The sequence below is a fragment of the Sorex araneus genome, chromosome X, assembly GCF_027595985.1.
Source record: "Sorex araneus isolate mSorAra2 chromosome X, mSorAra2.pri, whole genome shotgun sequence".
In the NCBI taxonomy this organism is placed as follows: Eukaryota; Metazoa; Chordata; class Mammalia; order Eulipotyphla; family Soricidae; genus Sorex; species Sorex araneus.
This window is the reverse complement of record NC_073313.1, coordinates 122,901,289-122,971,588: the sequence shown is the minus strand read 5'-3', so window position 1 is coordinate 122,971,588 and position 70,300 is coordinate 122,901,289. Positions and strand designations below refer to the sequence as shown.

The 70,300-nt window shown below is 40.6% G+C and overlaps 1 protein-coding gene across 1 annotated transcript; it reads left to right on the top strand.

Annotated features, from left to right (window-relative positions):
* Positions 1-14,391: 14,391 nt before the first annotated feature.
* Positions 14,392-32,850, top strand: ARL13A (ADP ribosylation factor like GTPase 13A). Its single transcript, XM_055119783.1, has 7 exons — positions 14,392-14,450; positions 15,147-15,217; positions 21,576-21,825; positions 22,659-22,764; positions 23,274-23,461; positions 24,037-24,127; positions 32,833-32,850. The coding sequence occupies exons 1-7, from the start codon at positions 14,392-14,394 to the stop codon at positions 32,848-32,850; spliced, it is 783 nt and encodes a 260-aa protein (XP_054975758.1).
* Positions 32,851-70,300: the final 37,450 nt, after the last annotated feature.

The following is a 70,300-nucleotide window of genomic DNA, read 5'->3' as shown; positions in this document are numbered from 1 at the left end:
TAATGCCATGCTCTGTACTTAGGAATTACTCTTGCTTGTGCTCAGGGGACCATGTGAGATGCCAGGGATGGAACCCAGGTCAGCAATGTCCTCACTCTGGCCCCAGCATCATCAGTTTTACCTGGAAGCTTGTTAGAAACTAAAACTGTAGGCCTTACCTCAAACATTTTGAATAAAAATTGGCTTTAAGTATGTGAAATGCTGCTCTACATCATTACTTTACTTCCCACCAGTTACAACAGTAGTTTCCAAATTTCAGTGCACCTAAATCTTAACAAAATAATGACTGTCCCCCACCCTACAGGTCCTGATTTGATGTATATGAAGAAAGAGTCCATTGGATGTTTTAAAAGCTTCCAGGAGATCACAGTCCACTAAAATGTGAGAACTACTAGGTTACAACTTTCTTTTCCTGATATTTTCCGGTCAAATTTCAAAATAAGATTTTTCTCTGTTTTATTTTTCTATGGAAAGGCTTGACATTTTATCAAACTTTAATCCAATCAGTGGTGGGAAGAAGAGTGACTACAGCATGAATGATCAAATATATAACCACTGCTGCTCAGAAAGACTGTGGGAAGTGTAATTTTCTTTTCTTGTTTTTGGTTTTTGGGTGGTCACACCCGGCGATGCACAGGAGTTACTCCTGGCTCTTCACTCAGGAATTACCCCTGGCGGTGCTCAGGGGACCATATGGGATGCTGGGATTAGAACCCAGGTCAGCCGCGTGCAAAGCAAACGCCCTACCCGCTGTGCTATCGCTCCAGGCACAAGGGAAGTGTAATTTTCTTATGTTCAATATTTTTCAATTTTATCTGCATATTAGAATAATCTGGAAAGCTTAAAAATCTCAAAACCTGTGTTAAAAATTGGTAACGGATATACATGATAGCCTTTCAGTGTTGCACAAAAGGAGAGACAGAGAGCAGAGAGAGAGAGAGAGAGAGCGAGAGCGAGAGCGAGAGCAGAAAAGTGCCTGCATAGAGGCAGGCTGGCGGGGGATGGGGGTGGGGGATGATGGAAGGGAGACTGGGGACTCTGGTGCTGGGAAATGTACACTGTGGAGGGATGAGTGTTGGAACAGTAAGTACATGAATGAAACCTAATCATGAACAGCTTCGTAAGGGTCTATCTCACAGTGATTCAATAAAAAGTCTATTAAAAATAAAAAAAATAAACTAAAAATCTCAAAACCTAAACATCATAGAACAGAAATAGGACAGGAAACTTAAAAAATGACAGGGACAGGGAGAAAACTAACAGGGCGGAAGAGCATGCTTTGCATATGGGAGTTCCCAGTTCCATCACCTGCACCACTTGGGCTATGTTCTCCCTAGCAGTTCTAGTAGTGACCCCCGAGCAATGAGCATGAAGAAGCGCTCCCCCAACAAAGCAGGGTGTGGCCCCCCAAACAAAAAGCAAGCAAAGAGAAATATCGTGGCATTTTTACTTGTGCCTCTTCCATTCCCTCTCCAACTCAGAACTGTAGACAATGGTGACCTGCTTTTATAGTATCAGACCCTAATACCTTAACCCAGGAAGACATAGCAGCTCTTCTTTATAAATTATTGCTTAGATATGTTCTAAGGTGTCCTGGTCTATCTAGAAAAAGAATTCTGAAAGTAGTCTTTGTTTCACCTAATTCAGGACTTATTTGGAGCACAAAGCTGATGGTCAGGGGCTGGAGCTGATACACAGTGGGTAGGGCGTTTGCCTTGCACGTGGCTGACCCGGGTTCGATTCCCAGTATCCCATATGGCCCCCTGAGCACTGCCAGGAGTTAATTCCTAAGTGCATGAGGAAGGAGTAACCCCTGTGCATTGCCAGGTGTGACCCAGAAAGCAAAAAATAAATAAATAAAGTTGATGGTCATTGCTTAAGGATATTTTGAGGTAAATAAAGTCCCATGGTGTCTGATATAAAAACAATGGCTGATTTTTATTTACTTTTTAATTTTTATTAGTGAATCAATGTGAGGTACAGTTACAAACTTATGAACTTTTATGTTTGCATTTCGTTCAATGGCTGATTTTAGATACACTACCTAAATGTATCCATGTCTAAAGCCAATTGGATTGGCACCTTTGACCCTACCCAGCAGGGGTTAGTCACAGAGAATGAGACAAACACATAAGGAGACAGAAAAACACACGTACAGGGACTGTCCAAGATTTAGGTGGCTTGGGCAGCCATCAGTGATCTCACAGGGCAGCCATCTATTCAATGCACTATAGGTCCCCAGGGCTCCTAACAGATGAGCAATTGTTGACAGAGACATTAAGGACAGTAATTAACCACATCAACACTCAATGGGTACAGGAAGCTAAGGGACTGGAGTATTTTACATAGCTGTCAGAAGGCAGCCTACAAATACAAAGTCTTGACAGTTTCCTATTCTATTTTTGCCCATGCTGTCCATCTAAAAGGACCCTAAACAGTCTTATATTACACTTGCCTAGTGCATTTTTGCAGCTGGCAGATATTAGTTATCTGTTCTATTCTTTCCTGCTATATAATTCTTTCCTGAGTGCAGTTTTGCAAACCCCTGGCATTCTAAGATCTATTTTACCTAAGGGCATATCCTACCCTTGGGCTTTTCTCCCCCTCCCATTTTTGGGGCACAAATTCCTACATCCATATAATATACTATCTAAATATAGCCATATAATAGATTACCTAAAGCCAGAGAAATATTTCTTTGGGAAATTAGAACATTTAAAAATTACTGTATTATGGAAAATTTAGAAAGTCCTACTCCGGGCATGCTCAGAAAAGACCAGAGAAGACATGAAGTTTTATTTATTTCTGGCTCATCTGAGTTCAAGGATGTTGATCTTTAGGCTGCTCTTTTTTTCCTTTTTTGACTTTTTGGGTCACACCTGTGATGCTCAGGGCTTATTTCTGATTCTGCACTCAGGAATCCCTCCTGGCAGTACCCATAACTGGGGTCAGCCTCTCACAAGGCAAATGCCTTACCCAACCTGCTGTACTCTCACTTCTGCTCTAGGCTGATTTTTAGTCTGATCATGGAGGAACTGAGACTGGGGCGGACTTGTAAAGAGCCTGGGTAAGGAATAAAGTACCCCCCTAACCCCAGCACAGAGAAAGAGAATTCTTTTTACTTATTTTTATTTTCTCATGTTCAAATAAATCTCTTTCAAAACACTAGCTGAACATAAGTTAAAAAATCAGATACTTCAGTGAAAACACACGACAAAGAATTCAGTGCTTTATATGTACTTTAGAAAAGTCACTAAACAGGTAACTATAGCTCTCAACAACCAAGAACCAAAAACTCGGGCACAGGGAGCAAATTTGATTTCTGGAGTTACCCCATTATATTTATAGTCCAGTTTTCAATTTAAAAATTCACAGTTTAGACAAAAAGAGACAGAAAATTATGGATCATTCATAGGAATAAAATAAACTGGCATACACGGTTCTTGAAGAAACCCCAGGTACAACAAAGACTAAATTAATGCACTTAATTATCAAAGAGATTTGAATGTTATAAATTGAATGCTCAGAGAACTAAAGGAATCCATAAACAATGAACAAAAGGAAGCCTAGAAAATAATATGTGACGAGAATAAGAATATCAATAAGGAGAATCATTTCTTAAAAAAAAACAAGTAGAAATTATGGAGCTGAAAAGTACAATGTCTAAAATTTAAAAAATTCACTAAGTGTTGGGCTGGAGCGATAGCACAGAGGGTAGGGCGTTTGCCTTGCACACAGCTGACTGGGATACGATTTCCAACATCCCATAGGGTCCCCCAAGCACCTCCAGGAGTAATTCCTGAGTGCAGAGCCAGGAGTAACCCCTGTGCAACTCTGGATGTGACCCAAAAATCAAAAAAGTTCACTAAGTGTTTTAGCAGGAGACAAATAGAGCAGCAGAACTGACACCTGTGGGTCCCATGGCTTATGTGAACCTCTGTCACCCCAGGACCTAGGCTTACCCGGTTATTGTCTAACCTCTCAGAAAATTTTTAGCAGACAAGCAGTGAAGTAAAACAGATTTTATTTGGAGTTTTTTGGGGAAGGGCAAGAGAAAGTGAGAGAGTAGAGTATCGTGCTGAAGACAGAATAGGGGCTTCTCCAAGGGTGGAGAGAGCCTCTATACACACCCCAGCACTAGGCATGAAAGCATGAAAGTACCTATCTCAAGAGGGGAGATGCAGGCGTCACATGTGCTCAGCCATTGTGGGCACAAGCAGCACAAGGCTCGGGCAGCATATGCACGCCCTTCCTTCGTTCAAGGTGATTTTTATAGGTATTTTTCCAACCTACCCCCAAGTGGAGCTTCTACCTAGGTAAACATCCGTTGCTATGGAGGTTACCAAAGGGGGTAGGGATGGTTGTGATGAGGGTCTTCTTTGAAATTCCTTTCCTGACCTTTTGTTCTTAGTGGAGTTTCTCTAAAAGAGGGGTCCAGCCTTCTCTGGGTCTGTTGCTGGCCAGGTGAAAGTCTTGTAAGGTCTTAGTTCCTGTTTTCTGCAAAGTTGGCTTTCTGCAACTTCAGAGCTACTGATACCATTTCCCAGGAAATTTATTTCCATTACTTTGAAGGAGGGGCCCTTCCCTATCTGCCTGCCCGCTTACATCAGAATCAATGAACTTATGATCACTGAAATAAAAAATGAAAAATAGTTAACGAAACCTATCATGGTCAAGCAGACAAACATACACATTATGGAAATACCAGACTCTGAAGAGAAAGTAAAAGGTCTAGAAAGAATATTTGAAAAAAAAAAAGTATTGCTGAAATTCTCCCAAATCTGATGACAAGACGTGACTATATACCTGGTAAGTGTGAGCTCCAAATAACGATGTTTCCATTTCCTGGTGTCAGCTTCTATTTTCCCCCAAAATGACATCATTTACAATGTATAAGTCTTTTACTTCCTTTGTCGATTCCGAAGTACTTTGTGTTATTGAACACTATTATAAATCGAGTTGCCTGTTTCATTTATTTCTCTTCTAGCTCATTGTTTGAATATAGACTCACAACAGATTTTTGTATGTTGATTTTGTAAGCTCCTACTTTGCTATATTGATATTGATTTATTTTTTTCTAAGAGACTTTTGTTGGAGACATTAGGATTTTCTATGTATATTATGTCACCCTCAAGTAGAGATAGTTTAACTTATTTTCCAATTTGAGTTTCTTTTATTCATTTTCTGTACCTGATTGCTGTGAGAAAGACTTCCAAAATTACAGAGTAAAGTGGAGAAAACAGATATCCTTGCTTTATGCATGATCTCAGAGAAAAGACTGAGTTTTTCTCCATACAGAAGGATGTTTGCTATGGATTTGTTGTATATGCTCATTATTAGCTTGAGGTATAATCCTTCTATCTCTATTTTATTGATAGGTTTGCTTATAGATGAACGTTGAATTTTGACAAAATCTTTTTTTCATATCTTTTCATGTAGTCATATCAATTGACATGACTATAATTTTTATCTTTCCTTTTTTTAATCTAGTGTTATTACTTGATTGATTTGAGTATATAAAATCATTCTACCCAAAGCAATATATAGATTCCAACAAGCACCATCAAAATATTGATGGGATTCTTCAAAGAAATAGAAAAAATGCTACTATAATCTGTATTTACATACATAAGACACTCTAAATAGGAAAGCAATTCTGAGTGAAAAAGAAGATGAGAGGCATCACATTTCCTATTTTTAAATCATACAACAGTAGTAATAAATTAATTTGTTGCTGGAAGACAGACTCCCAGACAAATGAAATAGAATTGAGAGCCCAGAGATAAATTCTCAAATATATGAGCATTATCTGTAATAATGGAGCTGGGTACATAAAGCAGAGCAAGAAAATTCTCTTCAATAAATGGTGCAGGTAAATATGGATAACCTTACAGAAATAAAGAAGAGGAAATAAAAGAAACTGGATTCATATTTCACATCATACACAAAAGTTAATTCTAAGCAAATTAAAGATCTTGAGATGGGGCCAAAATGATAGTAAAATGGATAAGTCTCTTGCCTTGCACATAGCCAACCTGGGTTTGATCCCCAAAACCACATATAGCCCCCCAAATGCCCACGGGGAGGGCTCCCTGCACAGAGAGCCAGGAGTTAACCCTGAGTACCATGGTGTGTGGCCCAAAAATTAAACCAAAAAGTATATTGAGATTACACCAGAACTTACAAAATACACCAAAGAAAATATAGCAGCTCTCCACGAGATATGGACCTCAAAGATGTCTTCAATGTTTGGGTATACTAGCAAAGACAATAAAAAACAAAAACAAAAAAATAAATAAGATAACATCAAATTTAAGAGCCTATGCATGGCAAAAGAAATGTGGGCTAAAATGAAAAAAATACACTAACGAATGGGTTTTAGAAAATTTCTAAACCAGTTTCTTTTGTTGGGCTATGTGAAAACTTTATAAAATGAATATATTAGTCTTTTATCTGATATTATATTATAGATAAAAGATTAATGTATTCATTTTATAAAGTTATCACATAGCCCAACAAAAGAAACTAATAACCTCATCACAAAGTGAGGAGAGGAGATGAACATAACATTTACCTAAAGAAGAGATATGAATGGCTAGTAGGTATATGGAAAAAGTGTTGGTCATTTGCTATTAGGAAAATGCAAACCAAAATGATAATGAGATATAATCTCATACAAATGAGAACGGCATTGATTTGAAACACTGAAAACTTGCAACCAGTATTTACAGGAATAGAGTGAAAAAGAAACCCTTTTTTTCTTTCTTTTTTTAAGGGGAATGACACTCAGCTCAGCCTCTAAGGAAAGCAGCATCGAGACTTCTTTAAAAATTAAGAATGGAGCAGTAAAAAGAAGCCAAATGGCTGAGTCATCCCAGGTAGATTGATCTTTGGGCTGAAAACTCTGAGCTGAGAACTCCAGGCTGAGGCCTTCATTTTTTATTTTTATTTTTATTTTTTTTGCTTTGTTGGGTCACACCTGGCGATGCACAGGGGTCACTCCTGGCTCTGCATTCAGGAATTACCCCTGTTAGTGCTCAGAGGACCATATGGGATGCTGGGAGTCAAACCTGGGTTGGCCGCGTGCAAGGCAAATGCCCTACCCGCTGTGCTATCACTCCAGCCCCAAGGCTGAGGCCTTCCTGGAATGGAAGCAGGCTGGCTCCCTTCCCTTCCTGAGAGGCGCAGCACACAAGACTTTATAAATGGCCCAGTTTCACAGATCCTGGAGTACATGGTCACATACGCCGCAGCATGATACATCACCCATATTTCACAGTATTAACAGCCCAATAGGAGCAAACTAAATGTAATAGGAACATTTGCATAGAAGCCCACCAAGCTCAACGAACAAAAACAATACCATGAAAGGCTCAACCAACTCAGGAAATCTTCAGACAACAACTTTAGGAACACCATTGTGAGATATGAAAATTACCACAAATTTATTTTTAGTGACCTATTTTATGATGATCCCATTTGCATTTTGTTGTAACAAGCAATATAAAAGCAAATTATTTTGTACCTGCCATAGGGGAAGTATTGGGGGGGGGGTAGGTGGTAAACTGCTGATATTGGTGGACAGAAAGTCCATCTAGTGATGGGATTGGTGTTGGGACATTGAAATGCCTGACTACCTGAAATAAGTGCATTATGAATAACTTGGCACAGCACAGTGTTTAAATAAAAGTAAATAAGTAAAATTTATAAAACAAAACTGAGAATAGAGCTTCCTTATGCCATTATGATGTCACTGGGCATCTATTACAAGAACATAAAAACATTATTTAAAAGATATGTGTGCACAGCTATATTCATTGCAGTACTTAGTACAATAATCAGGATATGAAAACAACTCAAATGTTCAACAAATGGTGACTGAAAAATAAGTTTTTGCATGGCATGTGACTGACCCCAGTTTTATCCCTGGCCCCCTCCCTGAGCACCACCAGGTGATTCCTCCTGAGCACAGGTATAGCCCTTGGAGTACTGTTATTGACCCCCAACCAAGAAAAACTGACATATATATACATATATATGTATATATATATATATAAATAATCTTGCAAATCTTGTTTGCTGCAACTAGGATGGAACCTGTTAAGCAAAATAAGTCAAAGAACAAATACCTAGATGATCTCACTCATCTGTGGTACATAAACAGAATAAGGGAATGAATAATACCTAATCATGACAACCTTTAAGCCTTTGAATAAAAAACTGAAATTACCAAGTAGAAGGGGGCAGATGAAGGGTGAAAAAGAAATAATGGTGGAAGTTCTTAGGCACACTGGTGTTTGTGATGGTGCAGTAACTCTGTTAATCAAAAATCACTAAAGTTAATGCTTTTGTAACCTTTTTGCCTAACTCATGATAATTAAAAAATTAAGTGCTGAAAACCAAAAATATGTACCAAGAATTTCATATCAACTCTCCTTCAAAATAAAGTGATTAAGACATTCCCAGATAAAGTTAGTAGAATACATTACCGGTAGTCCATTCCATAATAAATGCTAAAGAGCATCCTTCAGGTTGAAAGGAAAGGACACCAGAAAGTAACTCAAAAGTATATAGATAAATACAGATTTCTGGTAAAGAAACACTTATATAAACATAAAAGTCGATATAAATATATATGTTAACATAAAATACAATATCATTGTATTTATAATTTATAATTTTACTTCCTTTACATTATTTGAAAGACAAATGTGTAAAAAGTAATGTGAAGTATTATTATTGTGCACATCATTTATGAAAACCTAAGTTGTGACAAAAAAATGGGAGTGGAGCTATAAAAGAGCAGATTTTTGCTACTGCAGCTAAGTTAGTATCAACTTAAACTGAATTGTTAGTAATTTAGAATGCTCATTGTAGTTACCATAGCAACAACAGAGAATGCACATTAATAAGCTCTACCATCTAGGGATGCATACTTAGGAAGGAGAACCGCAAGAGATATAAGAAAGTGAGTACTAAAAAGTCATGATAGCTGTTACTTTTTCAGAGAGGAAGTGGGTTTAGGATGGTGATAAGGATGTGAGATTAGGATTGGTTACATAGAAGGACTTTTGTCGTTGTAGACAATATTGTTTCTTTACCTAAGTGGTAGATACATGGATGTTCATTGTAATTCTTTAAGCTAAGGTTTGTTTTATGTAGTGTTTTGTATCTGTGTTAATTTACCTTAAAGAAGTTATCAAAAATAAAATAACAGGATGAAAGAAGAACAGAAATAACCTGGGTGAGGTATAGCTTCTTTGAAAAGGTCACATTTAAATTGGGAACTGAGAGATGGTGATTCAGTTCTGTGGTAGAATGTATGAAGCCCTGGATTTATTACCCGAAAATCACCTTTCCAAGAAAAAAGATGAACTTATAATTGACAGATGAGAAGAGTAAAGGGAGTAGAGACTGAGACAGAATATGAGTCAAGGTAGACATAGGATAAAAGAAGGTCCTGATGCAATAAGTAGTTTTTTTTATACCCCAACAATGGAGTATGTATATGTTGTCTATATGTGAGGGTGTGAGCTCATGTGCTCTAGATTGTGTCCAAGAGGAATAAAGTTGGTCTATATTTGAAGGGCTGGAGCGATAGCACAGCGGTTGGGCATTTGCCTTTCACGCGGCCGACCCGAGTTCGATTCCTCGCCCCTCTCGAAGAGCCCGGCAAGCTACCGAGAGTATCAAGCCCGCACGGCAGAGCCTGGCAAGCTACCCGTGCGTATTGGATATGCCAAAAACAGTAACAGTAAGTCTCTCAATGAGAGACGTTACTGGTGCCCGCTCGAACAAATCGATGAGCAATGAGATGACAGTGACAGTGATTATATGAAATGAAAAGAGGAAGATGAAGTACATGGTTAAAATTATATGCTTTATGTTAAGAAACTTAAAGTATTGGCTATAATTGACCATTCTCTCTAAAAGATAAAAAGGGAAGTGCTTTATTCCATCCTCTGCTAAAATATATAGTAATCAATTCTAAATGATTTCTCAATAAGTTCCTTGACTATTTCTTGTAATAATTACACATCTGTGTGTGGCAAAAAATTCAGAATGATATCCTTGACTTTTCTAAAGTTGTAATAGGGATTAAAAGAGTTAACATGGACAAGTGCTTAAATGAGCATTTAATTTACACAGTAAATTCTATATAGATACTCTGAGGACAAACTCTTTTCAAGGTACAGAGGTGGAGGATTGAATGCTACCTACTAAGTAGTCTTTTCCATAGGTATGTTTGAGCCCTGAAAGTAGGCCAAAGGATTGGGATGTTGTCACACCCCTTATAAACAGGGAACTATGCAGTGTTAGTTTAGCAAGACAGAAATTTCTGTACATTTTTCTTTACTCTAGAGAGATTTTGTCCTTTACACACACAAAAAAGTAGCTTCTCTTCAGATAAATAATAACTTTCAGATAAGAAAAATAAATCATCTCCATTCGACAGATAAATCTGAAAATGTAGGTTTAATTTAGTTGACTTTATTAGGGTAACCACTATCTAGTGAATTTTGAATGCATTGTGAATTGTAGACTAGTCCCTACTCCAATCATTTTCCTCCTTAGTTACATATATTACATATCTTCTTTAAGAACTTGTAAGGTGGAGAATGGACACTGGTGGAGGGACGGGCTCTCGAACATTGCATGAGGGATAAACAAGCATGAAAAGGTGTGAATCTGTAACTGTACCCTCACTGTGACTCATAAAAAAATAAAATAAAAAAGAACCAGAAAAAAAAAGTAGATAATGGACCAAACATGATGACCCTCTCAGTGTCTGTGTTGCAAGCCATAATACCCAAAAGCAGAGAGAGAGTATGGGAATATTGTCTGCCATGGAGACAGGGGGAGAGTGGGAAAGGGGGGTATACCCAGGATATTGGTGGTGGGGAATGTGCACTGGTGGGGGGATGGGTGTTTGATCATTGTGAGATTGTAACCCAAACATGAAAGCTTGTAACTATCTCACGGTGACTCAATTAAAAATTTTTTTTTAATTAAAAAAAAAGAACTTGTATGGTGTTGGCTTCACATTCTTCTTTATTTTTTGCTTATTTTTGGGTCATACCCAGTGATTCTCAGGGATTACTCCTGGCCCTGCACTCAGGAATGAGTGCACATATGGTCCCTGGTGGTGCTTGAGGGACCATATGTGATGCTGGGGATCGAGCCAGAGTTGGTCACATACAAGGAAAACATCCTACCCTGTACTATACCTGTACTATCACTGCAGCCCTGACATTCTTTTTTCGGGGTAGTCATTTTTTATTGAATCACTATAAGATATACAGTTACAAAGTTGATCATAATCCAGTCTCAGTCACACAATGTCCCAATACCCAATGCCTTCACAGTGCCCAGTTTCCCTTATGCTTGCTTCCCCTTGCCCCACCACCACAGCCTGCCTCAGACACTTTTCTCTGTCTGTTTCTCTCTCCCTCTCTCCCCTCCTCTCTCTCCCTCTCCCTCTCTTACTTTCCTTTTAGGCACCATGGTTATGATTTGCAATACTGTTACTGAAAGGGTATCATGCATATCACTTTACCTCCTTTCAGCACTTGGTTTGTGTCCAGAGTAAGCTGAGTGATTATTTCCAACCATCATTGTCATAGTGGTCTCTTCTCTGTCCTAACTGTTCCTGCACTTGGTGGCAAGCTTCCTACCATGGACCAGTCCTCCGGACCCTTGTTTCTACTGTCTTTGGGTATTATTAGCATATTATTATTTTTTAAAAATCTTGCAAATGAGTGCAATCATTCTATGTTTGTCTCTCTCCCTCTGACTCAGACTCATTTTACTCAGCATGTTGCTCTATGCCCATCCATGTCATGACTTCATTTATCCCCTAACAGCTGCATAGTGCTCCATTGTGTAGATAGGCCATAGTTTCTTTATCCAGTCATCTGTTCTTGGGCACCTGGGTTGTTTCCAGATTCTGACTACTGTGAACAGTGCTGAAATGAACATAGGAATACAGATGGCTTTTCTGTGTTGTGTTTTTGGGCAACTAGGTTATATTCTCAGGAGCAGTATTGAATTGAACATATGAAAGTTCAATTTCTAGATTTTTTGAGAAATGTCCTTATTGTTTTTCAGAAAGGCTGGACCAATGACTTGACCTTCTTGATGACGCTAACAAAACACAGACCATTTGAGACAACCCTCAAAACCTCTGCCAATTATCAGAAAATAGACGTGAGTCTGCCTGTCTTGGGATAGATGGCTATCAGACAATCCAGACCATCAGGTTCTGGTGTTTCGGGTTTCAGATTTTATCAGATGGGCGCTTTTGATAATAGGCCATACATAAGGTTTTCCCTTTTGTCTATCATAAGTATAGCTATTCTTTAGGGGGCTCCTAAAAAATAGTTAAATTCTATTTGACTATGTGAAGTCAAACTATTTATCTATTTATTAAGGAATGAATTGCACACTAGAATATTTTAAAATCTAAGCCTTCACTGGTTATTGGAGGGGTGTTAAAATCATATTCATGAGAAACCATTATTAATAGTATTGTAAACAAAAAATAAAATTTAAAAATTATTAGAAAAACTTTTAATTAATAAAATGTGAGCCTCTAATTAGGAGTGAAGATATGTATATGTACATATAAATGTATACACAAGTATATACCCAATATAGTTGAACTATATATGTAATGAATTCATAGACATGTACCCAAGATCATCAAAAACTCATGGCCGTAGAGACAGGGCCAGGAATATTGCTCCATGGTTGGTAGCCTGTCTCATGTGCTGGTGGAGAAGGCAGCTGGAATAGAGAAGGGATCACTAAGTCAGTGATGGTTGGAGGGATAGTTCGGGATGGGAGATGTGTGCTGAAAGTAGATAAAGGATCAACGCGATAACCTCTCAATATCTGTATTGCAAACCACAATGCCCAAAAGTAAAGAGAGAGAGAGAGAGAGAGAGTATGGGGGAAATTGTCATAGAGGCAGGGGAAGGGTTGGGATGGGAGGGATACTGGGGTCATTGGTGGTGGAAAATGTACACTGGTGGAGAGATGGGTGTTTGAGCATTTTATGACTGAAACTGAAACACAAAAGCTTTATAACTGTACTCATGGTGATTGAATAAAAATATATATGTCCACATAGAAATATGAATATAAAAAACATGTATACAAATGCTTATATGGCAGCATTACTCATAAGCCTGTTATTCATAGAAACAATTTAAATGTCTATCAAGTGATGAATGAGTAAAAACATGCAGCTAAATCCATACAATGTAATGTTATTTAGCCCCCAAAAGTGATAAGGTACTGATATATACTACAACATATAAACCTTGAAGAGATTATGTAAAGTATGCTTTCTATTTTAATGTGTTTATTATTTTTAGTGCAGGGGACACACTTGGCAGTGGTCCCAGGTTACCTGTTTCTGAGCTCAGAGGACATTAAGTTGCTGAGAATCAAAAGGATAGAACTTGAACATCCTGCATACAAAGGACACACTCAGGCTGTCAAGCTTTCTGGATAGACCATACTTGTTTTTTTTTTGCCTTTTTGGTCACACCCAGCAATGCTCAGGGGCTACTCCTAGCTCTGCACTCAGGAATTACTCCTGGTGTTGCTCTGGGGATCATATGGGATGCCAGAGACTTAACCCAGATAAGCCATGTGCAATGCAAACACCATGCCCACTGCACTATTGCTCCAGCCCCAGCCCATACACTCTAAACCACTTGAGAAACTTATGAAGCCAGTTGGAAATGAGGGAGGCAGCTGGATGTGTCTTTGAAATCAATTGGACCAGATGATATCTAGAATCTCTTACAGCTTTAGGAACTGTATATAACCAATGGATCACCAGTGGATCACCAATACTTCTATTTTAAAAACAGGAACAGTAATAAAACCAAGCCCCCCAAATTGGTGTTACTTAGAACAGGTACTTCCTGCAATCTAATCTGGTCTTTCAATGCATCGACTTCCATCGAAGGTTAAATATATACATACACGTTGATTTTCAACGATGCACTCATAAAACCTACATAATGTTCTAAGTCAATGTTACTTCAGTTACAAAAAAAAGAACAACAAAAAATGTATTCCTAATAGGGATAAATTATGGCTAAAGAGGTAAATCGCATCTGATATCATTATGCCTGTGTAGGTTGCTTTAGCAAATAATGACCCTGTTTCTCAGGAACTGGCTGCTAGGGTTAAGGACAAACAGTGCCTCCCATGAAGAGAATAATAGACAAAGCTGTACATAATGAAATAATTTTGACAGTCCTGAGTTCTCTTTATCAGTACTTATGTAGTTATAAGCTGACTAAGGTTCATTGTTAATAATGAGGTAAATTTCTTATTTATTTGCTTTCTGTAACATTAAATAACAGGCAAATCATGTTCCGGCTACTGACTGCCTGCTGGCCTCGGCTTAGGACACCTGAAGGGACACGAAGGTAGTATTGCAATTATTCTTCTAAACCTATTTTACCATTTCCTGCAATATATTTGTCTGCAGTTTGTCAAGGGACAGATATTTATAATATGTACTATTGGATAAAGTGATTTAGCAGTATCTGCAACACAGGGGCACAGAGCTGGGGAAAGATGGTCAATTCAAGTGGAGAATGTATAGCGGTGAAGGGATGGGTGTTGGAACACTGTATGACTGAAGCCCAGATAACAACTTTGTAACTGTGTATCTCATGATTCAATAAAAAATATAGAAAGCCATAAGAAGAACGCTGGTCAATTCTACAAGGCAAGTGAATCTGTGAAGAAAAACACAATTCAAGACTTTTGGGAGGGGTTCCACACCCCCTTCTGCCACCTTGGTCATGCCTTTTTGTTTGTTTGTTTTTGTTTTGTTTGGGGGCCACACCTGGTGGTGCTCAGGAGTTACTCCTGGCTCTACACTCAGGGATCACTCCCGGAGGTGCTCAGGGGACCACATGGGATGCTGGGGATGGAACCCCAGTCAGCCACATGCAAGGCAAGTGCCCTACCCCATTACAGCCCCAGTCATGCCTTTTATGCACAGTCATAAGAACTACTGTAGTCAGAGCCCGAATATCAAGGGAGGGTACTCTAATTTTAACCTAAGAATTAACCATGTTTTGAAGGCTTTGTCTTATTTTTCTTTTCCTTTTCAGAAACGTGAACATCATTACTGTTGGCTTGGACAACGCTGGTAAAACCGTTATTGTTGAGGCCTTCCAAAGATGTAAGGAAATTAGAAACTGGCTTAGGTCTTTCATAGGACCCAGGCACCAAAGCAATACAGATTTAATAATTTCTTCCTAGCATTACTTCATGACCCTCAGGTTTCTTCTTTTGAAGATAAACACTATCCAACACATACACGTATATTCCTATTATGCTGTCAGACATGTCTGTCACCTTGTCCATTTATGAGCTACCCTAATTAAAGTTTCTCTCAGTGTCATGGTGGGTGTGCTTGAACTATGTAAAGCATTACAGTCAATTATGAAGGATATCATGATTGAAACAGCCTCTAGTTTCAGATAGAGCTTAATTAAAGCGAAATTTGGTTTAGAAAAGAGACAAGTGTGGAATGATGAATTAGTTTAATAATATCAAACCCATCTGACAGTTAATACAGAGGGTTGGGGTTTGAGAAATGTCAGTACAGAGCCATGCAAGCTTAATACCAGATCTCTAGTTTAATACCTCAACATAGCAAGAAGCAGTTAGATGGGATTGTAGGAGGCTATTATTCTTGTTGTGAACACCCAGCTGAGACTGTAGCCAGTCAATCAAGGATGCCCATTGCCCATGTTTATTAAATTAAAGAAAGTGGTTTGATGATATGGCAAGATTTTACATAACCAGGCAGCCTTCAGAAAAAATACAGGAAATTGCTAACCTGACTCCTCTGCCACTGACCAACCTGAAATCCATATCAATTGCCTTGAATTAAAGTTGGCTTGAGGGGCCGGAACGATAGCACAGCGGGTAGGGCGTTTGCCTTGCACACGGCCGACCCGGGTTCAATCCCCGGCATCCCATATGGTCCCCCAAGCACCGCCAGGAGTAATTCCTGAGTGCAAAGCCAGGAGTAACCCCTGAGCATTGCTGGGTGTGACCCAGAAAAAAAAAAGAAAAAAGAAAAAAAAATAAAGTTGGCTTGAATTGGTGGCTGGTTGCTCTCCCATCGCTAATGGTCTGTGTGCTGCCTCTCCCCCGCCACAGAACGTACAGTTGCTTAGAAGATTTCCATGAAAAAATCTTATCGTGGCACTTCCCTGCTCAAAATTATTTACTTTCTCCTTGTGGTCAGTAAAATAAAACTTGAGTCCCATAGCAGAAAACAAATTTGACTCCTGACTTCTCCAGCTTATTATTATTTTTGTTCTCTTAGCATAACTCCCACCAAGAGAGTCAAAACAAGAAATTTGTCATACGTTTGCCTTCATACCATTTTAGTTGTTATGCACACAACCTTCTGTAGATGTGGTCTACAACCTAGCATGTATTTGGTCAATCAATACTTACCTGCTTGACCCAAAACCTTGAGGGTTAGCCTAAATATGACCACAGCAAAGTCTTCCCTAATTCTCTCTACACCTCCTTCCTTTGTTTTCACTGTGTCTCCTTCCAACATGTCCTCATCACAACATCGTTGCACAATACAAGTCCATTCGCCTAAATTCAATTTCTCCCTCCTCCCTTCTCACCCTCCACCATGGGAAACCCGAGCACCACAATCTGATCAATGGTCCAGCCTAATGTGTTGCCTTACATTAAAGACAGAAAACCGAACTCATTGACTCTTCCACTTCTCTGTTCACTGTAAATGGCAAAAGGTAAACAGCAACAGGACAGTCCAAGAGCCAGGAAATATTTACAAAATTATCTCGATCATTTTCAGAAACCCAACTTAGCCCTTAGATTCCCATCCACTAGGTTATGCCTAGGTATCTATAGCTGCTGAACTAAAGTATTTCTGATGACCAGCCGGCTTTGGGAAGCATTCATCTATACTTAGTCAAATGATATTTTGACTCTGAGAATAGTGTCTGATTTCCTAATTCTTAGAGGATAGAGCCTAGTGTCTGGTCAACCTGTTACTGCATAAGTTGGCTTTGTGAATGACTTGGGACTGAGTCATAAACCAATAGACTTATGATTATCACTTCACCCATAGCGAATTATTTAATGTTCAGAAAGAAAAATACCACATTCTGAATAGTATCTCTAGCCATCTCATGAATAACCACCAGGGCAACAATAGAAATTTCCTGTTTACCCTATAACCAAAAAGGAATTGCTCATCCACACACCCCCACACCTAAAATGTTTATGATTATCCAAAACAGATAATTGTCTAGATAAGATATTCTAATCTACAAGTAGTAACTTGTGTGAACAATTGGAGACACTGTAAAATATCTGAGAAAACAGGTCATTATTATCTATGATATCACTCACCATTATGACAGGCATGACCACTAGAGCATAAGCAGCTGCCATAAATGATGGCATTTAGCACAGTACCTCTTAAACCTGGTTTAAATTTCAGTCACCTGAGTTTTGTTGTTGCTGTTGTTGTTGTTGTTGTTACTGTTTTGGGCCACACCTGCAATGCTCAAGGGTTACTCCTGGCTCTGCACTCAGGAATTACGTGGGAAGATTTTTAAAAAAACATTTCTTTGTGTGGTTGATTTTTTGGCCACACTCAGAGGTGCTCACTCGCAGTGGGGCTCAAGGGGTGATACAGGGTGCTGGGTTTCAAACCCTCATTGTCTACCTGGAATGCAAGCATCCTACCCACGGTATCATCACTTCAGCCCCTAAAATTTAAGTCAAGATGTAAGTGGCCCATTAGGATTCTCATGGGCCACTTACATCAGGTAGGAGGAGCCAAAAAAATTACAAAAAAATTAAAGGTTCACAAAAAAAATTAAAGGTTCACATGATCCTGGAGCACAGTGGGAACAAAGAATCCAAACTGGAATTACATTGGGAGTTTTCTTTCATACTTATTGACCCAGGACTTGGAGGCACAAACACTTTCAGTCTGAGGAAGGTCAGCATAATTGAAATGGTAACAAGCTCACCAAATGATTTTAAGACACAACAGACTTCAAGATTTTGTAACCTGTGGGAGCTTGTTAAACCTGCAAATGCCTGGACTTCAAGCCTAAAAATTCTGATTCATTGGGTCCAGATAGTACTTAGCTAGGCCAATGTAACTAAAGCAGACTGTTCCCCGTGAGTGTTCTATGAAGCGTGATGCCAGGGATGCAAAGATAGTTAGACTCAGTCCTGTCCTCAGGGAGTTAATAAACAGAGGAAGTTGGAGAAATATAAATTGCCATGGGACATCTCCTGGCTTCTGGGTTTTACCAACAGTGCATCACATTATTAAAGGAATTGTTCAGGTTTCACGAAAAAGAAAAACAAGCTAGTGAAAATGTTTTACTCTGACAGGGAAAAAAAGCATAAATCTTGCTTCAAAGTAGGAAACAAGATTCAGATATTTCCTTTGAAATCTGAACCTACTCGCTTACTAGTTTTAAATAGCCTGATACATACCAAGTAAATATCATATCAATGTTGTGATTTTAATTATGTTATCTGAAATTATAAATAAGGGTAATTGACTAACATGTAAAGAAAAGTTCTAAAATCATATTAAAACATAATGATAATATGTACATTCTCATATATATGTGTCTATAATCATATATTTACAAATAAATGAAACTATCCTACTAACTTAGCTAAATGACTCATTGTGGAAATCCTATAGAAATGTTAGAGGTAGATCTGAAACTGTAAGTAAGAAGCTACTGATTCTGCTCTTAAACCTCTGATCTTAAAGATATGTTGTGAATCTACAAAATTAGTCCGCTACTAATGTGGGCACATTGTCTTTATGCATTAGTTATTCCCCTACTATGTATCTTTATATCCTGTAGATGAGTGATATCATTCTGTGTCGGTACCTCTGACTCATTTTGCTCAGTATGAAACTTGAGATGCATCTAGGTAGCAGAAAAATTCATGATTTTGTCATTTCTAACAGTCCTGTGGTATTTCATTGTATATATATACCAATTTTTTTATCTAATCATCTTCTCTTGGGCAGTCGGGTTTTTTCTAAATTTCGGCTATTGTGAATAGTGCTACAATGAACAAAGGAGTCCAGATGTCTTTTCTGTATTGAGTTTTTGAATACTCAGGGCATATTCCCAGGAGTAGAATTGCTGGGTTCTAAGGAAGATAATTTCCTAATTTTTTGAGGAATGTCTATATTGTTTTCCAAAAGGCTTTGACTAGTTAACACTCCCACCAGCAGTGAATAAGCATCCCATTTTCCACTCCAACACTGGTTGTTGCTCTTCTCGATGAGTACCAGTCTCTTTGGTGAAAGTTGATTGTTGTTTTGATTTTCGTTTCCCTGATAATTAGTGATGTAGAGCACTTTCCACATGCCTTGTGGCCATTTGTATTTCTTCTTTGAGGAAGATTTTCATCTCCTCCCCATTTTTTTTGATGAGTTTGGATGTTTTTTCTTGTAAAATTCTTTGGGCATTTTTATTTGTCTTAAATATTGTGGGCAAATAATTCCTCTCATTCTGTGGGCTGTCTTTGTATTCTGGTGTTTTTTTCCCTTGGAGGTGCAGAAGCTTCTTAATATAATGTAATCCCTTTTGTTTATCTTTGCTTCTACTTGCTTGGTAAGTTTCATTTCATCCTTTTCTTAAACGTATGTATTGAATCACTGTGAGATAGACCCTTACAAAGCTGTTCATGCTTGGATTTCAGTCATATAGTATTTCAACACCCATCCCTCCACCAGTGTATATTTCCCAGCATCAGTGTCCCCAGGTTCCTTTCCATCAATCCCCACCCTCCCATCCCCTGCCTGCCTCTATGGCAGGCACTTTTTCTCCCTCTCTCACTCTCCCCTGTTTTGGTCTATTTCATATTTTTTTCCTCTCCATTATTGAAGATTAACTGCCCATACACTTAGGGATCTGTCTGGATTTTTAACTCTATTCCACTAATCTCAGGTCTATCTTTATTCTAGTACCAAACTGTTTTAATTACTACCACTTTGTAATACAGTTTGAAGTTGAGAAAAGTGATACTTCCCATCTTCTTTTTTTTCCCCAAAGATTGCTTTGGCTATTTGAGGGTGAACATAGGAATTTCAGAATTGTCGGATCTATTCCTTTGAAAAATGTCATGGGTACCCTTATAGTGACTGCATTGAATCTGCATAATGCTTTGGGGAGTATTGAAGCACTTTTTAAAATAAGTTTTTGCGCTCTAGTTTACAGTACTATTACTGCGAGGGTTTCATGTATAACACTTTGCCATCTTTCAGCAATCCCCTCTTCTTCAGGTTCAACACTTTCCTCCACCATAGTTGTAGTTCCCTCCTTGTCCTATTCCCCAAATCCCCTAAGTGATATTTTGCCAAAGGAAACAAAAGTTTATCTTTAACTTGCCTTACATGCTGCTGACCAGTTTAGATCCCTTGCACCATGTATTTATTGAATCACTGGTTCTCTGAACTCTGAGAGGAGTGATCTCTGGGAGCAGAGCCAGATACAAGCACTGAGCATCACTGGATGTGGTCCAAAACTCCCACCAAATGTTGATCTTTAAAAACAAACAAGGTAACAGTGGGTGTTAGCTAAGCAAAGGGTGGGAGTTAGCTAAGCAAAGAGAAGATTGCTCTAAACAGTCACAATGGCATCTTGTAAAGGTCCCGAGCCGGTGTGCATGACATTTATGTATCATGATGGGGGAGCGAGGTGTCAAGTTAATCAAGGATTAAAGGCAGAAAGTAGTTGTATACTAAGGACACTGCATACACTAATCAAGTAGCAAAATAAGACACTAGAAAGTCAGTATTCTGTCTTGGGAGTGGTAGGTACCTACCAAGTGTTATTGATCCAATAGACGGTAACATAGTCAGAGTGCAGGTCAAGAAAAATTAATCTGTGAGCATGAGAAGTAGGGAAGAATACCTCAGGATACCTCAAGAAAGACTCTAGTTAATATTCAGATAATAGTTGGACAAATTTTTGTTGGTGAGATAACTGTATACATCAAAACCACAAACAGTGGGGCTGGAGCAATAGCGCAGCGGGTAGGGTATTTGCCTTGCACGCGCCGACCCGGGTTCGATTCTCAGCATCCCATCTGGTCCCCCAAGCACCGCCAGAGATAATTCCTGAGTACATGAGCCAGGAGTAACCCCTGTGTATTGCCGAGTGTGACCCAAAAAGAAAAAAAAAACCCAAAAAACAAAAACCCACAAACATTAATATAATATAAACATGTTCTAAACTATAATCATTAGAGAAATAGCTGAGTGACAGTATAGCAGGTAAGGCATTTGCCTTACATGTGGCAGACCCAGGTTCCATCCCTGGCTTCCCATATGGTTCCTTGAACACTGGTAGTAGTAGTTCCTAATTGCAGAGCCAGGAGTTACCCTGAACATCACCAAGTGTGGTCCAAAAATAAACAGAACCCCCCAATTCTTTGCTTTAATTATATTCCTCCTTTCTTTGTCTTTTTTTCTCCTCTCTACACAGTACTACCCAATAGAATGAAACATTGCTTGAAATCTGGACTGGTTACACTCCTGGTGGATGAGTATGAAGTTGCCATCTATGACCTGAATGGAGACGAAAAGGGTCAAGAAATCTGGCCGAACTATTATACACAAGCACATGGACTTGTTTTTGTCCTGGACTCCAGTGATTTGGATCGCATGCAAGAAGCAAAGATTATCTTAACACGTCTGCTGTCAGATAAGAGAGTGGCAGGGAAACCCATGTTACTGTAAGAGTCTTTCTTTGAGTGAAATTTCTCATTGCTAGTGAAAGGGCTTGATGTTCCTTTTGTTAAGTTCAGTCAGACCACCTCTTCCCTTTAGCTCAGAGAGGGGGAGTAGGCCAGTCTTCTGGGGGCTGTTTTCACTTTGAGTCACAAACTGCCTGGGGCGGGGCAATTTTACGAAAGGTAATTACGAAGCAAGCAAAAAGGGAATGTGTTATCTGGATCTACCACTCCCAACCCTTAATTCTCCCTGAAAAAATTGCCTGCCTGAATTTATTTATCTTTGATGGCTTCAGCTCTTTGACACTGATGGTGGCAGAAAATTATCCTTATTTTGTATAATTGATGCCAACAGCCTCCTGGCTTGGCAAGATTGCTTGAGTTATATAACTAGTACTTATTCCAAGCTGGTGATTTCAGGTGGCCTGGTGATCCTCACCCACTCCCTTTCTTTGATTTTCATTAGCACAAGTCAGGCATGAACAGAGGTTGGAAGAGGATGTAAAAAACTTCAAATATGTTCATATCCCTGTTAGCAAATTCTAATTCAAGTCTGACGGTGTAATGTAGATGAAGTGAGAAAAATGACCTAGGAATTATCTTAGATTCAAATTATTAGTGTTATTATTTCCACTAGTTAGAGTTGGCTGATTTTTTTTCTGGTTCATCTCATCAGGTATATCTTTAAAGCTATACATCCTGGGCATATATCATTTGTACTGGAATTTGTTCTCTGATGTTCTCCTTTCTTGACATTGGTCTCTATTTCTGTTTCACTCTTCTCTTTTTCCTTCCATTCTCCAATGTCTTTCCTCCTTTCTAATGTACTTCTCTAGCCTAGCAAATAAACAAGACAAGAAGGGTGCACTCCTACCTCGTGATATAATAGAGTATCTACTACTGGAAAATCTAGTAAATGAGAACAAGTCCATCTGCAGAGTGGTAAGTGCCAACCTCCCTACTCCCTTACCCTTGAGAGCCTGGCTAAAGTCTTTTAGAATGTTTCATAATCAGGCCCGTATACAGGCTCTGGCAAAAAGCCTCTCCATAGCATAAAACATCAGTGATTATTTCTGACTTGATGGTGATAATGAATATCACATTCTTATAACACTTACACATCTGTTTTTCTCATTAAGTCTTCAAAATAGCTCTGTAAAGTTGCACATTTTAACATCATTTTATAGTTAAGAAATCTATGGTTGAGTGACTTGCCCAAGGCCATACATCCAAGACATCATACCACCATAACTATAGTAAAGGACCTTAGGATTTACATCTATCATTTATCTTCTCAGGAGTGAATTCTGCATATCTCCTAGTAAATCTCAGAGTTACTCTAGGCATGACAAAGCTTATTATATACTTTTTCTCTTTGGGGTACCATAATTGGTACTCTGGTCCTTAGGGACTCCAAGCTCCTGGGTTTGGGCATTCTATTTTTGTCACAGGAATCCTGTTCAGCAATCAGAATTCTACAAAAGAGGAACCATCAACACATTATTGAATGTCTGCGCTGGCTATTATCAGCCATTGGGGAAAAATATGAAGATCTGAATACTGGCCACCAATCATTCACCTCAGGCATCTCAACTGCAAAGAACCCAAGAGGATCTGGGAAAAGATGCTCATCAGACAGGTACTAAGTGTATTAATGAGAAGATATGCATAATCAGTCTTTGACATGGGCAAAGAGTTCCGGTGGTACTTAGATTCTGTGCAACACTCAACAAATCTCTCAAGATCAGTTGAGTAAGCCTGTATCCTAGCTCATTGTAAGCAGTCATGTTAGTGAGATGACTAGTACAAGGTAATGTCAACCTATTGGCATTAGAACTTTTTAAAAACAGAATTTCTTTTCCCTGGCATGCCATATGGAGATGGGGGAGTGGGTTGGATAGATAACCATAGGGCCCTGGCAGAACATACTGGCAAAGTTGTATAGATGAATACCCTGGTTCTATCCCACATTCTTAGATTCCAGTTCTGTGATCCTTCCTATAAGGAAATATGGGAAAGAATGGTAATAAGGAAATGACTGAAAAAGAGAAAAGAAGTGACCAAAAAGTTTTGAAAATTAAAAGTTCAAAATGTCCTCTTGCTAATTTTTTTTACTTGTTCACAAGTAGAGAGGAACAATAGCTGCACTGAATTAAGGAGACTGACTGTATCAATTTTCACTGTTATCTATCACTATTTTTCTGTCTCCTACAGATTTTCTACCAGATTTGGATTTGCCAAAGATAAAAGACAACGTATGCAGCAACGTTCAGCGGAACCTAAACCACTAAAGCCAATCCTGCAGGTATACAGGTATTGTTGGTAAATGTTATTGAACAAATACAAATCACTGAACTGTGGGCATTAACTTTTATCCTTCCATCTTCTTGCTGCACAGAAAGAAGACTTAAGATTAAGACCCAAGAAAAATATATCAGTATCATTTGCTTTGGATGAGCATGTGGAGGAAGGTGAACATTCTGGGGGGCAGGGGGAAGAGCTCAGAATATGTTTTTTTTGCCACAATCATAACTTTCAGACATCAATTCCGGGTACTGCTGATGATTCTCTTGAGGTAATGCTGGATAGATAGAGGAAAAACTTATGCATAGATTTTCTCTCAAAATTTATGAAACAATATTCTTTTGAGCCAAAGCATTTACTAAGGTTGGTGGTCAGGAAATGGTGAAGGAGAAGTGGGATAATACTTAGGGAATACTGTATAATACTTTGGCATATTGCTCCAAGCACAAGATCTCTTTGTTTGGGTGGCTTTAGGATGTAATTTATTTACTTATTTATTTTTAAAAATTAATTTTATTCTTTAATTAGTGAATCACCATGAGGGTACAGGTACAGATTCACACATTTTTGAGCTTGTTTTTCCCTCATACAATGTTCGCAAACACATCCCTCCACCAGTGCCCATTCTCCACCACCAATAAGCCCAGTTTCCCTCCCACCCCCCAATCCCATCTCCCCCCACCCCACCCTGCCTCTGTGGCAGGGCATTCCCTTTTGTTCTCTCTCTCTCTAATTGGGTGTTGTGGTTTGCAATAGGGGTATTGAGTGGCCATTGTGTTCAGTCTCTAGTCTACTTTCAGCATGCATCTCCTTTCACGTGCGGGATCTCCAACCACATTTTACTTGGTGTTCCCTTCTCTATCTGAGCTGCCTTTTTCCCCAGCATGTGAGACCAGCTTCCAAGCCATGGAGCCAACCTACTGGTACTGATTTCTACTATTCTTGGATATTAGTCTCCTACTCTGTTATTTTATATTCCACAGATGAGTGCAATCTTTCTATGTCTGTCTCTCTCTTTCTGACTCATTTCACTTAGCATGAAACTTTCATGCTGATCCACTTATATGCAAAATTCATGACTTTTTTTCCTAACAGCTGCATAGTATTCCATTGTATAGATGTACCAGGGTTTCTTTAACCAGTCATCTGTTCTCAGGCACTCAGGTTTTTTCCAGATTCTGGCCATTGTAAACAGTGCTGCAATGAACATATAAATGTAGATGTCATTTCGACTATACTTTTTTGCTTCTTCGGGGTATATTCCCAGTAGTGGTATTGCTGGGTCAAATGGAAGCTCAACCTCTAGTTTTTTGAGAATCGTCCATATTGTTTTCCAGAAGGGCTGAACCAGTCGGCATTTCCACCAGCAGTGTAGAAGGGTTCCTTTCTCCCCACATCCTCTCTAACAACGGTTGCTTTTGTTCTTTTGGATGTGTGCCAGTCTCTGTGGTGTGAGGTGGTATCTCATAGTTGTTTTGATCTGCATGTCCCTGATGATTAGTGATGTAGAGCACTTTTTCATGTGCCTTTTGGCTATTCGTATCTCTTCCTTGGTAAAGTTTCTGTTCATTTCTTCGACCCATTTTCTGATGGGGTTGGATGTTTTCTTCTTGTAGAGTTCAACCAGTGCCTTATATACCCTTGATATCAACCTCTTATTGGATGGATATTGGGTGAAAATCCTTTCCCATTCTGTAGACTGTCTTTGTATTCTGGTCACTGTATCTTTTGCGGTGCAGAAGCTTCTTAGTTTATTTTTTTATTTTTTTAATTTTTTGCTTTTTGGGTCACACCTGGCGATGCGCAGGGGTTACTCCTGGCTCTGCACTCAGGAACCACCTCTGGCTGTGCTCAGGGGACCATATGAGATGCTGGGATTTGAATCCGGGTCGGCCGCATGCAAGGCAAACGCCCCACCCGCTGTGCTATCTCTCCAGCCCCAGAAGCTTCTTAGTTTAATGTAGTCCCATTTGTTTATCTCTGTTTCCTCTTGTTTCGTCAGTTGCATGTCATCTTTGAAGAAACCGTTAGCTTCAATATCATGGAGGGTTTTGCTGACCTTGTCTTCAATGTACCTTATGGTTTGTGGTCTGATGTTGAGGTCTTTAATCCATTTTGATCTAATTTTTGTGCATGATGTCAGGTCGAGGTCTATCTAAGCCCATTCTTTTGCATGTGGTTGTCCAGTTGTGCCAGCACTATTTGTTAAAGAGGCTTTCCTTGCTCCACTTCACATTTCTTGCTCCCTTATCAAAGATTAGATGGTCATACATTTGGGGTTGTGTGTAGGGATATTCCACCCTGTTCCATTGGTCTGAAGCTCAGCCTTTGTTCCAGTAACATGCTGTTTTGATTATTACCGCTTTGTAGTAAAGTTTGAGGTTGGGGAGGGTGATGCCTCCCATCATCTTTTTCCCAAGAATTGTTTTAGCAATCCGTGGGCATTTGTTGTTCCATATGAATTTCAGGATTGCTTGATCCATTTCTTTGGAGAATGTCATGGTATCCTTATAGGGATTGCGTTAATCTGTATAATGCTTTTAGGTGTAACGCCATTTTGACAATGTTGATTATCCCTAACCATGAGCAGGGTATATGTTTCCATTTCCTTACGTCCTCTTTTATTTCATGGAGTAGTGTCTTGTAGTTTTCTTTGTAGAGGTCTTTTACGTCCTTAGTTAAGCTGATTACGAGGTACTTGATTTTCTGGGGCACAATTGTGAATGGGATTGCTTTTTTCATGTCCCTTTCCTCTCTCTCATTGTTTGCGTATAGGAAGGCCATGGATTTTTGGGTATTGATTTTGTAGCCTGCAACTTTACTGTACAAGTCTATTGTTTCTAAGAGTTTCTTAATAGAGGCTTTAGGCTTCTCTAGATATAGTATCATATCGTCTGCAAATAGTGAGAGTTTGATTTCTTCCTTTCCTATCTGGATGCCCTTGATATCTTTTTCTTGCCTAACAGCTATCGCAAGTACTTCCAGTACTATATTTAACAGAAGTGGTGAGAGTGGGCATCCTTGTCTTGTGCCTGATCTTAGAGGAAAGGCCCTTAGTTTTTCCCCATTGAGGATAATGCTTGCCATAGGCTTGTGGTATGTGATAATCTTCTGATAATCTTCTGATAATCTTATTATCTTGTGATAATCTTCTACTATCTTGAGGAAGATTCCTCCAAAACCCATTTTGGTGAGGGTTTTCATCATGAACCGGTGTTGAATTTTGTCAAATGCTTTCTCTGCATCAATTGAAATGATCATATGGTTTTTATCTTTACTTTTGTTGATATGATGGGTTATGTTGATTGATTTCTGAATGTTAAACCATCCTTGCATCCCTGGGATGAATCCCACTTGGTCATGGTGTATGATCTTTTTGATGAGTTGTTGGATCCTATTTGCTAATATTTTGTTGAGGATCTTTGCATCGGTATTCATTTTGGATATTGGTCTATAATTTTCTTTCTTAGTGGTGTCTTTGTTGACTTTTGGTACTAGGGAGATGTGTGCTTCATAGACACTATTTGGGAGAGTTCCTGTTTTTTCAATTTCCTGGAAAAGTTTGAGGAGAACTGGCAACAGATCTTCTTTAAATGTTTGGAAGAATTTGCCAGTGAATCCATCTGGACCTGGGCTTTTGTTTTTGGGGAGACTTTTGATTACAGTTTCAATTTCCTTGATATTAATGGGTCTCTGCAGGTATTCCAAGTCTTCTTGGTTCAGTCTTGGGAGATTGTAGGAATCAAGGAATTCATCCATTTCTTTTAGGTTCTCTTGTTTCGTGGCATATAGACTTTCAAAGTAGTCTCTGATGATCTTTTGAATTTCATTGGTTTCTGTTGTGATATCCCCCTTTTCATTCCTGATTCGGTTTATTACAGTTCTCTCTCTCTCTTTCTTTGTGACTCTTGCTAGCGGTTTATCAATCTTGTTTATTTTCTCAAAGAACCAGCTCTTGGTTTCATTGACCTTTCGGATTGTTTTACGGGTTTCCATGTCATTAATTTCTGCTCTCATTTTTATTGTTTCTTTTCTTCAGTCTGGTTTGGGTTCCTTTTTCTGGTACTTTTCTAAGGCCTTGAGCTGTGAAGTCAAGCTATCTGTGTAGGCCCTTTCTTCCTTCCTAAGGAATGCTTGTGGAGCTATAAATTTTCCCCTTAACACAGCTTTAGCTGCGTCCCATAGGTTTTGGTAGCTCGTGTCTTCATTTTCATTTGTTTCGAGGTATCTCTTTGTTTCTTCCTTGATTTCCTTCCTGACCCACTCACTGTTCAACACTGAGCTGTTTAATTTCCAGGTGTTTGCTTTGATTCTCTGCGTCTGTGTGTGGTTAGCTTCTATTATCAGCGCATCATGGTCTGAGAAGGTAGTTGATACAATTTCTATTTTTCCGATTCTATTGAGGTATGTTTTGTGGCCCAGTACATGGTCTATTTTGGAAAATGTTCCGTGTGCACTGGAAAAAATGTGTATTCTTTCTTTTTGGGATGTAAAACCCTGTGTAGGTCTATTAGGCCTCTCTCTTCTATATTTTCCTTCAGTGTCAGTATTTCTTTGGTGAGTTTTACTCTTGTCGATCTATCCAGAGGTGATAAAGCAGTGTTGAAGTCTCCGACTACTATTGTGCTGCTAGCAATGTCCTCCTTAAAGTCTGTTAAGACTTGTTTTAAGTATTTAGCCGGTCGATCATTAGGTACATATACGTTTAAGAGTGTGATTTCTTCCTGTTGTACATATCCCTTGATAAATAGGAAGTGACCTTCACTGTCCCTTGTAATCTTTTTCAACCTGAAATCTATGTTGTCACATACTAGGATGGCAACCCCAGCTTTTTTGAGGTAGTTGTTTGCATGCAGGATTGTTTTCCATCCTTTGACTTTGAGTCTGTGTTTGCTCTGACCATTCAGATATGTTTCTTGTAGGCAGCAGAATGTTGGGTTTTGTTTCCAAATCCATTTTGCCACTCTGTGTCTTTCAATTGGTGCATTTAGGCCATTGACATTGAGAGAGATTATTGTCATGGGGTTTTGTGTCATCTTTCTGCGGGGTTTGTTGTTCTTGTAGGGTTTTTCCTTGTCTTACAAAAGCCCCTTTAGTCCTTCTTTTAAGCTTGGTTTTGAGTCTATCAAGTTCCTTAATTGTTGTTTATCCATGAAATTGTGTATGGTTCCTTCGAGTTTGAGTGAGAGCTTAGCCAGATAAAGTATTCCTGTTGAGGCGTTCATTTCATTTAGTTTTTTTTACTATATTCCACCATTGTCTTCTGACTTGGAGGGTTTCCTCTGATAAGTCTGCTGTCAATCTAAGGGGTGCTCCTTTGTATGTGATTTCTTTTTTTGACCTTGCTGCTTGCAGCATTGTGTCCCTATCCGTGGCATCCATCATTCAGACTATGATATGTCTTGGAGTCTTTTTATTGGGGTCCCTTCTAGCTGGCACCCTTCTGGCTCCTAGGATCTGAACGTCTGCATTATCCAGCTCTAGGAACTTTTCAGCAATGGTTTCTTAAACTGTGGCTTTCTCATTAGGGTTGCCTCCCTGTCTTTCTGGAACTCCAATGATTCTTATGTTATTCCTCTTGGCATCATCCCCTAGGTCTCTGATTCGCCCTAGAGCTATTTTAAGATCTTTTCCAGTTGTTTGTTGTAGCCTGTGGGATTTCTGTTGCTTATCTTCAAGCTCACTAATTCTCTCTTCAGCTGTAGCCATTCTGCTGTTGAGGGCTCCAACTGTGTTTTTTATTTCGTCTACATTGTCTTTTATTCGTGACATTTCTGAATGTAGCTTTCCTATTTCTGCTCTCATTTCTTCCCGTGATTTCTTCACTGACTACTCCACCATTTCTTTAAGTTCGATGAACATTCTCAGAATTTCTTCTCTGAATTCTTTATCAGAGAGATCACATTTGTGGGAAACCCCTGCTGAGGCTTCTGGACTCTTTTCTTCGTCCTTTCCTTGCTGTGGGGATTTGCACTGTTTCTTCATACTGTCACGGTTGTATGGGGTGGGACCTTCCAGTTCACTAGAGCTAATCTCTCTTTTCTTGAGTTTTCGATATTTTGGTGCAATTGGAGTAGGCTAGTGGTTAATTTAGTCTTTTGTGTTTGAGGTAACTGGGGAGATCTCCACAAAGTTAGTTAATGGGGATTGCGATGTCTGTCAAGTACACTGGAACAGGGGAAAATTACTGCGCCCCCCCAACCACGCCCACTACCAAAGTGGCCACGCCCCTTTTGGCCAGTGGCCACTGGTCAGTGGCTGGAGATGGGGTCCGGGGGCACGCACTTGGGGAAGCTCAGTGAGGGAAAGAGGCACACCTGGATGAGGAAGCAGGAGGTGCAGATTCAGTCGCGGTGTGGGGCAGAGTCCCTGTCCGCTGGACACTGGCTGGAGATGGGGTTCGGGGGCCGCTTGCCCAGCGCGCCGGCACTGCCGGCTGGGAAGCTCAGTGAGGGAAAGAGGTGCGCCTGGATGAGGCAGCAGGAGGCACAGAATCAGTCGATGTAATTTATTTTTGAATTGAATCACTGTGAGTTACAAAACTACAAAGATATTAATGATTGAGTTACAGACATAAAATGTTCCAAAATCAATCCCTTCACCAGTGCCAATTCCCTCCACCAATGTCCCCAGTTTCCCTCTCATGCCCAGTCTGCCTCTGTGGCAGGCACATTTCCCCTCCACCATTGCCCAACTGTTTCCTTCCCTAACTTTGTGCCACCCCTAAGTAACAGGCTTCCTACTGAAGATGAATTCTCCTGCTCTTCATTTTTATTGCCTTTGAGCATTTGTTATTCTTCTGTCAGAGAACAGAGATCATTCTTAGTCTATTCCTTTCCTGCTAACTTATTTCACTCAAAATGATACTCTGCAGATCCATCTTTGTAGGAACAATCTGCATGACTTCATCCTTTCCGATAGCCAAGTAGTATTCCATTGTGTATATGTACCATAATTCTTTTATAGTATGCAATTTTAAATGTAAAGATTTCTAGGGTCCAGGAAGATAACCCAAAATTCTTGAGCACATTTTTGCGTGCAGGAACCCTAGCTTCTTTCCATGGTGCCACATAGTTCTCTGAACACCATTAGGAGTGACCTCCAATCTCTGAGCCTGGAGTAGCCCCTGATTAGCATGATCTGTGGCCCAAACACTCCCAGCAAAGGTAATAATTTCCAATGTTGGAAGAATTGCTATGTTAATCGAGAGTAATTTTGCTGTTTGTCTACTTCCTTCTGTGCTTTTCTCAATAAAGTGAGAACCTTACACTTGTGGAAACTCTTTGAGCCAATGATTCCATTTCATTGTACTCAGGTATATTTCACACTACAAAAATGGTGCTCATGGTTGTCCAATGACAGCACTATGTATCTCGAAGCTGAACACAACCTCTATGCGCAATAATGTAGAATAACTAAATAAATTATGGCTCATCTACATAATGGAATACTGTGCAGATATTTAAATGGATAATGCTTACTTATATTTACTTACATGGAAAATTTTCCACAGCCTGACTTTTTGTTAGAGAAAATGACCAGAGTAGAGTGTGTACCACATGATGTGTTACATGCATAAAACATCCAGAGGAAAATCACCAAAGCATTAGTAGTAGTTTTCTCTAAGAATTAAATACTAGCGGATTTTAAATAGTGAAAGGCCTAGTCTAAGTGAGTTTGTTTGGAATTTTTTTTTTTTGCTTTTTGGGTCACACCTGGCAACACACAGGGGTTACTCCTGGCTCTGCACTCAGGAATTACCCCTGGCTGTGCTCAGGGGACCACATGGGATGCTGGGATTTGAACCCGGGTCGGCCACGTGCAAGGCAAACGCCCTACCCGCTGTGCTATCTCTCCAGCCCCTCTTTGGAATTATTTTTATCTAATCCATTTTTTTTAAAAAAATGTACAAAAGCATATTTTAAAGTAGAGATTTGGATATGTGAAGTCCCATTGATGCTATTGGTAGCTTCTCAGGATTCCTCCAGACTCCAGCCTCCCAACATCATCATGTGTCAATAATATTTTCCAAGGAATCTCCAAGCGATCTTGGCCATTCAGGACACTACTGAGCCTTAGATATGGATGTTGAGTAGAAAGAACCTGTTGAATAAGAGTGGAAAAACTATTTTTATTCATGTTCAGAAGCTACCCCTATACAACTGTTCAAAACTGAAGTCCACTTTTTGTTTCTACAACCACAGAACACAGGTCAAGAAAAAGAACAATCACCTGGGACTCAGATGATATGTTGCCGGAAAATCCCTTTGAATAAGCCTTTCTATCCTGTGGTTAGTATTCCTTAAATGAAGAGGTTAATGTTGGGAGAAAGTAAGAGGGCATGTGCTTCATGGGATGCAGTTTGTACCCTCCTGAGAAAGTCACCTCTTAACCTGAAGTGATCTAGGAAAGAGGAAACCTGACCTTTAGTTTTTGTTTGCAGTAACTCGCTATTTTCTTTCTCTTATTAGACTTCTGACAGAGATCTAAGCAGACAAAAGAAGTGAAGTCAAAAGAACAACTGATATCTCTTCCTCATTAAATGAGTTCAATCCCAGAACCAGCAAGGCGATTCATTTTATTCTACTTGCTAATAACTCTATGTTGATATCTCACAGCCTTCCCATGACGGCACCTACTCTAGCATCACATCCCCAAGTACCCTCCTCCATAAATACCTTCATTTTCTTATCCATCTCTGCCTAGCCATCACATGAATCTTAAACCCTCTTCCTTGGGGAACTTCTTCATTCAATCCATAACATTAATTCTAGATCTACAAGGAGACTTTAAAAATGGTAGGTGGCATCCATTTGGGAATGAAACAGCATTGAGGAAGAAAAGGAGACTGTATCATTGCACCTAGGTGTTTCTGATGAAGCCTGTGAGCATGCCATGGGTGAAACCAAGCCTTAGGAATAGAGGGTCAGTTTAGAATGACAGCTCCCCCTTGGGGTCTTGGGTGTAAGGGAATGTGGGGATGGTGGGGGAAATGAACAACTTTTCTGTCGACAATATTGCTCTACCAAATCATTTTTAGTAACTCCCAAGCAACTCACTTTTGAATTCCCAGGTGCTGTCTGTGAGACCTCACACTAATTTCTTCTCTGTCTCTTCAGGAACAATAAATTCTGTCTCTCCTCACACTGGATAGGCATGCAGAAACTGTGGGAACTTAAATGCATTCAATCCTCCATCCCATGGGTGATAGTGGCAATGGTTACTTACTGTTACTACAACTATTACTTTTACCATAAGTACCACAGTTATTTAGTGCATTCTGAATATTAGATATAGTACAGTATTCTTCACATTAATTTTCTTATTTACAACAACACTTGGGGAACAGGAATTATACCTGACTATTCGTCACTGATCAGGAAACTAGGAGAAGGAGAAGCTAAATAACTTGCTTGGGTCCCATAACCTGTAAAGAAATAGAATTAAAAAATTGATCTGACATTCAATCTACTTTGAGCCAGAAATATTTGCTGATGTTTTTCCCATACTCTATTCAGAAAAGAAATATACCTCAAGGGAAAATGTCAGAGCATAACCATGCACATATCACAAGAATTACATTGATAGCACACCAATAACAGTAAAGACATAGTTGACTGATTATTTTTACTTTGCAAGATATTGGTATAAGTACTATGCATACATTATAGTATTTCACAGCCACAAGCTAGGAGGTTGGTTATATTATAATCATAATGCAGAGGCAGAAACTTATGTTCAGAAAAGGAAAATCATTTGTCCTAATTGGAAGCAATAAAACTGATTTTTGAATCAAGGTTTTCAGTTCCATAACTCTTGCTCTTAAACATAGTTTCTTTAAGCAGTGAAAAACAAATAGCATGAGGGTGTGAGAAATAGAAACCATACACAAAAAGATCAGTTTCTAACCCCATCTGGAGACTCTGAAACTATTTAAGGATACATCATTTGCTGCTGTATATTGCAAAAAGCCTATTTCCAAGGCAACCACCCCAGGCACCTTGTTGGTCCTCAAAAAGATCTGGAGCTTGCCTTATTAGTCATGAAACTTGGGGAAATTTATAAGCACAATTACAAACCCAGTTGTCAAACAAATGAAAAGCTTGAGGTATAGAGGTTAAGTGACTTCCCCAAGACTATACAGCCATTTGGTGACAGACTTCCAGTTCTCTTGGATGCTCAGGCAGTAACCTATCTCTGTCACACAAAAATGCTATATCCTGGGGGGGCTGGAGCGATAGTAGAGTGGGTAGGGCGTTTGCCTTGCACGCGGCCGACCCGGGTTCTAATCCCAGCATCCCATATGGTCCCCTGAGCACCGCCAGGGGTAATTCCTGAGTGAAGAGCCAGGAGTAACCCCTGTGCATCGCCGGGTGTGACCAAAAAAAAAATTTGCTATATCCTGGGGCCGGAGCAATAGTACAGAGAGTAGGGTGTTTGCCTTGCATGATTCCAACCCGGGTTCAATCCCCAGCATTCCATAAGTTCCCCTGAATACCACCAGGAGTCATTCCTGAACACAGCCAGTGTTCAGTAATTATACATACAGCCAGGAATAAGTCCTGAGCACTCCAGGTGTGGTCCCAAAACAAACAAAAAATGCTTTATTCTTAGGAGTGTTCTTGACCACTCTTGACCCATTTGCTTTTCTGTAATTTTCCTAATTACATGGAAAAATTTCATAATAATCATTATGACACAGGCATGCAACAAACACCTCTACTGCAGAATATTTTTTTTTATGGAGCAGGATACTAATCCAACAAACCAACGTTCTTATGAGATTTGCACACGTGTCAGTGAGGGAGGAACACTTTCTCAGCCCAGGGTTAGGAAGTACTGTGTCATCGGCTGTTTCTCCAGGAAGGAAGCAGCATGACGCCCGCCATAGCCGTGCCATCAGACCCTGCACCAGGCTGTTTCACTCAGGGACAGAGAGGGGCGGGTGAGAGCCCCCCTCCGTCCCAAGGGACTCAGCTCTGGCAGCCAAAAATCTCCAGAACCGGGGCGGAGCGATAGCACAGCGGGTAGGGCGTTTGCCTTGCACGCGGCCGACCTGGGTTCGATCCCCGGCATCCCATATGGTCCCCCAAGCACGCCAGGAGTAATTCCTGAGTGCAAAGCCAGGAGTAACCCCTGAGCATCGCTGGGTGTGACCCAAAAAAAAAAAAATCTCCAGAACCCAACCACTGCCATGCTCAAAGCCTCTCCCCACACTCTGGTGAAGCCTCAGGCACGAGTGAACGTATTCCCTGGACCAGGCGTCCACATTTGTGCCACATCATAAGATACTCCCTACCCATTCTCCAAGACTACCACACCACATTTGATGGGGTTCAAATAGTAGGCAACCAATCATAGAGGGAAGTATACATATGCATATATACATATTATATATATATATATGAAAGCTCACATCACTCAAAGTATAGCAACATGTTGATGATATCCTAAAGACTATCTTAATGGCTCCTGCCAAAATAGAACAATCTTGTTTCTATAGAACAATCACTGTTTCTTCTATGAATACTTTTTCTTGTAGCATTTTCGGCAGTTTTCCATAACAGACAATACAAAATATATTTCGGTTGTGCTTTGGGACAGGGATTGGAGTTTGGGATGGAAATATCCCAAATATAGTAGTGGGAAGGTGTAATGGTGGTGGGATTGGTGTTTTAATATTAAATGTAATCAAATATTGTGAACTACCTTATAAAATAAAAAAAATTAAGAAAAGGAAGTAGTGTGTCTTAAAGGGGATGGGACTGCTACCTATGAATGTGTGCAGATTAATAATCTAGATAGAGGGGCTGGAGCGATAGCACAGCGGGTAGGGCGTTTGTCTTGCACGCGGCCGACCCGGGTTCTAATCCCAGCATCCCATATGGTCCCCTGAGCACCGCCAGGGGTAATTCCTAAGTGAAGAGCCAGGAGTAACCCCTGTGCATCACCAGGTGTGACCCAAAAACCAAAAAAAAAAAAAATCTAGATAGAAATAACCTTGAACAAGACTGAATTTCAGTATATAGATATACTTCCCTTTATATGATGTGTTACTGTGTTAACCACATTTATCCATATAGAGCTATAAATTACAAAAAGTTATTTAAGACTTGGGGCCAGAACGACAGTATGGCAGGTAGGGCACTGGTCTTGCACACATAACGTCTGACCTGTGTATTATCCCCAGCACCCCATATGGTTTTCTGAGTCATGCCAGGAATAAGTCCTGAGCAAAGCTGGTGGGGTATGACTCCTAAACAGAAACAAACAAAAAGTTATGCCCTCCATATATCAAGAATGACCTTCTTTATGTCATAAAAGATGTTTTTAAAATTAAATCTTACTTTTGTTGCTGCAAGTCGTTCCTATACTTTTCACCTTTTAGCCAGCTATGTGAGCGGGCAACTCCCCCCCCCCCCCGCCCAACCTTCACTGAAGACGGGAATAAGAGTATCTATCTATCTCACAGGCTCATCAGGAGGATAAAAAGGAAAATCAATCTAAATGCGACTGGTGCCTGAGACTCAAAGTAGGACACTAACTGTTAGCTACTATTACTATTAGGGTCAGAGTCTAGTCGCACCATTAATGAGCTACATCCGGGGCTGGAGCACAGTGGGTTACCTTGCACGCGGCTGACCCGGGTTTGATTCCCAGCATCCCATAAGGTACCCCAAGCATCGCCAGGAGTAATTCCTGAGTGCAGAACCAGGAGTAACCCCTGAGCATCGCCAGGTGTGACCCAAAAAGTAAAGAGCTACATCCTCTTTAAGAAAGAAGGGAAACTTTTTTGTAAAACACAGAGGTGTCTTCAGTCCTGAGGGAACAGGCATTATAGGGAGGTCTTGAGAGAACAGGCCTTTGTAGGGCGAAAATTAGCCTAGGAGTTCCGCCACTGCTAGGAGCTACACCTGGCCGCACAAAGGAACCCAGAGAGTTGAGGGAAGGAGAAGGAGATTACTGCTGCCTCCAACCCCTGAGGGCCAGCATAGAGCTGTGAGGGAGCACTGAGTGCAGAGCAGCAGAACTCTAAGAGCCAGAACAGTGAGCTGCCAAAGCCCCTCCTACCAGGGGTGAAGCTGCTGTGGGATGAGGCCCCCAACAGAGCCTGTGGGGATGAGAGTTTGTGCATGACCCCCCCCACACACACAAAAAAATGTTCTATGCCTGATCTCTTTTGCCTGTTTCAATCTCCAAACCCAGAGACTCCCCAGAAAGACCAGGTAAAGACCAGGCAGAGGGGCTGGAGCGATAGCACAGTGGGTAGGGCTTTGCCTTGCATGTGGCCGACTCAGGTTCGATTCCCAGCATCCCATATGGTGCCCTGAGCACCGTCAGGAGGAATTCCTGAGTGTAGAGCCAGGAGTAACCCCTGTGCATCGCCGGGTATGACCCAAAAGGCAAAGAAAAGTGACTGGGCAGAACCTGGATACAAGGTTCCCACAGGCTGGAAGTCTGAAGCACCATAATTGGCGTAGAATTGGCAAGGCTTCATAGGATGAGCCTCATGGGCCAGGAAATTGGTGATCAGATTAGGACTGACTCCGCTTCGCTGGATTCAGCACACGTGTGTCAGGTGCCCGGCAGTTGTTGTCACCAAAGGATTCTGGAGTAGGCGGGTATGAAATATGTGGCCCATTTGTAGGGAGGGGAATCCTGCCATCAGTGTGTGTTCCCCAGTGGAGAGGGCGTTTGTCTCAGTAATATCTGGGGATGGACGGAAAGTTGGGGAAAAGTACTGGATGCTTAGTAGCCCAGTGGCTGCTGGCGCGGTAGCAAGGTAGCACGACCGAAGCAGGGCTGTGGGACTTGTTGTTTCCTTACAGGTTTGCACTGAAGTGTGATAGACCAGAGTAACCAGCACACTCAGAATCTAGCACAGCTACAGCTCGATCGTTTCAGAAACTGCAACAGAAGAGACTCGCCTTTGGACAGCAGATCTGAGCTATGGGGACTGCAGTGCAGATCCCTGGAGGCCCCTCAATGGTCATGTGACTGTACTTGCTGCTTAGGCAAGGTGGAAAGCCAGCATCCCTGAGTCTCAGCTGGTGACCTGAAGCAGTGGGACTCTGGGGAGAAAAGGACTACTCTGTGAGAATCATCTACAGTCAGGTGTGGGTTAATCTGCTGGCAGCGGGGGTGGCGGAACCTTCCGAAATAAAGAGTTCAGGCAATGGGCAGAGAGGAAATAATCCTTGACTGCTGGCTTATCTGTGAAAGCTATGGGAGCCGTTGGCTGAGATCCAAATGGCTTCCTGAAGGGAAGTAATTAACCTCTGGCTGCCTGGAGAATGTTTGTGCTTGCAGGTACGAGGAGTGCCGAGTTCCTCTCCTGCTAGGGCCCCTGTGTGTGTTGACCTGTGGGGAGAGGATTGGGTCCCCAGAATAGAAGGTAAAGTCCATCTCAGGCTTGTCCAAGAGCAGGACAGCAGAGTCCTGGCATGGGACCACAGGAGCAGTTGCGGCTTTTAGTGCTGCCAAAGCAGGGAAGTAAACGTGTCCTTAAATCTAAGAGCTTGGGGTGGAACTTGAAGCACTTCTCAAGGAGCACAGGCAACAGAAGCCGGAGCTTCCTCATTGAGAAGCAGTTAGCAGACCCCAGAACAGTCTTCTGACATATCATAACACAGGGGACAGAGACAAGCTCAGTACAGGCAAGAATAACAAGCTGTGCTGGGCAGGTGTATTACCTGAATTAGAGTCTCCCTACATTAGAGCGGTAGCGGGGATTTGCCTGGGCCCTGCCCAGAGGGGTTAAGCCCAGCTCCAGAAGAAACTCGTTCTGTGGACAGTTCTTGCTACAGTGGTTCAGTAGCAGCTGTCCATCCTCTAGGGCACCATGGAGAGGGTGTTGGAGGGGAATGATGAGACCAATATCCTGGTGAGGGTGTGGGAGGTCTGATATAGAAGCTACTAACGTCTGTATAATAAGTTGTATGCTGGCCACAGGGCTGGAGCAATAGCACAGTGGGTAAGGCGTTTGCCATGCAGCAGATCCGGGTTCGATTCCTCCGTCCCTCTCAGAGAACCCGGCAAGCTACCGAGAGTATTTCGTCCGCATGACAGAGCCTGGCAAGCTACCGGTGGCGTATTCAAGATGCCAAAAAACAGTAACAACAAGTTTCACAATGGAGACATTACTGGTCCCCTCTGGAGCAAATCGATGAGCAACGGGATGACAGTGATAGAGACAGTGACAGCTGGCCACAAACCCATGTGGATAATAACGCAAAATTGGGAGTTTGCTTAGTGGTCTTGGCGGGGTGCCTGTGATCTCTACCAGCACCAGGGGGAGGCGATAGTGAGCTTTGCAGTGAGGCGTAGTGCCTCTGGTCTCTGAAATTCATTGCGTGACCCCATGGCCCTGTGGGCAATGGTGTGGAGTTGGAACTTGCTTGTGCTCTGGCACCTGTGAACACAAGTCCCGAATTGTTGGCTGTTTTCTCAGCATTGGCCAGAGAACTATGATTAGCGGCTTGAAAGGACTGTGGGGGCGGTCACAGCAGGAGCAGCCACCGCAGCAGCAATCAGCAAAAGCAGCGGAGGCAGGTAATGAGGAGGGCTGCCAATCATGGTGCTGAGTTTTCACTGAGCTGGACTAGCGATCTGACTGGATTATATTGCCGTCATCTGAGAAACCGAATGTGGTGACAAACATGGGACCTAAGCACCCCGCAATGCAATGGACTCTGATTAAAGCCCTTGTGTTTGCTCTATGAAAGAGCAAGTGAAGTGTCCTCATCCCTGATCAGGTGAGGGCCTGGGATGATGGGGATAGAATTTTGAAGCCCCACTGCTGAGATGAGGGGATGAAGCTTCTACACCTGATTGATGAGAAGGAATGGGGAAACAGGTTTGGAAAACGTGTACTGGGGCACTTTGTTCCGACGCTGTGATTGCCCAAGAGGGGTGGTCAGAGGGTGAGCTGGGCCCTGACCCAGAGTTGATATGTCTCCCTATGAATTGGAGTGTGCACTGCGTCTGGGAGGTGGCTGATATTCCCTGGGCATGTCAGGCCCATTCTAGAGAAACACCCTGAGACCAGACTTGCCAAGAGAAAAGAATGGAATAGATGAGAGGTCATGAAGATTGCAAGGTGAAAAGCCTTAGAGTGAATGGAGTGTGGGGCTTTCGGTAGAAGTCTTGGGCTTTTCTCTCACACTGAGCACAGTTGGGCCTTAGGTCTGAAGAGGCTCCATGCCCAGTAGCCTGATTTGGGACTGGAAATGAGTCCTTGATTTAAGTAACACAGTGGGATCTTGGGAATGGAGTCCATGGAAAAGAATGAGAGCTTGAACAGTTGTGTACAACCCAGGCTTTGGCAAAGAGCAGTCTTTGTCCTGCTTCCCTGTCAAATAGCTCCCCCAGGTCTCGGAAAGCTGTCCTTGTGGGAACAGGCACTTCAGGGAGGCCTTGAGAGAATAGACCTTTGCAGGGGCACAGTTAACTAAGGAATTCTGCCACTGCTAGGAACTAGCGCTAGCCACAGAGATGAACCCAGAGAGTTGGGGTAGTGCAGAGGTGTTGCTGCCCCCACGCCCTGTGAGACAGCAAAGAGCCGTGGGGGAGCCCTGAGAGTCCCAGGCCTGCTCGCACCCCTGAGAGCACAGCAGCAGAATTATATATGGCATACAGCAGTGAGCTGCCAAGGTTGCTACTGCCAGAGAACACACTGCTATTAGGAGAGTCCCGAAACAGCTTATTGGCAAGATAGAATGTTTGACTCTTTCCCCATGCTTGGTTTCTTTCTTGTCTGTTTTGACTACAAGATCCAGAGACTCCTGTGGAGGATGAAATGTTTCACATGTGGTAAAGAGAGGACAGAAGCCATGATCCCATGTTTGAGCATCCTTCCCATTGAGCCGGGATCCTGAAGCACCACAATTACAGAACACAATCAAGAGAATGCACCCATTTGTGGAGTACAAAATAACATAACACAAGACCGACACCCAAGGACAGTAGATAGAAGGGTCAGGAACATTGTTCCATGGTTGGAAGCCTGCCTCACAAGCGGGTGGGGAGAGGACAGCTGGAATAGAGAAGGGATCAGTAAGAAAACAATGGTTGGAGGAATCGGTCAGGATGGGCGATGTGTGCCGAAAGTAGATAAAGGACCAAACATGATAATCTCTCAGTATCTGCACTGCAAACCATAATGCCCAAAAGGAGAGAGTATGGGGAATATTATCTACCATGGAGGCAGTGGGAGGGTGGGAAAGGTGGGGGTACACCGGCGATATTGGTAGTGGGGAATGTGCACTGGTGGAGGGATGGGTGTTTGTTTGATCATTGGGTGATTGTAACTCAGACATGAAAGCTTGTAACTATATATCACGGGGAATCAATAAAATTTTTTAAAAAGTAAAAAAAAGAGATTGTGAACAGCTGTTGACCCATGGAATGTATCCAAGCAATTAGAGGCTCCTCACTTTCTCCCTTGTTTATAGAATGTGCACTTCACTTGCCTTTGCTACCCCCAGAAACTGCCCTAACACACATCTCCATGATATAACTTGTTCAAACCATCTTGAAGGTGTACGTGATTAAAACCTGTAAAAGGCCTCTATACAATCCTTTAAGATTTAGCAGTTACAAGCAGAAAATTCTGATCTTGTACCCACCCAAGAAAAAACAGCTGTCACCACCAGGAATAATCCCTGAGTGCAGAGCCAGGAGTAAGGCCTGAATACTGCTGGGTGTGCCCCAACTGCTTCCCTCCCAAGAAAACAAAACAAACAAAACTGCTGCCAACCGGGGCTGGAGTAATAGCACAGCGGGTAGGGCGTTTGCTTTGCATGCGGCCTACCAAGTTCGGTTCCCAGCATCCCTCATGGTCCCCTGAGCACCGCCAGGAGTTATTTCTGAGTGCAGAGCCAGGAGTTAACCCCTGTGCATCGCCGGGTGTGACCCCCCCCAAAAAAAAAGCAAAAAAAAAAACTGCTGCCAACCAACATCGAGTGACTTGCCTTTTCTTCAGTCTCTCCTTGCCCTCTGTGTAGTGGGGTAAAGAGTATAACTGGGACACTCCTGAGGTTGTAACTCATTAGAGTGGAAATTTTCTTTCAGGCAAGTGGTTGTCTTGGGATTTCTTTGTCAAGGTCCTCACCTTCCCCCCTCCAACACAGAACTTTCAGAACCTTGCTCCTTGTGAGGGCACTTTGATCATATGACCCTAGCACTTCATCCAACAAGCCCCATGTAGTTCTATGTACTTGCCATTTTGTCTTGTAAGGCAAGTTTAGGCTTTCTGACTAGGGAACTCAATATGCATAGGTAGGGAGGTCTCTAAGCTCTGAGAGGTTTCCAACTGAAATCTAGTCACTTCTCTTCAATTGTAAGTTACTTCTGCCCACAAGTAGGATTAGTTCCCAGTATGATCTTTAGAACAAGGGTTCTATAGTTAATACACATTAAGGGTTAAGAAAGGACAGTGATAATTTAAGGTTTGCATGTGGAAACCAGCGGTAACTAATCTGTTAATACATCTCCTGGAGACCTGAGTGTTCAGTACTTGAGTCATAGTACTTGTGGTTTGAATATCATTATTCTCTCCCAGTAGTGTATTAAAATCACTCATGTTCAAGGTAGTTGCTGCTGGTAAGATTTAAGTACAAGCTTTCCGCTGCTACTGCTGCATGAGCACGATCCCGGAGGCCAACTGAACTACTTTGGACATGAGCAGCTCCCAGAAATGCCTCCAGACTGTGAACTGAGCCACTGCCCCATGTGGCCCCAGTGGGGCAGGGTTTCTCTCTCCAGGCTTTTCCATCTTATGAGCACCACAAAAGGGAAGTAAAAGCTTGCAGTGATGCAGTTTCTGGCAGAATTTTCCCTGGACTTTATAAAGAAATCAAAACCATGCGGCCGCTATCGAGGCCACGTGACCTAATATTTCTTAATTGTCTGCAATGTGAAACAGTTCCTTTTTAGCAGGTCTGTCTTTGGAGAGAAACTCCAAACAACGATAGTGGTTTTTTTGTTGAAATATTGAAGGTAATCAAAGTAGCAGCCATTTCTCTAGACTGTGAACTAAGCCATATCCCCACGCCGGCCGAGGAGAGGAAATATCCTTCTTTCTCGGTTCTTTTCCCTTTTCGGGGAGAAACGCAGCATGGCGTCAGCCATATTATGAAGTCTATTAAGCAGGCACGAACTTAGTGGCGCGGGAAGGGGAAAAAAGGGGAAAAAATTATGTACTTGGAATAGCGGGATACTTGGGCAGTCTCGGGCTGGGGCCGATACTAGCGCATGCTACGCCGAGATTCCACCCAGTTGGCCACACTTAGTGCGGCCGCTTTGCTGCTGATCTACCAGAATCCAGAGGCCAACTAGACTACTTTTGGTTCCAGAAACTACTTGCAGCTATGTCTCTAGACTGTGAACTAAGCCATAGCCCCGCGCTGCTCGAGGACGGGAAATATCCTTCTTTCTCAGTTTTTTTTTTCCTTTGTCGGGCGGCATGGCATCAGCCATATTATGAGAACTATTAAGCAGGCACGAACTTGGTGGCGCGGGAAGGAGGAAAAAAAAGAGTTATGTACTTGGAACAGCAGGATTTCATATCTCTTCATTCTCAGCAATGGAAAACTAATTATCAAATGCTTCCTTGGCAGTAGGGCTGTCATTTTTTGGGGGGGAACTCCAACAACAATAGTGAGTTTTGTGTTGAAATATGGAATGTAATCAAGGTAAAGAGAAAATGAAGTGAAATTTATCAGTTATGCAGGCGGGGTGGGGGGGTGGGGGGTGGGAGGTATACTGGGGTTTTTGGTGGTGGAATATGGGCACCGGTGAAGGGATGGGTGTTTGAGTATTGTATAACTGAGACATAAGCCTGAGAACTTTGTAACTTTCCACATGATGATTCAATAAAATAAATTTTTAAAAAAATTAAAAAAAAGATTTAAGTACAAGAACACATTACCACTTTTCTCAGCAGCTACCTTCCAACTAGAAAAGGTTTGATGGGGGAGGGGGCGTCTAGATCCACTGTTTTGTCACTCACCCCTTTAAGCCCTCTATTGGATGACCAAAACTTATGCTTTACAGGAAGGTGTTGGAAGGAATGAGAACTATGATCCAGCTTTTCAAGACCGAAAATATCCCTACAACCCACTTGATTTTAATGGCTGGATCAAAAATGTAGTGGGTAGCGCATTTGCCTTGCATGCAGTCAATACAGGTTTGATTCCGCCGCCCCTCTCAAACAGCCCAGCAAGCTACTGAGAGTATCTCGCCCACATGGCAGAGCCTGGCAAGCTACCTGTGTTATATTCAATATGCCTAAAACAGCAACAACAAGTCTCACAATGGAGATGTTACTGCTGCCCGCTAGAGCAAATTGATGAGCAACAGGATGACAGTGATAGAATGATACCTAAAAGAATTGTACTCATGATATCATGAGCTGAACCTTAACTTTTTAACTAAAATAATCCATCATCCCACTCCACTTGATTTTTATGTTATTCTGTGTAAAACACATGAGGAGCTGTTGTCACATGAGATCAAAAGCTTCAGGAACTTCTTGTGCTAAGCAAAGAGATAGTATCAGTTGAGGATTGTGGGTGTCAGGAGGTTTGTACTTCCAATTCTCTGACTATGAACTGCCCGGCTCCACTCCAGGGAGCCTAGCAGGCTATGCTGTCAGATGGTGGGCTAAGAATTATTCACAAAGCATTCAAACTGTGCCATGAAATGATGACTCAGGAACCCCACATAATTCCATGCTCATGCTAGCCACCACTTCCCAAAATAGACTTCTGGTGCTAAGAGACAGTAGGCCTTTTATATCTGCTCAGAAAAAAGTGCCCAGTTCTAAGAACTACCAAGCTAATAAATACAATGGAATGGTACAGAGCCATAGAGATGACAATTACATATACTGTGCAAGTGGTGACCAAAATGTGAAATGATTTTATGTAAAAAAAAGGGAATAGCAGGTAACCATGCTGATCAGAACTATGAAAAATATATATAGACAAGTTCATTCCTAAAGAACCAAAGATGATGAAGTGTGCCATAGTCATTTTAAATTTTGTTCTCTTCTCTGAAGACAGATGGCCAAACAAACACACAGGAAAGGGCTCAACATCACTTATTACTGGGTAAATCAAAATCAATGTGGAAGTGAGATATCATCTCACACCTATTAGAATGGCACATATATAAAAAATACCAGGAACAATAGATGTTGGCAGGATGTGGTGGCAAATGAACTGTCATTGGTGGGAATCTTGTCTGCTTCAACACCTATGGAAAGCAATATGGATATTTATTTATTTTATTTATTTTTATTTTTTTAGAGACTTACAACTTTTTTTTTTGCTTTTTAGGTCACACCTGGCAATGCACAGGGGTTACTCCTGGCTCTGCACTCAGGAATTACCCCTGGCGGTGCTCAGGGGACCATATGGGATGCTGGGATTCGAACCCGGGTTGGCCGCATGCAAAGCAAACGCCCTACCCACTGTACTATCGCTCCAGCCCCCAGAGACTTACAACTTTTTGTGCTTGTGTTTCAGTCATACAATGCTCGAGTACCCATCCCTCCACCAGGGTCTGTTGTCCACCACTGATGATCCCAGTATCCCTCTCACTCCCCCACCCCATCCCCCCACCCCCCACCTCTGTGGCAGGGCATTCCCTTTTGTTCTCTCTCTCCTTTTGGGTGTTGTAGTTTGCAATAGAGGCATTGAGTGGCATCGTGTTTGGTCTATAGTCTACTTTCAGCGCGCATCTCCCATCCGAGCGGGTCCTCGAACCACACTTTACCTGGTGTTCCCTTCTCTATCTGAGCTGCCTTTTCCTTCAGCGTGTGAGGCCAGTTTCCAAACCGTGGAGCCAACCTCCTGGTACTTATCTCTACTATTCTTTTTTATATTTTTTTTTATTTTTTAAATTTTATTATTGAATCACTGTGAGACAAAGTTAGAGACTTACAGGTTTTCATGCTTACGTTTCAGTCATACGTTTCAGTCATACAATGATTGAGTACCCACCCCTCCACAAGTGCCCATTTTCCACCACCAATGGTCCCAGCATACCTCCCACCACCCCCACCCTGTCCCTTTCACCCCACCCAGCCTCGGTGGCAGGGCATTCCCATTTGCTCATTCTCTCTTTTTGGGTGTTGTGGTTTGCTACAGAGGTATTAAGTAGGCATCATGTTCAGTCTATAGTTTATTTTCAGTGCGTATCTCCCATCCCTAGTGGTCCGGCCTAGCACCCTTTGCTTGGTGATCTCTTCTCTATCAGAGCTGCTTCTTCATCTAGCATGTGAGGTCAGCTTCCAAGCTGTGGAGTACTCCTCTTGGTACTTATCTCTAAGCACGCACCATCCTCAATGGGGAAAAACTAAAGGCCTTCCCTCTAAAATCAGGGACAAGGCAAGGATGTCATCTCTCACCACTTCTGTTCAATATAGTACAGGAAGTACTTGCAATAGCGATTAGGCAAGAAAAAGACATTAAGGGCATACAGATAGGAAAGGAAGAAATCAAGCTCTCACTATTCGCAGATGATATGATATTATATTTAGAGAACTTCAAAACCTTTATTTCTACTATTCTTGGGTGCTAGTCTCCTATCCTGTTACTTTATATTCCACAGATGAGTGTAATCTTTCTATGTTTGTCTCTCTCTTTCTGACTCATTTCACTTAACATGATACTTCCCATGTTGATCTTATATGAAAATGTCAGGACTTTATCTTTTCTAACAGCAGCATAGTATTCCATTGTGTAGATGTACCAAAGTTTCTTTAACCAGTCATCTGTCCTCTGGCACTCTCGTTTTTTTCCAGATTCTGGCTGTTGTAAACAGTCCTGCAATGAACATTCGAGTCCAGATGTCATTTCAACTATACTTTTTTCATCTACAGGATATATTCCCAGGAGTGGTATTGCTGGGTCAAATGGGAGTTCAACTTCTAATTTTTTTGAGAAGCGTCCATACTGTTTTTCAAAAGGGCTGAATCAGTCGGCATTCCCACCAGCAGTGAAGGAGAGTCCCTTTCTCTCCACATCCACACCAACAGCAGTTGCTTTTGTTCTTTTTGATGTGTGCCAGTCTCTGTGGTGTGAGGTGGTATCTCATAGTTGTTTTTATCGGCTTCTATCTGATGCTTAGTGATAGTGATTGGGAGCATTTTTTCATGTGTCTTTTTGCCATTCATATTTATTCCTTGAGAAAGTTTCTGTTCATTTCATTGCCCCATTTTTTGATGGGGTTGGATGTTTTCTTCTTTCCGATCCCAACCAGTTCCTTGTATATCCTTGATATCAACCCCTTATATGATAGGTATTGGGTGAATATTCTTTCCCATCCCATAGATCGTCTTTGTACTTTAGTCACTGTATCTTTTGCAGTGCAGTGCCTTCTTAGTTTAATATAGCCCCATTTGTTTATCTCTGTTTCCACTTGGTTGGTCAGTGGCATGTCATCTTTGAATATACCCTTAGCTTCAATGTCGTGGAGAGTTTTGCCAACCTTGTCTTTAATGTACCTGATGGATTCTAGTCTGATATTGAGGTCTTTAATCCAATTTGATCTGACTTTTGTGAATGGTGTTAGGTCGAGGTCTAAACCCATTTTTTGCATGTGGTTATCCAGTTATACCAGCACCATTTGTTAAAGAGGCTTTATTTGCTCCACTTCACATTTCTTGCTCCCTTTTCAAAGATTAGATGTTCATACATTTGGGGTGGTGTGTGGGGATATTCCACCTTGTTCCATTGGTCTGTGGCTCTGCCTTTGTTCCAGTACCATGCTGTTTTAATTATTACCGCTTTGTAGTAGAGTTTGAGGTTGGGGAGGGTGATGCTTCCCATCGCCTTTTTCCCAAGAATTGCTTTAACTATTCGTGGGCATTTATTGTTCCATATGAACTTCAGGAGTGTTTAATCCATTTCTTTGAAGATTTTCATGGGTATCCTTATAGAGATCGCATTGAATCTGTGTAATGCTTTGGGGAGTATTGCCATTTTCACAATGCTAATTCTTCCTATCCATGAGCAGGGTATATGTTTCCATTTCCTCTTGTCCTCTTTTATTTAGTGGAGTAGCGTTTTGTACTTTGTAGAGATCCTTTACCTCCTTAGTTAAGCTGATTCCGAGGTACTTGATTTTCTGGGCTACAATTGTGAATGGGATTTTTTTTAATGTCACATTCCTCTTTCTCATTATTTGCGTATAGGAAAGCCATGGATTTTTGAGTATTGATTTTATAGCCTGCGATTTTACTGTGTATTGTTTCTAGAAGTTTCTTGGTAGAGGTTTTAGGATTCTCTAGGTATAGTATCATATCATCTGCGAATAGTGAGAGCTTGATTTCTTCCTTTCCTATCTGGATGCCCTTAATGTGTTTTTCCTGCCTAATTGCTATTGCAAGTACTTATGGAGATTTCTAAATAAAGAATTGAGCTGCCAATGACACAGCACTTCCATTTCTGGGTATCTTCCCGCCTCCCAACACACATTTTGTTTGATTTAGCACAGTGGGTGGGGTGTTTGCCTTGCACGCAGCCCACTGGGTTCGATTTATCGTCCCTCTGAGAGAGCCCGGCAAGCTACTGAGTGTATCCTGCCCACACAGCAGAGTCTGGCAAGCTACCCTTGGCGTATTCGATATGCCAAAAACAGTAACATGAAGTCTCACAATGGAGACGTTACTGGTGCCCACTAGAGCAAATCGATGAACGGGATGACAGTGCTATCTTTCTTCATTATTACACTAATGACACTAGGTTACAGAGTCATCTGCCTTTACAGCTGACACAGGAGTTAATTTCACAAACAACTTGACTCAGAAATGGAAAAGAATTGAATGTTAAAGTAGTTGGCACTTTAAAATGCTCTGGATCATTCCTCTTCCCCTTTCCTTCTCAGAGTTAGGATACAATTTCCAAGTCATGCTTAGATTTATAATGAAAAATGCTTCCAAACGTCTGGTTAACCAAGATGAAAGTTTAACAAAAATATTTGGAAGTATTTTTAATCAGGTTGTTGTGTTTTGAATATGAATAGTTTATATTGCTTTTAAAAAGATGATTAGTTGTGTTGTTCCTTATAGTGAAAGAAATTGGTTTTTGATAGGCTACCAGAAATTCTTTATTGTGAAAGCATTACTAAATGCTATACCCTGTCCCTTGTCACCTTGAATTTACTCACATTCAGTTAAATGTTTAGTGTGTTTATCTGAAATTCTGGGTGAATGCTGAGCTCTCCCTGAACTGAGACCTCAATATTTCCCCAGATTTTGTAGAATTAGGTTGCAATCAGTACTTGGTCTGTCTTGTTTTGTTTTATTTTTGTTTGGGGGCCATACTCAGTGGTGACTGGGAAACCAGGCAGTATCAGGAATCAAACCCCGGACTCCCACATGCAGCATGCACTCTAGTTCATTGAATCATGTCCCCAGTATTTGTTTAGTTTTTTAAGTAGTGTGATTAGATTACTTCTCTTCAATTTTGTACTTGAACTAATTATGGATTTTAAGAAACATTTAAGTATAGTACAGAGAATTAACCCACAAATTAATTCAGAGTCCGCTGGATTTCCTATAATGTCCTTTTTCCGTTCAGGATCCAGTCCGAGATCCCATGCAGTATTTCTAGTATGCTTAATTTAAAAAAACACCCTAGAAACAAGTGTTCTTCTACAAGGTGAAAAGAACAAGCCAGTGTATTCTGGAAAATTTACAATACTGAGCTATTCTATCCAGAAGGGCACTCTATCACTTTTGAATCAGGACCCTTAATTCATGATGCTTCATCTTGGTTATTTTTCAGAAAACATGTTTCACATTATCACTTTTCACAGTAGTACAGAGGGATTTGACAAGTGGGTTATTTTAGAAACCAATATTATAAGGATGAAAAATGTGTGAGAGCCTTACTTATATGCTTTGTATAATCATTTTTGTTCAAATTGCATCTCAACCTTTTAATAGAAGCTATAATATTTGAATATAATACAAATTATCAAGACCACCCACAATGAACAAAAAGGGACTCTTTTTTGGTTTGGTTATGTTTTCCTAAAATCAAATATTGAATATTTATGGAAAGCAAACTGATTAGGTTATTTTCGCTTGTTATCTCAAGAGTGGGGAGGCAAAGCAAATAATGATATCCATTTATTATGTTAACAAATAATAATATTATCAATAACAATTTCCATTTATTCACGTGCCAGAAAATTACAAAGTGCTTTACAAATACTATCTCACCTCTATGTTCATTGCAGCACTGTTCACAATAGCCAGAATCTGGAAACAACTCAAGTGTCCGAGAACAGATGACTGGTTAAAGAAACTTTGGTACATATACACAATGGAATACTATGCAGCTTTTAGGAAAGATGAAGTAATGACATTTGCTGATAAGTAGATAGTCATGGAAAGTATCATGCTAAGTGAAATGAATCAGAAAGAGCGGGACAGACATAGAACGACCACACTCATTTGTGGAATATAAAATAACATAGTATGAGACTACACCCAAAGACAGTAGAGACAAGGGCCAGGAATATTGCTCCATATTTGGAAGCCTGCCTCGTGAGCTAGTGGAGAATGCAGCTGGAATAGAGAAGGGATCACTAAGTCAATAATGGTTGGAGGGATCATTCAGGATGGGAGATGTGTGCTGAAAGTAGATAAAGGACCAAACGTGATAGCCTCTCACTATCTATATTGCAAATCATAATGCCCAAAAGTAGAGAGAGAGTATGGGGAATATTGCCTGCCATAGAGACAAGGAAAGGCTTGGGATGGGTGGGGGGATTCTGGGGACATTGGTTGTAGAAAATGTGCACTGGTGGAGTGACAGCTGTTTGATCATTGTATGACTGAAACTCAAACATGAAAACTTTGTACTGTATCTCACAGTGATTTAATAAAAAAGACAACTAGACTGAAGAAGGGCTAAGAATAAATTATTCTATAGAATGGGGAAAAATATTGTCTCACTGAGCCAGTCAGAACAATCCTATGAGGGAAGCACTATTGTGTACGTGCACCATAATTTCTTTATTCAGTCCCTTTATTCACTCCCTTCTTTTCTAGGGAGAGGGGCCAGAAACAGAATCAGGGAGATTAAGTAACTTCTCAAAGTCATACAGCATATAAAGCCAGGTCAACTGGATCCCAAAGCTGCTCCTGCCACATTTCAGACTCTGCTTTCTGCATGCTGGACAGAGGATTATAACAATGAACAGTACATAGCCCTCATTTCTTCAGACTTTACAGTCTAGTTGGAGAAACCATTACATAACTAAGTACACTACAGCTTTCTCTTTTCAGTTATTTCTTGGATTATGTATAAGTAAAAGGAGATCCGTGTTGTAAATATATTGGAATTACACTGGCACAATGAAAAATATATGTGCACTGACACTGTAATAACCCTGGGTGATGAAAATGCAGGGGCTACTGAGAAGGAACCACACCCCAAAGATGAAAAGTTATTTTTTCTGAAAGAATAACTTGGCTTATGTAAGCAATCTTTTTTTTTTTTTTTTTTTTTTTTTTTTTGCTTTTTGGGTCACACCTGGCGATGCACAGGGGTTACTCCTGGCTCTGCACTCAGGAATTACCCCTGGCCGTGCTCAGGGGACCATATGGGATGCTGGGATTTGAACCCGGGTCGGCCGCGTGCAAGGCAAACGCCCTACCCGCTGTGCTATCTCTCCAGCCCCTATGTAAGCAATCTTAATAGGTATGTGAAAGGCAAGAAAGATAATATTTGGCTGTGTGAGAGGCTGTGCCTAAATGAAAATTAACAGGAAGTCCTGTTACTATACCTCTAAAATATGGTACAAATCTGGCCATCAATTGAGCCAATTTGGAGATACATTCTGGACTTCATTCCCATGGTCCTAAAGCCTTCTCCAGAAAAGACCACTAGGACCCTCACTCAACAACAACAAAAACCTATTCTTCCCTGCAGACAGCAGTAATGGAACTCACAGAACTCTGTTGCTGCTACTCCTAAACTTGTCAGGTAATGTGTCTTCTAAACGTCTGTCTTAAGTGGTTCATACACCTTCTTCCACCCTTCCTTGCCAATTTAATTGTGCACATACATTGCTGTCATGTGACTGCTCATCCCCAAAATATACTGTAGTTATATGCAACTGGGTTCAGTTGTAAAATGAAACCTTCTACATAATTTGATAGTGAGCATTCTTGATATATGACTATCATATCAAAATCAGTGTATACTATTTGGGGAAGCCAATACCTTTACATATTTAAATATCCTTTTGGAGGAACTGGAGCGACAGTACAGGTAAGTCTTGCATGCAGCTAACTCAGACGCAATCTCTGGCTCCCCATTTACTCCCCCAAGTCCTCCATAAGTGACCCTTGAGAATAGAAGCAAGAATAAGCCCTGAGCACCACCAGGTGTGACACAAAAACAAAAAAAATAAAATAAACTTGAAAATATTGACATGTTCCTCCCTTTCATGGCTCTGAGCTTGACACAGAAGTTTAGTGCTTATTTATTTTTTTGGAGGAGGAACAATGGGGAATATAAAGTAGACATACATATAATGATGGAATCAAAGCAGCTAATAGAACACTTGCAAGTCTGAAACATCATTTTTTTTTGCTTTTTGGGTCACACCTGGCAATGCGCAGGGGTTACTCCTGGCTCTGCACTCAGGAATCACTCCTGGCGGTGCTCAGGGAACCATATAGGATGCTGGGAATCAAACCTGGGTCGGCCGCATGCAAGGCAAACGCCCTACCCGCTGTGCTATTGCTCCAGACCCTGAAACATCATTTTTATTGAACTATATTACAATATTGGAAATACTGAAATGACATTCTATTTAATCTGCCCTTTTGCATTTGAATTGAATGGTGAACTCTAAATATCAGCTGATTTACGATTAACTTCACCCCAAAAGCTATCTTCACTAAAGACATTTGCACTCCTATGTTCTTTGTGACACTATTGACAGTAGCCAAAATCTGGAAACAGCCAAAGTATCCAAGAACAGAGGACTGAATAAAGAAATTATGGTGCATGTACACAATGAGATGCATAATATTTGTCTATAAGAAAACACAAAACCATACAATTTGCAGCCACATGTTAGATCTGGAGAGTATCATGCTGAGTGAAGTGAGAGATAGAAACAGAATGACCTGCCTCATGTGCGGTACACAAAGCAACATAGTAAAGAAACAACAAATACTTAAATGCAACAGAAATCGAAAATTGTTTTTTAATAGGAATCATATTAATGTAGGGGGTGAGGGGATATGATGTGGGAAGGGAGGGTAATGGGATATGGTGGAGGACATTATGTTGAAATGTTTTTTGACACAAAACCCTGTCATTATCAATATTATAAATTATGTTGCCTAAAATAAAATTTGAAAAGGACTAAACTTTACAGACAACTTGAAATATATTTCTTAGAAATATCACAGTGGGGGCTGGAGAGATAGCACAGCGGGTAGGGCGTTTGCCTTGCACGCGACCGACCCGGGTTCAAATCCCAGCATCCCATATGGTCCCCTGAGCACGGCCAGGGGTAATTCCTGAGTGCAGAGCCAGGAGTAACCCCTGTGCATCGCCAGGTGTGACCCAAAAAGCAAAAAAAAAAAAAAAAAAAAGAAATATCACAGTGATTACTTTGTAAATTATAAATTGGTTATATGATTTTGAAGGTCAGGGGTTGAAAAACTTAAATATCAGCAATCATTCTACTCTCCCTTCTAATCCCTAAACAGAGGCTGGGGAGATATATTAATTGGCTTAACACATACTCTTCATGTAGGTGCCATGAGTTTGATACTCAGCAATCCATGGTCCTTCAACTAGCAAGCAGTAACCCCCAAACACCGCACAGGGAGTATCCTCCAAGCAACACCAAGTGTGCTCCTCAAAACAAAAACAAACCAAAACGCAAAAAAGAAAAACACAAATCCAATACCCTAACCTAGTTCTTACTGCGGGGCTGCACTTTGGAATCACAATTCTCAAAATCAATGAAGTTTATGTCCCACACCCAGAAGTTGTGACAATTTGATAGGCCTTGGGTGTGGCCTGGGCTTTGGAAAGTTTAAAAGATTCCCATGGGATATTAATGAGCAGGCAATTTTGACAACAATAACTCTAATAAAGAGACATAACTTGACTGCTCATTAGAATTACCTTGGCAGATCTGGAAAGCCCTCACAAAACTCAGCAACAAAAAATATCCAACAACTCCATGCAAAACTGGGGACAGGAGATGAACAGACAATTTCCCAAAGAAGATATACAGAGGGTCCAAAGGCATATGAAAAAGTGTCCATTATCGTTTATGCTTAGGGAAGTGCAAATAAAAACAACATTAAGATATCATCTCATGACAGTGAGGATAACACATGCCCAAAAGTCTATAAAGAGCCCCTTTTAGTGGGAATGTGATCTGGTTCAGCCTCTATGGAAAGCAATATGGAGATCTCTCCAAAAACAGGAATAGAACTCTCAGGTGACCGATCAACACCACTTCTCCACATTTATCCCCAAACACAAAATTATTAATTTGAAAGGATAAGCCCACACTTATGTTCATTATAACACCTAGCCAAGATATGGAAATAGCCACTGCCCAACTATGGATGAATTAACCAAGAGTTTGAGATATATGTATATATATATATGTATATATATATATATCACAAAATCATGCAATTTGCTGTGACATGGATGAAGCTAGAGGATGTTATGCTTTGTGAAGTCAATCAGATGGAAAAGGATAGATACAGAATGATCTTTCTCGTCTATGGGACTTTAAGATACACATCAAGGTAGTAACAAAAGGCCAAAGGCAACACAATAGGAGAGTTAATTCACACAATTTACTGTGGGGTGGGTTTGAAATAGAGGGGCATTGGGGACCTTGGGGAGGGAGGTGGGTGCACTGGTGATGAGTGTTGTTGTAGGAATTATGTTCACAATAAGCCATCACTAACAATATTGTAAATCATAATATCTTAATGAATAAAAATATACATACACACATGATAAAAAAGGATCACCTTGGAGAATCTTAAAAATTCAGATCTGGGCCGGAGCCCAGATACAGTACAGAAGGCAGGGTGTCTGTCTTGCATGTGGCCGACCCGGGTTCAATCCCCAGCATCCCATATGGTCCCTCAAGGACCGCCATGAGTAATTCCTGAGTGCAGAGCCAGAAGTAACCCCTGAGCATCGCTGTGTTACCCAAAATGCAAAACAAAATAAAATAAAATCCAGATCTGAGGCCAGAGAGATAGTATACAGGGTAGCATGCTTGCCTTGCATGCAGTGGACCTGGGCTCAATTCCCAGCACCTAATATGGTTCCCTGAGCCCCGTTAAGTGCAGACCTAGAAGTAAGCCCTAAGAACTTTTAAGTGTGGCCCCAAACTATGACCAAACCAAAAATAATAATTAATAAATGTAAAAAATAAAAATCTAGACCTTTGGGTTCCAGACAGAGAGTACAGGAAGTAAGGCACTTGCTTTGCAAGTGAATGACCTTAGTTTGAATCCCTAGTACCATACAGGATCCCCTGAGCACTGCCAGGGGTTACTCCTGGGTACAGAGACAGGAATAGCCCCTGAGCACCACTGGGTATGGCCCAGTTCCAGATCTTTGTGCTATACTACAGACCAATTAAATAAGAATATCTGGGGGGTATGGTCCAGGTCCTAGTAGCCAGGATTTTATTTTATTTTAAAATTTGTACTTCACCAGAGGTAGAACAGCAAGTAGAGTACTTGTCTTACATGTGACCAACCCAGGTTTGATGCCTGGCATCCTATATGGTCGCTCAGCTCCACCGGGAGTGATTCCTGAGTACAGAACCAGGAGTAACTACTCGAGCAGAGCTAGGTATGTCCCCCAAATTTAAACAATAAAATTTGCATTAGTGGGGGCTGAGGGTAGGGGGAGGAGTTCCCCAGTGGTGCTCTGTGGTCCAGGAGTCACTTCCAGTCACTTTGCTGACAATGCAGGCTTAATGGCTCATGATTGGGCCTGACAGTGCAGTGCTGCTTAGATGGTAGTGCTGAGCTTTTCACCAGGGACACATTAGGGAGACTCGGAGAGTCAGTTATGCAGATTGAATGTTATGTACTAAAATTATTTTTTATTATTATATTGTCACTGTCATCCCGTTGCTCATCGATTTGTTCAAGTGGGCACCAGTAACATCTCTCATTGAGAGACTTATTGTTACTGTTTTTGGCATATCCAATATGCACGGGTAGCTTGCCAGGCTCTGCCGTGCCGGCTCGATACTCTCGGTAGCTTGCCGGGCTCTCCGAGAGGGGCAGAGGAATCGAACTCAGGCCGGCCGCGTGAAAGGCAAACGCCCAACCGCTGTGCTATATTAGTTAAAGTTATTGTTATAATCCTCTAAGATATCACTTGATTAAGTACAGCAACCTCTTGCTAGCTAAAAGTTTAAGAAGACATTTCATATGCTGTTAGCCCTGAGTATTTAGAAGCCACAGTTTGGTGCTAACTATGGTATTTACAGCAAACTTCTGAGCTTATATGGCTGGAAGAAAATGTGCTGTGACTCTGAGCCATGCAAAAGATCATTTGTGGGGGCAGGAGCGATAGTATGGCAGGTTAGGCATTTGCCTTGCACAGGACTGAACTGAACTGGGTCCGATCCCTGCCATCCCTTATGGTACCTCGAGCACCACCAAGAGCAATTCCTGAGTTCAGAGCCAGGAGTAACCCCTGAACTTTGCTAGGTGTGACCCCAAAAAGTCAAAAAAAGAAGATATCATTTGCTCCTGTGTGAACTGTATCTTGCTCTCCCTTTTGATGTTTGGATATAATGTATCTTGTTCTTCTTATATCTCTTTAGGATTTGGGAAAGTTGCTTTGTTTTTGATATAAACATAAGACAAATTGTTAATCTTGCAAGGTTTTAATTGACACTTTGGAATGAAGTTTTGGAATATGAATGCACCCTCAGTTTTTGAGTCATTGTTGAGTGAATTAGAGTCCCACGACTCATCACAATATGAAATAAAATTATGTCCTACTCCCCTCTCTGTCTCAGCTATCTCATTGAGTTATGACGAATTTGGGCATGACACAAGGAATCAGGGTAACAAACTCAGGCAGAGTACATTCCAGAATACAGCCCTTCGAAATGCTTCCCTGACCCTAGGTGTTTTTCAAGTTCTCAGACAATTGCTATGTGCAACCAAGACTGAGATCACTGTCTTAGGTGAAACTTCAAACTCCTAATGAGGGTATGGATAAAATTTGCATTTAGGAAGATTTAGCAACTGTGAGACTAAAGAAGCCAGTGTGAAAGATGGGTTAGACATAGGCTGAAGATAAAGTCTTGAAACAAATGTCACACATTTTTTTCTTTTTGGGTCACACCCAGCGATGCACAGGGGTTACTCCTGGTTCTGCACTCAGAAGTTACCCTAGTGGTGCTCAGGGGACCATATGGGATGCTGGAAATCAAACCCGGGTTGGCTTCGTGCAAGGCAAACACCCTACCCGCTGTGTTATTGCTTCAGCTCCAAATCTCATACTTTAATATTAAACTGAGATCACTTTTCTCTTGCGCACCTGAGGATTAATTTTAAGACTTGGCTGGTATTACTAGTAACTGATGGTAACTAAGCCCCACTCAATAACACCCACCAAAACAATTGTCAAAGGGACAGAGAAAGAAAACTTTAAAGGATAAAAACCTTTAAAATGTCTGAAAATTGATGCTCAGAGCGCTTGGTTGGGTCTAGACCAGTCGCTTTCAACAGCTGGTCCAGGGACCAGTACCATTATGCCAATGTGAAAGAAGGCTGAAAATCACTGATCTTAGGCAAGGAGATGGAAACGTAGCTATTTGGCCTATGCAGTAACTAATTAGTCTTTAATTTCCAACTTATTATGCACTTTTGCACATCAAGCGAAACATTGGGCTTGGAGAAAAAAATCCGGCATCAATGATTCTCATCTGAGGTTGTCAATTACAGTCATCTAGGGAGCTTTTAAAACCATAATGATGGGGCCACACCCAAAATGAGTTAAGTGACAATCTCTGAGGGGAAGACTCAGAGGATCCTGTTTAAAAAGGTTTCCAGGTGACTGAATATGCAAGCAAGGCTAAGAACTGTAGCAAAAATGCATAATTCTCAAACGTGAGTTAGCATCAGAATCACCTGGAGGACATGTTAAACTATACTGCTGGGTCCCAGTCCCAGAATTTCTGCTTGAATTAGGTGGCATCGGAAAGTATGAATTTCTTTCTAAAAATTTTTATTAAAACACAGTTATTTGCAAAGTTATTCTTAGCTGAGTTTTAGACATAACAATATTCCAGCACCAATCTCACCAAGTTACAGTGTTTGTTCACCTGTGTCCTCAGGTTCCCTCCGACCACCAGCCTGCTCCTTGTCAGGCACATTTTTAGTTTTGGAAGTTGTAACTTTGGGGTTTCATATTCCCAGTGTAACTGGTGTTTTGGCTGGAATATATAGCTATACCCTTTCTCTATATCCCTGATGTATCCAAGACTTTTGACCCCTGTCCTTTCAGCTTCTTATGTCTCCTTTCAATTTCTATCCTTCTCTGTCCTCCTTGCTACACTCTGGAGTCAATGGGTGGTCTAGGCAATTCCCCTTTTAAACATTGTATTCCCTCGTCCAGTTATTCTATATACCACAGAAAGGTGAAATCATCCTGAGTTTGTTCTGAATTACTTCACTTAACATGTTATTTTCCAGTTACATCCATGGTGCTGTGACTTGCATTATTTCATAATTTCTTATAGCTGCATGTATTCCATTACGGATATATACCACATTTCATAATCCACTCATCTATCATTAGACACCTAGGTTGATTCCATATGTTAGCTAATGCACTAAGTGCCACAAGGAATAATGGTGTTAATATGTTCTTTTGAATCGATGTTTTGTTCATGCAGATCTATACCGAGAAGTGAGTTGTACAGAAGCTCAATTCCTAGTTTAGTGAGAAATCTTCATGTTGCTTTTCAGAAGAATTGAACCAGACTGTATTCCCACCAACAGCAGTTGAGAGTTCCTTTTTCCACCACATTTCTCCCAACACAGGTTGTTCTCCATACTATTGAAATGTGCCATTCTCACAGCTGTGAGATGATATCTCATTGTCATGTTTGATTTGGATTTCCCTAATCATAAATGATGATAAACATTTTTCCCCATGTGTCTGTTGGCCATCTGCTGGTCTTTTTTAGAGAAATGCATGATTCATTTCCTCTCCCCAGTTTTGATTGGATTTTGAATTTCTCTGTGATGATGTTTTTGAGTACTTTATAAATCCTGGATAGCAACTCTTCGTGTTGAATGAGTATATTTTCTCCCATTCAGTTATCTGTCTTTTAGCCCTTGTTTTAGCCTGTGTTTCTTTTCCACGCAGAAGCTCTTTAATTTGATGTAGTCCCATTTTCCTATTTTTGTTTCTGTTGTCTTTGGATATGGCATATCAACGAAGACATCTTTGAGGTCCAAAATTGGAACATTTTGCCTACATTTCCCTCAGTGTACTTGTAATTTATAGGTTTTGGTCTGATCTACTTAGAATTAACTTTTGTGTAAGGTGTGGGATATAGATCTAGTTTTGATTTTTACACGTGGTTAGTTTTCCCAGCACTGTTTGTTGAAGAGACTGTCTTTACACCATTTTATGCTCTCAGCTCCTTTATCAAAATGAACTGTGCATATATCCAAGATCTGTCCTTCAATATTCAATTCTGACTCATTGGTCTGAGAGTTTATCTGAAGGTATGGTTTTCTAACAAACTCTCAGGTGACAGCAATGCTGTTAGTCCAGGGACCACACTTTGAAAATTAAAGTATCTCCTAGACCTAAAATACTAACAACCTTGGATGCAGGTGAGAGTCAGAGGGATGCAATTTTAAATACTGATGTCTGGTTCCCTCCATAAACCAGTTAACTTGGAGTGTTTGTTTCGGGGTCCAGGAATCACTATTTTTTTATTTTATTAGTTTATTTTTAATTAGAGAGTCATCGTGAGGGTACAGTTACTGATCCATACATCTTTGTGCTCATGTTTCCCCCATACAAAGTTCGATAACCCATCCCTTCACCAGTGCCCATTCTCCACCACCAGTAAACCCAACATCCCTCTCCCCCTCCCCAGTCCCGACAGGTGGGGGGAGACGGGACTGGGAATCACTATTTTTGATTCCCTGGAGCGATAGCACAGCGGGTAATGCGTTTGCCTTCCATGCGGCCGACTTGGGTTTGATTCCTCCGTCCCTCTTGGAGAGCCCGGCAAGCTACCAAGAGTATCTCTCCCTGGAAAGCTACCTGTGGCGAATTCAATATGCCAAAAACAGTAACAACAAGTCTTCACAATGGAGACAGTACTGATGCCTGCTCGAGCAAATCGATGAACAACGGGATGACAGTTCGACAGTGCTACAGTGCTACATTAAAAGGAACCAAGTCAAGAAAAGATGAAGTCATGAAATTTGCATATAAGTGGATCAACATGGAAAGTATCATGTTGAGTGAAATGAGTCAGAAAGAAAGAGACAGACATAGAAATATCGCATTCATCTGTGGAATATAAAGTAGCAGAATGGGACACTAACACCCAAGAGTAGTAGAGATAAGAACCAGGAGGTCTGCCCCACAGCTTGGAAACTGGCCTCACATGCTGGGGGAAAAGCAGCTGAGATAGAGAAAGGAACACCTAGTGGAGGATGTTGGGAGGACCCACTTGGGTTGAAAGCTGCATGCCGAAAATAGACTATAGACCGAACATGATGCCACTCAATACCTCTGTTGCAAACTACAACATCCAACAGGAGAGAGAACAAAAGGGAATGCCCTGCTGCAGAGGCAGGGTGGGGTGGTGAGGGTTGGGGTGGGGGTGGTGGGAGGGATACTGGGAACATTGGTGGAGGAGAATGGGCACTGGTGGAGGGATGTGAACGAAATGCAAACATGAAAGCTCATAAGTTTGTAACTGTATCTCACGGTGATTCACTAATAAAAATATTTCCTTAAAAAAATGAATGCCAAAAAAAAAAGGAATGAAGTGAGGGTTGGAGAGATATTACAGCAGGTAATGTGCTTGCTTGCCTTGCATTCCACATAGCCCCATGAGTCCCACCAGGACTCATCCCTCAAGTCAGAGGCACGAGTAAACCATGATTATAGCTGAATGTGGGCCCCAAACAAGCAAACATAAAAGCAAGCATAAAAGGAAACAGGAAACATTGAAAGTAGCTGACTTCAGAATAGGGAACAAAGAAATTTATAATATGTTGTTAATCTCATGCTGGAATCAAAGAAAGTTGAAAAACTCAGAGAGGAGGGTCAGACAGATATAGGCATCAACCTGCAGACACTGTCATGGTCAAATCACCAAAAATTTTAGCATTACAAAGGAAATCATAGAACTATATTTAAAATACCGATTAAAATAATAAATATATTGAATCAAGAAATAGCAAAGAAAAATTACTTTGATAATAAAAGAAGTAACTACCATTTCAACTTCTTGTCATAAAAATTGATACTCAGAGGCAAAAATTAAGCTTTCACATCTTTTGGTTCATTTCCTATAATGAAAAAAATCCTATAAAAATCATAATTTAAAAAATTTTACTTTATGATTATTGGGGTAACATGGTGACTTTCTAAATTACTGTTATAGTTTCTTCTGATGTACACACCTACCACACTGAGATTGTATGGGTTATAATAGCGTTGTTGTTTCTGCTTTTGACATGCAATGTTACCATGCCAAAACCAACCACCACCAAAGTGCCAAAACTTCTATAACTGCCCCTCCACAGCCCCACCCTACCCTAATTTAGCACCCTCAGTTCTGTTTTTAGAATTCAAGGACTTGTTTTAATTGGACACTGTTTGCTTTCTTTGTTTATCTATAAATAAAATATGAGTGAGATCAGTTAGCATTTATACTTCTTCATCTGACTGACTTCATTTAATGTGACATCCTCTAGTTCCACACAAGTTGTAAAGGTCACAATCTAGAGAAGAAAGGGAGTGACAAAATGTAAACTATATGAAAAAATTAGAAAATCACTATTACTCAACCCTCAATTGAATCACCGAGACAGGAAATTTATTTTCAAAATTAGAAAAATAACTGAATCAGGAAATAGTTACAAATGCGAATATGTTTAGGTAAGAGATTATTAGGGAACAAGGCAATCACATGATACTAAAGAAACTCCTCCTCGTCTCCTAAAAATGCTTGTCATATATGGGTTAATCTTAGAGCTGCAGTAATATAGTACAGCAGGTAGAGCATTTGCCTTATGTATGGCAATCGGGATTCAATCCATTCAATCCACACCACATATGGTCCCTGAAACCCGCCAATAATGATCTCTGAGGAATGGCTTGAGCACTATCCGGTGTAGCCAAAAAAAATTGTAATGCGTTAATTTGAATTTAATCAGCTTTTAGACCTTTCTGTTCATAGGAAATTTATAGGCAGCCAAAAAGAGCTGAACACCACAATTAGGCAATCAATAAGCTATCCTGCTTTGCCCAGGAACAATGGGCGACCCAATATGGAGGATTAGTACTTTAATTGAGGCAAACAAAAAAAAAAGTTAATCTATAATCAGACATATCCATGATATGCAGCAGACCTGGTCTCTCAAAGCAGTGGGGGGAAGAGTAGAAAGACTTTCAGGATAAAACACTAAAACAACTCAACGACCAAATGTACCATGTGTATTGTCCACAAAATATATCTAGGGCAGAGCTAGGAAAATATGAATATAGGGCAGTGTTACTCAGCCAAGCATATAAATGTAAGTGAGCCACGCCACTAAACACTGCTTAATTTGGCTGACATTGTTTTTCATAATACCCTCTGGTGAAGGAAATTGTACTCAGATATACACTCCAGTAAAGCTCCTAATCTCCCTGTCAGTGAGTTTAGACACCATTCTTCAGCAATCATTGAACTAGATATAGATGTTAGAGAATAATGAGGTACTATTAATTTTCTTAGTTGGACTTATGGCATTATGTTCTATAGAAAAATGTATATAATTTTGGCCAGGGTGATAGTATAGCACGTCGGGCACTTGCTTAGCATGCACTTGACCTAGATTCTATCCCAAGCACCCCATAAGGTTCCCCGAGCTGCACCAGGAGTGACCACTGAGCACATAGCCAGGAGTAACCCCGAGTGATGCCAGATACAGCTCCCAAGCCAAAAATGTATATCATTAACTTAGTGTTTAGAAGATGTATGCTGAGGTATTTTTAAGTGAAGGACTATGATGTATATTAATTAATTTTGGCATGGGTTATCACAGAGCATTGGGGCAGAAAAGATAGTATAGCAGTTAAAGTGCTTACCCTGAACACAGCCAACCTCAGTTCCATCCTCTGTGTCATTATATTTTTATAACCTTTAAAACAATCTCAAATTCCTAATGTAGCTCCAGAGCCCCTTCATAATCTGGGAAGCTTTATTTCTCTAAGCACTTTGAATTCCTTTCCCTGAAAAGTTCAACTATATTCCATTCTTGCTTTTTCCACATTTATTTTCCTCGATTTGAAATGCTTTTCCTTACCTCTTCTGGTCAACTCTAGTGATCTTTCTGTTTTAAACTTGGATGGATATTCCAGAAATATTTAATGGGTCAATACAGGATTGATTGTGGATAATCAGCTTACTAATAATTTGGTTAGTGTTATGTCCTATAAGATGATTTTAAAGTCATGTTTCTATCATTTCTATTATGAAAACATACAAAAAATTGAAATAAAAATATAGTAATCTTCCCTTATCTACAATTTTGCTTTCTGCATTTCAGTTACTTGTTGTCAATTGCAGTCTGAAAGTATTTCAATAAGATAGTGTAGTCAAAACCACAAATGTGAACACTGTTGTAAACATATGACCTAAATAATAAATTTAAAATAATAAATAATGAAAGTCCTTCCAAATCTGTTAAATGAGTAACAAGTGATAAGGGCAATCTAAAACCTTTAAAATGTTTTTTTGACACTCTATAGTTTGCGATGCTGTTTATAATGGTTTTTCATGCATGTAATTCCAATATCATACCCGTCACTAATGTACCCCTTCCCTCTCCCAAGGTCCCCAACTATCACTATTTGCAGATGACATGATGTTTTTGAAAATGCTAAAGATGCCATGGAAACTTCTAGAAATAATAAACAAATATAGTAAAGGAGTAGGTTAAAAAATGAATGCACAAAAAATCAGTTCCATTCCTCTACATAGATAATGAACTAGAAAAAAATCAATTTAAAGATTAAAGGTTATCCCCTACAAAATATTGCTCCAGGACATCAAATGCCTACGAATCAACATAACAAGGGAGGTGAAAGATTTACACAGTGTAAACTATGAATCACTTGTAAGAGAAAAAAATACTGCTAAGAGAAATAGGACATCAGGAATGGAAAGACATTCCCTGTTTATGGATTGGATAAATCAACATTGTAATAAATGACTATCTTACACATCACTGTCACTGTCACTGTCATCCCGTTGCTCATTGATTTGTTCGAGCAAAGGGGTACACTAGTGATGGGTATGAGGTTGGAATTACATGCATGAAAAGCCATTATAAACAGCATCGTAAACTATAGAGTGTCAAAAAAAAACATTTTAAAGGTTTTAGATTGCCCTTATCACTTGTTACTCATTTAACAGATTTGGAAGGACTTTCATTATTTATTATTTTAAATTTATTATTTAGGTCATATGTTTACAACAGTGTTCACATTTGTGGTTTTGACTACACTATCTTATTGAAATACTTTCAGACTGCAATTGACAACAAGTAACTGAAATGCAGAAAGCAAAATTGTAGATAAGGGAAGATTACTATATTTTTATTTCATTTTTTTGTATGTTTTCATAATAGAAATGATAGAAACATGACTTTAAAATCATCTTATAGGACATAATACTAGCCAAATTATCAGTAAGCTGATTATCCACAATCAATCCTATATTGACCTATATTGACCCATTAAATATTTCTGGAATATCCATCCAAGTTTAAAACAGAAAGATCACTAGAGTTGACCAGAAGAGGTAAGGAAAAGCATTTCAAACCGAGGAAAATAAATGTGGAAAAAGCAAGAATGGAATATAGTTGTACTTTTCAGGGAAAGGAATTCAAAGTGCATAGAGAAATAAAGCTTCCCAGATTATGAAGGGGCTCTGGAGCTACATCAGGAATTTGAGATTGTTTTAAAGTTTACAAAAATATGACACACAATTGAACTGTAGAGTAAAAATAAGAATGGAACGTTAGAAAACGTTGCGCATAGAATGAATAAGAACTAGAAAACAAAATCAGTTGTGAATACTACCATTTTAATAGGCTGGAGCGGTAGCACAATGGTGGGGCATTTGCCTTGCATGCGGCCAACTTGGGTTCGATTCCTCTGCTCCTCTCAGAGAGCCCAGCAAGCTACCTAGAGTATCCCTCTCGCACGCGGAGCCTGGCAAGCTACCTGTGGTGTATTCCATATGCCAAAAACAGTAACAACAAGTCTCACAATAGAGACGTTACTGGTGCCCTCCCGAGCAAATCGATGAGCAACGGGATGACAGTGACAGTGACAGTGACCATTTCAATAGCATTCTGGAAAGTAATGATGGTGGCATCCAGGGATGGAGATTTGGTTATATAAAAGATGAGGATAGTGAAACTCAGAAATCCCCAGACTTCTGGCTTCGGTGACTAAGTAGGTTTTGAGTTTATCAAAGTTGATAATATATGTGAAAAAACATGTTTGGGAAGAACATTTGCAACATTAACTATTAGTATTTTGAATTTGGAGTTCCTGAAAGATATTCAAGTGTAATCCACCATGTAGGCAATTGAATACTAGAGTAAAAAGAGATAACTCTGCGGGCTGGAGAGAGAGTACAGTGTGTCGGGCACTTCCTTTGCATGAAAGCCAACCTGGGTTTGTCTCTAGAATCTCATATGGTCCCACAAGCACTGAAATGAATAATTCCTGAGTGAAGAGCCAGGAGCAACCCATGAGCATCACCAGGTGTGTCCATCCCACAGTAAATTCAAAAAGATAACTCTGGTTTCCTGCTTATGTAACATGTAGATAGGATTGCCATTTACAGATATGGGAAACAGGAGGAGGGGAAGAAAGTTTATTAAAAAATTTGTCATAATGCAATGGATTTCTGTGTATTTTTCTATAGCCTGACAAATTACTATATGAGTTACTATAAAACCATATTGTTACTATAAACCATATTGAGGAAACAGTCCTATCATTTTATTTTTAATTTTATTTCATTTTTAGCTTTTTGGGTCATACACAGCGATGTTCAAGGGTTACTCTTTTCTCTGAACTCAGGAATTACTCCTGGCGGTGCTCGGGGAACCATATGGGATACTGGGGACTGACTCTGGGTTGGCCTCATGCAAGGCAAATGCCCTACCTGCTGTATTTTCATTCTAATCACTATCATTTTACTGGTATTTTTTAATCATAAATGGGTTTTACAACCTAGCAAATGCTTCCTCATTTATTTATATAATACCATACTTTTCATTTTCCCTTGTATAGGTATCATATATTACATTTATTTGCATATGTTAAACCATATTTGAACCTCTAGGAAAAGTTCTACATTGGCATGGTGAGTGATCTTGTTGATGTATTCCTGGATTCAGTTTGCTACTTTTTATTATAGATCTTTGTGTCTAGATTCATCAGGAATATAGGATTACAGTTTCCTTTTTTAGTGGTGTCTGCTTTTTGTATCAGGGAAATGTTTGCTCATAGAAACTGGGAGATTACTATTTATTTGCCTTTATGGAGGAACCTGAAAAATATTGGGCGATCATTTTTAAAAGGTCACTTTAAAGATGACCTTTTATCTTTGGAAACACTCACTAGAAAACTCATCTGAGCATTTCTATATGTAAACAATAAAAGAAAAGGGAGAAAAAAATTAAAAATCCCATTCATAATAGCACCCCCATAATCAGAAATGCGAATAAAAACAATTAAATATCGTCTCACACTGGTGAGAATACCACACATCACAAGGAACAAAAACAACCTTTGTTGATGAACCACCTCTGATGCCTCCACGTAAGCTCATAAATCTCAATGAGAGAGAGAGAGAGAGAGAAAGAGAGAGAGAAAGTACCTGCCATAGAGGTGAGTGGCAGAAGGAAACTGGGGAAATTGGTGGTGGGAAATGTACACTGTGGAGAGATGGATGTTGGAGCATTACATGACTGAAAACCAACCATAAACAGCTTTGTAGCTGTGTATCTCAAGTGATTCATTAAAAATAACAATAATAAATATTTAAATAAAGAAATTTTGAAAGAGATCAACAAAACCCAAAAATTTCTCTGGAAACTCGCCCATGGCTGAGACATCCAGGGCACTCCAGAAGGAAGTGGGTCAGCACAGTGCCTTCCCAAACAGAGCCCTGACATTTATTTGCCTCCAGACTCCACTGTCTCAGGACCAAGCATTACCCAGAAATTAGTCTGCTGAAAAACTCAGGTATGCTAGTTTTGTGACTGAAATTTCCAGGCTTTTTCAGAGTTGGGATGGGCTACCTCGCTCCAAATCCCTGTACTTGCAGAAGCCCCGACAGTCTCTCTCTGTCTCTCTTTCTCTCTGTCTCTCTGTCTTTCTGTCTCTCTCTCTCTCACACACACACACACACACACACCAAAACCACCACCCAAGGATTGTTCTCCTAGGCCGTGATCTTCTTTGAACATGTACCCCATTTGCATGTCTCTATGAATCTTTGCTTACTTCCTTCACTCTAAAGAAGCCCATGTTATTTCTTGAACGTGTATTTTCTTTCTTTCTCTCCCCTTACATCTTTCTTTTTCTTTTTTGCCCAAGAAAGAAATCAGCGCATTTATTTTCATGCAGGTATAACAGCTTTTTGACATTCTCAGTTTCCACATTATTCACTTAAAAGGCGGCATCAGAGATGAAGCATACGAAAGGGCATGCTTCAAAATGGGTGAGAACCTGGATCCCACAGTCACTGCTATGTTAACAGCCCAGTTTCATGGCTTCAAAAGTAATCTCAGAAGAGATGCCAAACCAAGTAGACAAAACTCACAGGTACACAGGACTTCAGGCTGAAAACTCTGGGCCCCCTTGAGAAGGGTGGTGGGCTTAGTCCATGCCCTGTCTGAGTCCTGGCAGCTGCAACCACACCCAATAGCCACCACTGTATAAATGACTCAACTTTACTGCTTCACAACTAATCTCTGAAGAAATACCAAGCCCATGAAACTCCCAGATACACCAGTTTTCAGACTGAAAACTCTGAGGTCTTCTCAGAATGAGGAAATACAACCTCACCACATCCCCCTGAAGAGCTGGGAGCCCCAGCAGCCACACCGACATCCCAACATGTTAATGGCCCAGCCTCACAACTTCACAACTAATCTTTTTTTAATTAATTTTTTATTAGTGAATCACCATGAGACAAAGTTACAGACTTACAGGTTTTCATGCTTACATTTCAGTCATGCAAGGATCAAGTACCCATCCCTCCACCAGTGCCCATTTTCCACCACCAATGGTCCCAGCATCCCGCCCACCACCCCCACCCTTTCTCCTTCACCCCACACTACCTCTGTGGCAGGGCATTCCCATTTGCTCACTTTCTCTTTTTGGGTGTTGTGGTTTGCTACAGAGGTATTAAGTAGGCCTCATGTTCAGTCTATAGTCTATTTTCAGCCCGTATCTCCCATCCCTAGTGGGCCCACCTAGCACCCTTTGCTTGGTGATCCCTTCTCTATCAGAGTTGCTTCTTCATCTAGCATGTGAGGTCAGCTTCCAAGCTGTGGAGTACTCCTTTTGGTACTTATCTCTACTATTCTTGGGTGTTAGTCTCCCATTCTGTTATTTTATATTCCACAAATGAGTGCAATTTTTCTATGTCTGTCCCTCTCTTTCTGACTCATTTCACTTAACATGATAGTTTCCATGTTGATCCACCTATATGCAAATTTCATGACTTCATCTTTTCTAACAGCTGCATAGTATTCCATTGTGTAGATGTACAAAAGTTTCTTTAACCAGTCATCTGTTCTCGAGCACTCGGGTTTTTTCCAGATTCTGGCTATTGTGAACAGTGCTGCAATGAACATATAGGTGCAGATGTCACTTTTACTATACTTTTTTGCATCTTCAGGATATATTCCCAAAAGTGGTATTGCTGGGTCAAATGGGAGCTCAATTTCTAATTTTTTGAGAAGCGTCCATACTGTTTTCCAGAAGGGCTGAACCAGTCGGCATTCCCACCAGCAGTGAAGGAGAGTCCCTTTCTCTCCACATCCGCGCCAACACCAGTCACTTTTGTTCTTTTGGATGTGTGCCAGTCTCTGTGGTGTGAAACGGTATCTCATCGTTGTTTTGATCTGCATCTCCCTGATGATTAGTGATGAGGAGCATTTCTTCATGTGTCTTTTAGCCATTCGGATTTCTTCCTTGAGAAAGTTTCTGTTCATTTCATCGCCACATTTTCTGATGGAGTTGGATGTTTTCTTCTTGTGGAGTTCAACCAGTGCCTTTCACAACTAATCGTGAACGAAGAAACCCACAGGCACACTGGTCATCAGGCTGAAAACTCTGGGACCACCTCAGTATGGGGGAAGGCCAAGAATCATTCTAGTTTTACAGATCAGGGAGCTCCTGGATTTGAACACCTCCAAAGTCCACAATACTGACAGTCCAGTAGGAGCACAGAAAATTGTATGGGAAAGCAGCATAGAAGCCTACTAAGCTTAATAACCAAATACAATAACAAAGAAGACTCAATTAGCAAAAATATAGCTCAGTGAATTCCTAGACAATGACGTCAATAACCCCATTGAGAGATATAACAAGTTTCACAAACTCTTCTATCGAACTATTTTTGTAATTCACTTACATTTGTTGTAATAAAATATAAAATGAATATTTTGTGCCTGCCAAAAGGGCAAGCTTCAGGGTGGGGTGTATGGAAAACTTGGGACAATGATTGTGGGAAGCTCATAGTTGTTGTGGGGTTGGTATTGGAACATTGAATACCCATAGCAACTGTATTATGAACAACTATGTACACCACAGAATTTACATTATGT

What these genes read in the sequence shown, in the direction of transcription:
- ARL13A (XM_055119783.1), top strand. Translation starts at nt 14,392, where the DNA reads ATGTTCCGGCTACTGACTGCCTGCTGGCCTCGGCTTAGGACACCTGAA. An exon ending in GCAGGGAAACCCATGTTACT is followed by an intron (nt 21,826 to 22,658) that starts GTAAGAGTCTTT and finishes GTACTTCTCTAG; the next exon opens with CCTAGCAAATAAACAAGACA. An exon ending in AAAAGATGCTCATCAGACAG is followed by an intron (nt 23,462 to 24,036) that starts GTACTAAGTGTA and finishes TGTCTCCTACAG; the next exon opens with ATTTTCTACCAGATTTGGAT.